Source organism: Ranitomeya imitator, chromosome 2 (assembly GCF_032444005.1).
Source record: "Ranitomeya imitator isolate aRanImi1 chromosome 2, aRanImi1.pri, whole genome shotgun sequence".
Taxonomy (NCBI): domain Eukaryota; kingdom Metazoa; phylum Chordata; class Amphibia; order Anura; family Dendrobatidae; genus Ranitomeya; species Ranitomeya imitator.
Window position 1 is genome coordinate 701,714,555 of NC_091283.1, and position 72,089 is coordinate 701,786,643.

The window sequence follows — 72,089 nt, forward strand, 5'->3', positions numbered from 1 at the left end:
GGCAGAGGCACCTCGGGATCAGGATCCTGCGCAACCCATGGCAGAGGCACCTCAACAACAGGGAGTGCCAGTGACATCAGCTATGTCTGGGGCCATTGCTAAGCCCCTGGGGCCCAGTACTAATGAGGCTCTTCAACAAAAGCTTGACTCTTTAGCTGATGTTGTTGCTTCAATGGCTAAAACCATGCAGGAGATGAGAGGACACAAGATGGAGTTGGCAAACTGTAGAGAGGATGTTCCATGGATGAGACCCCGGAGATACCCGACATGGAGAGGACGACCCCGCGACCGCTACCAACCGGATGGACAGCCCATTTGCCGCCGTTGCCAGCAGCCGGGCCACTTTACACGAGATTGTGATTTAAACGGGAATCCCCTGGGAATGCGGGCCGCTTCGCAGGAATGAACTTTCAAGGCCCAACACCCTGGCACGACAGGTACATCGGAGGACGACCCATTATCCCTATCGTGCTGGACGGAATTCCCCTCAACGCTTTGCTGGACACAGGTTCCCAGATTTCATCTATACCGTATATCCTTTATAAGAGGTACTGGGCTGATGCAGATATTGATAAAGGGCCCTCTGATGTTGAACTAGATATATGGGCCAGTAATGGTAAGTTGGTACCGAAACTAGGATTCAGGGAGATGACCATAAAGATTGGTAAAGTAGAACTGAAGAAACAGGGTATAATTGTTGTTGATGTTGACCGGCGGAACTGTGAACCAACTGTATTGATAGGAATGAATGTGTTAGAGAACTGCTTTTCCGAAGTCATTTCTGTCTTACAGCAAATTGCTGAAACTGCCCAATCCTGCCAGCAGAGAGTTCTCCGGAGGGAAATAAAAGTATTGCTGTTAAGGCAACAGGTAGAAGTTGCAGGTGGAGAAATCGGCAGTGTGAGGGTAAGTGATCCAACGTCTATTGTAATCCCACCAAAAACAGAAATGCTGGTATGGTGTAGAGCAGCCATTGGTACTAAGGGACGAGATTATCAAGCCTTAATAGAACCAGTGTACACCAACAGCAGGCCCACTATACTCACAGCACGAGGGATAGTCGAGGTACACCGGGGACGAGTGCCGGTACGACTTTTGAACTGTGGAGAGGAAGAGGTCACTTTGCCAAGGTATGCTACAATGGCAAAGCTATATACTGTTGACAACAATGCCATCACAACCATTGAGCCCTTAGAACCAACCTGTCAGGTGGAAGGCAATGGCTCAGATGGAGAAATGGAGGATTGGTGCCAACAGCTACACGTGGGCATAAATTCAACACCTACCCATCAAAAACAAGGGGTGTATAGGCTAGTGACGGAATATGAACAAGTCTTCAGTAAACACCCATTGGACTTCGGACGGATAGAAGGGGTAGAACACACAATCCCCACAGGTGACCATCCCCCAATAAAAGAAAGATATAGACCCATACCGCCCGCTCACTATCAATGTGCAAAAGATATGCTGAGGGAAATGAAACAGGCCGGGGTAATAAGAGACAGCTGTAGCCCCTGGGCGGCCCCTCTAGTGATTGTCAAAAAAAAGGACGGAACCATGAGAATGTGCGTAGACTACCGGAAGATTAATAACATCACCCATAAAGACGCCTACCCCTTGCCTAGGATAGAAGAGTCCTTAACTGCTTTGAAATCTGCTAATTATTTTTCCACCTTAGACTTAACAAGCGGGTATTGGCAAGTCCCTATGGCTGAGAGAGATAAGGAAAAGACGGCATTCACCACACCAATGGGTCTATGTGAATTTAATCGCATGCCGTTCGGACTCTGCAACGCATCCGGTACCTTCCAGCGGCTGATGGAATGCTGCCTCGGACACAAGAACTTCGAGACCGTCCTCCTGTACCTAGATGATGTGATCGTCTACTCGAAGACTTACAAACAACACTTAATAGACCTGGCAGAAGTGTTCGAAGCCTTATCTAGGTATGGCATGAAAGTCAAGCCATCCAAATGTCACCTTCTCAAGCCAAAGGTACAGTACCTGGGACACATCGTGAGTTCGGAGGGAGTAGCACCAGATCCCGAGAAAATAAGCGCCATAAGGGATTGGCCAAGACCTACCAGCGCAAAAGAAGTGAGACAATTCCTGGGATTGGTGGGTTACTATCGCAGATTTATAAAAGGATTTACCAAGTTGGCAGCACCCTTGCAAGACACCTTGGTAGGGCAGACGAAGAAACCTTCAAACCGAAACCCTCCTTTTCAGTGGAACGACGAAAGGGAAGACTCCTTTGAACAACTAAAGAAGGCACTAACCGGAGAAGAGGTTCTGGCATACCCAGATTACCATCAACCTTTCATCCTCTACACCGATGCCAGTAATGTGGGACTAGGAGCGGTGCTGTCACAAAAGCAAGAAGGTCGGGAGAAAGTCATCGCCTTTGCAAGTAGAAAGCTCTGGCCTACTGAAAGAAATCCAGAAAATTATAGCTCCTTCAAATTGGAACTACTGGCAGTAGTTTGGGCTGTGACGGAACGTTTCAAACACTATCTGGCCGCTGCAGAATTTATTGTCTATACTGACAACAATCCGTTGACCGACCTGGACACAGCCAAATTAGGTGCGTTAGAACAGCGATGGATAGCCCGGTTATCTAATTACAACTTCAAGATCAAGTATCGAGCAGGTCGCAAGAATGGAAATGCCGATGCCCTATCCCGGATGCCACACTTGAGAGATGTAGAAGAAGAAACGGGGGAGCTTGAAGAAATTGAACTACCAGCCTTCCATCATCCCAAGGCAAAACATCATCAGTCAAGTACCTATCAGAAACAACAAGAGGTGAATTTTAATCCGTTAGCACACCATAGATGGGCTGACACCCAAGACAGCAATCCGGCTGTGAAGTTGGTGAAGGAACTGTTAACTGAGCAAAGTGCATATCCCGATGAGGATGCCCCAGAAGAGACGCATCAACTCTGGAAAGAGAGAGGCAAAATGTTCCTGTATCAAGGGAAGCTCTGTAGAAGGTACACCAATCCGAAAACACATGAATTGGTTTGGCAGATTATCGTGCCTAAACAAGATGTCAAGATGGTCCTCGAAGCTTACCATAATGGTGCTGGTCACTTTGGTTGGAAAAAGTTAGAAGTACTTCTAAGAGAAAGATTTTATTGGGTCGGGATGAGAAAATCAATCGAACAGTGGTGCAGAAATTGTGGCCCGTGCAACCTCAGAAGAAACGATCAAAAGAACCAAAGAGCACCACTGCAGCCCATAATCACCAAACAACCACTTGAACTTGTAGCCATAGACCACGTGAAGTTAATACCAAGCCGGTCCGGCTATGTCTATGCCTTGACCATCGTGGACCATTATTCACGCTTCTTGGTAGTAGTACCCGTAAAAGATCTGACAGCAAAAACAGCAGCCAAAGCGTTCCAAACGTACTTTTGTAGACCCCATGGATATCCGGAACAGGTTCTCACCGACCAAGGTACAACCTTTGAATCAGAGATCTTCAGAGAATTCTGTAATATGTATGGTTGCAAAAAGATCAGGACGACGGCCTATCATCCACAAACAAACGGCTTATGCGAGAAGATGAACCATATTGTAATAGACCTACTAAAGACTTTACCTGAGACAGAAAGGAATCAATGGCCAGAGAAATTGCCTGACTTGGTGGATCTGTATAATCATGTCCCGGTGAGCTCCACCAACTGCACCCCAGCTTATCTTATGCGTGCAAGACCCGGCCAATTACCAATCGATCTAGAAATGGGAATTCTGAAACCAGACGCAGAAGTTCAAGACTCCAATTGGGATATCATACGGCAAAAACAGTATCGCCAAGTGCAAGAGAGTGTGGAAAGAAGCCTTCAGCAAACTAGAGAAAGACAAGAGCGAACTTTCAACCAGAATGCTCTAGCGACCCCATTAAGACCGGGTGACCAAGTGCTCAAGAGAAATCGTCGAACCAATAAACTAGACAATCAGTGGGAAGCCGTACCCTACACAGTTTTACCAACAAGAATGGATAATCCTAAAATGTGTCTCATTAGCAAAAACGGAGGCTTAACATCTGTATTAGTGTCAAGAGACAATCTTAAATTGTGTCCGGAAGCATTGAAAGAGCCAGAAGTTGTCCAGCCAGAATCAGAAGTTATTCAACCCATACAGGTTCAACCAGTAAAGGAAAAAGAAGAGGAAATGTATCACACCTGTATAGGAGACTTTCCCAAAACCCTACTAACATACCATGGTGCAGTAGTGGTTCCCATGGTGGCCTTTTACCCAACACCGAACCCAATACCAGAAGTCCCAAGACAGGAAGAGGCTGACCCCGTACTACGGGAGGTTCCAGGTCAGGAAGAACAGATTCCTGATCAGAGTAATCCCATTCACGGTGGACTTGCCAATTCCATAGTCGTGGAATTATCTTTAGCCGAGCTGGCAGATACTACATCCGCAGTAGACAGTAGTACACCACATGAAGAGATACCGCTATTACGTAGATCACAGCGTAGTACCCAGGGTCAATTACCGGCCAGGTATGCAGATTACCAACTATAAAGCTCATAATGTGAATTGTATATATGTTATGCCGTATATAGTTAAACAGAAAATGTAGTATAGTCATTGTTATCAGTCTGCAACGTTTAAGCCCAGTACCTACAGAGACTTGTCTGTATGAACTTCTTGCATATTCTTGAACTTGTTATCAGCCCGGAGGCACTAAATCAAAGCTCCGGAAAGACTGCTTTTTGAACTTTGCTTTTTGCTCTTTTTGAACTTTCTTTAGACTTTATATTGAGTACCTTCAAGGGTAGAACTGTATTAATGGACGCTATTTGAAGTGACTTTTTACAGAACTCTATTTTTGTTTCCTTGAGTGGTTTTTGTAACTTTTCATTTTTAAGACTCTGTACATATTAATTGTTATTTCAAAATGTTATCGTCCCACAGTCCCGGAGTACTGTTCTTAACTAAGGGGGAATGTGGCACCCCTAGGGGTATTTGCCACAAAAACAGTTACTGACAGTAAATGCAAATACTAAAATAGCAAGACTGCACTACCACCTCCGGCCAGAAGGGGGAGCTCCAGAGACTCCCCTTGATCCATTCTGGTCTGAGAGAAGAAATGGCAGTTGGGCTAAGGAGCTGAAAGTGAGAGGTCATACAGTTGAATCTCTAACAGCCCTGTGACTGTTACCAGGCCTAAATCACCAGCCTGAGGAGAAGAGGGATAGAGAAAAAGGACATTGTGAGAACCGGGTAGCATTAATCACTACCCAGAACAGGCGCAAAGACGGATACCGGATCCGTGGCTGTATTCATTATATATAATACAGCAACCGGAAAAACGTGAGGTGATATCAGCTCAGCGGTACTCCCAGAGGGGGTAAACCGATAAAAGGACTCGGGTTGCCCGTCGAACCAGGACCCGGAGGGGACAGATTGGGCCAGCAGCCAGTTCACATACAGCAGCAGGGCCACACAGAAATTGCGCACAATAAGAGGCGAAGACCCCGGCAGGGTCAAAGTAACTCAGAGTTCCCATACAGACTCCGGTGACAGGACTGGTTGTAAATCCTTTTATGTTAAAGTAAACTGGTTAAACGTTTCAGTGCCTCAGTCTTTCATTTGGACAATAGCCATCTATCCAGGATCGGGATCGTCACCGCTGGGAGAACCTGCTGCTGATCAAGTAAGTGCCTGTCCCCTCATGATACCCCTTACACTGTGCATTGCCTGAGGCCACAGCACCGGGTCAAGCCACCCGTGACATCCCCCTCAAGAGACAGACTCCATTGGTCCGGTGCTGGGTATCCCGGTCTCCTGGGCGTCACAATAGCTTTGAGAAAAAACGTCGGCGTATGTTTGAAACGCGTTGCTCTTGACTCCTTAGCTTTTGTTCACATTATGGATCCATGCATTTAAATTTTAATGATGTAACTGAATGCACTTTGGAATTTTAAGAAGCTGGAAAATTTCCCTTTTTTCTTTCAGTGCCATAAATGCTTGGTGATGCATGCCCTAACAGCTCGGTGCACAGTGCCATTCCAGCCAGGTGTAGAGTGCCATAACAGCCTGGTGCAGCGTTCCCTAACAGCCTACTGCAGTGTGCCTTATCAGCCTGGTGCACAGTGCCATACCAGCCTGGTATAAAGTGCCATAACAGCGTGGTGCAGAGTTCCATAACAGCCTGGTGTAGCATGCCCTAACAGCCAGGTGCAAAGTGCCATAATAGCCTGGTGTAGAATGCCACAACAGCCTGGTGCACAGTGGCACTGGTGTAGAGTGCCATAACAGTGTGGTAGAGTGTGCTATAACAGCCTGGTGCAGCATGCTCTAACAGCCTGGTGCAGCATACCCCAATAGCCTGGTTCACAGTGTCATAACAACCTAGTGTAGAGTGCCATAACAACTGGTGTAGAGAGCCATAAGAGCCTGTTGTAGAGTGCCATAACAGGGAAAAGCAAAGTCTATATACTGACTGCAGGTCACATAGACAGTACCACTATAAATAATATATATAACAAAGCATAAGTGGAAAAAATAAAACGTAACTTTTATTGTAACTAAAGCCACACAAAAACTAAACCAAACACCCAAGTGAATAAAAAATTGGGGCAAAGTCTCAACCATATGGTATGGTGACCACAGAGACTAGTTAACTGTTGTGAATTCCGCTCTTGGGCTCCCTCCGGTGGTTGTAAGAAGCATTTTTGTGAGTTCTGCTCTTTGGCTCCCTCCTGTGGTTTTGAGTGGTATGGCTGCTTCTTGGATTTAGCTTCAGCAGCTGTTTTCACTGATCGTCTTTCTGGCTCGGCTATATTAGTCTGGCCTTATCCCTCATTCAATGCCAGTTGTCAATTGTTCCTGCCTGGAGTCATTGCTCTTAGGACTTTCCTGACACTCTGACCAGTTCATCAAAGCTAAGTCCTTGCTTGTCCTTTTGTGGTTCTCTTGTTGTGGACTTTGTTGTTCAGCTCTTTCTTTGTTTTTGTTCATTTGTCCAGCTTTTCAGTATGGATCTATTCAGTTAAGCTGGAAGCTCTGGGCAGCAGAGTTTGCCCTCCACACCTTTAGTCAGGTGTGGAGATTTTTGCATTTCTCTGCGGTGGACTTTTTCTAGTTTTTTTTTACTGACCGCACAGCGTTCTGTTCTGTACTATTTCTATTTAGCTAGAAGTGGCCTCCTGTGCTAAATCTTGTTTCATACTACGTATGTCATTTCCTTCTCCTCTCACAGTCATTATTTGTGGGGGGCTTATCTATCCTTTGGGGATTTTCTCTGAGGCAAGATAGTTTTCCTGCTTCTATCTTTAGGGGTAGTTAGCTCTTAGGCTGTGACGAGGTGCCTAGGCCGAGTTAGGAGCATCCCACGGCTGCTTCTAGTGTTGTGTTGAGCTTAGGGACTGCGGTCAGTATAGTTGCCACCTGCTCAGAGCTAGACGCATGTCGCTCCCTAATCACCAGATCATAACAGTTAACCCCAAATAGGACTAAATGATTTCCTCTACAGAATGTTAGAGATATCAAATTGAACTAGGTTATGACCTATGAAGAAGCTGAAGTCGGAATAACATCTACAACACTCAGCGTCAAACCTAGTTGCATGAACAGACAATAAAAATACCATCGATAGTAGCATATGGTATGAGCAGTGCTTCTGGTGGCTATATAAATAATGTAAAAGGAACAATCTCACCGGTTCCAAGATGTGGGCACAGGAGCACCGGATAGTCTCTGGTCAGAGGATGATCCGGAAAATAAAGGAGACGACAGTCCCTATGTCAGTCCCTAATCCGCAGCATTGCACGCTTGGCGGTTCCAAGCGCTGTGGATTAGACTGGGGTGGAAAGAGATGATTTGCATAGCTCCGCCTACTGCAAAGGATTCTGGGTAAACCTGCTATTCTTTGTATTATGCTGCTTGCAAGTACTTTCCGTTTCAGGAAAGCATCTACTATGGGGCTATCAGTAAGCTATCCCCAAAGCTCCTGCCCTTACAAGGGCAGTCCACAGCTACCCCTGTATAAACATGCCCTGCACTCTCCCTGTATAGTCCGTCCCGACGCGTTTCATCCAAGCCAATTCTTCAGGGGACTTGCTTGTGCATGGAGATAGAGTGCCTATATGCTAAAAAGGAGGGACACAAAGTCCTGCCACCCTCTATGCTGTCTTGCAGACAACCTGTTGCAGAGTGCCCTAACAGCCTGGTGCACAATGCCATAACAGTCTGTTCTTGTGTGCAATAACAGCATACTGCAGTGTGCCTTAGCAGCCTGGTGGAGAGTACCAAAACAGCCTGGTGCAGCATGCTCTTACAGCCTGTTTCAGTGTGCTCTAACAGCCTGGTGAAGAGTGCCCTAACAGACTGGTGAACAGTGCCATAACAGCATAGTGCAGCGTTCCCTAGCAGCCTGCCACAGCGTGCTCTAACAGCCTGGTGCAGCATGCTCTAACACCTTTGCTGAAACATAGCGTAACAGCCTGGTGCACAATTCCATAATAACCTGGTATAGAGTGCCATAACAACTATTATGCCCACAGGGCATGGGAATGTATAGTGGACTCGCTAGACCACTGATGGAGCAATGGTAGCTGTATACCCGGTACACAAGAGACAGGAGAATGAGCTTCCAAAAACCAAAGGAATTTATTTAAAGGAAGCTTAATAAGGGAGAGTTGCCTGAGGGAAGAACCCTCTGGACCACGACACTGAACCACGTAGTGGCGCACCAGGCAAGGTGTATCCCTATACAGGGATTCCCCCATCGCAACATTAGGTGGCCTAAATGCCTCAGTACCCAGACCAGAGGGATTACCTGTACAGACCGTATTAAAAAGACAGTGGAATAGTGGCTTTGTCAGTGGAGAGAATCCTGGGAGCTCTGTGTAATCCCAGAAAGGCTGATCCAGCCGGCAGCGATATCTGGATGGCTCCATGAGGAGCTGCTTGGTCAACCTGGAGTGGAAACCGGAGAGTCCAGAAGGATCCAGAATAGGGAACTGCCAGCGGAGGATTCCGAGGAGACAGAGGTATTAGTATAACAAAAGTAACAAACTTCAGTTTGCAGACCACAGCAAAGTGTGGCCTGATCGTGGGATCAAAAGAATGAACAAGTTGCCCAGGCACCACCCATAAGGGGGAGGAAGCCTTTTATGCACCGAGCATCACAGAACAGATAGCCCTAATGGAGAACAGGTGCTCTACTGCTTTAAGTATGTGCAGGAAGCTGAGCGGGCCTCCTAAGAGCATTTCCAGGAGACCTGCCAAGGAAATGCAGGCTCCTAGCAGAGAAGGTAGCCGCCGATCGTTTTGAGCCATGGACAGGGTGAGCAATATCAGTGGAGCTTTATGATAGGCACCGGTCTCCATACACAGCGGAGACCGGACTTGCGGCTGAGGGCATGACAATAGGCTGGTGTGGAGTATCATAAGAGACCGATGCAGCGTGCCCTAACAGCCTGGTGCACAGTGACATAACATACTGTATTGGCATAACTGCCTGATGCAGCATGCTCTAACAACCTGGTGCAGCGTGCAATAATAGCCTGGTGTCTAGTGCAGTGTACCATACCATCCTGGTGCTGTGTGACCTAACTGCCTGGTGCAGTGTACCCTAACAGCCTGGTGCACAGTGCCATAATAGCCTGGTGTACATTGCCTTAACAGCCTGGTGCAGCATGCTCTAACAGCTTGGTGCAGCGTGTCCTAACAGCCTGGTGCATAGTGCCATAAAAGTCTGGTGTAGAGTGCCATAACAGTCTGCTGCAGGGTACCATAAGAGTGTAATAATATGCTGGGCATGTGCTCTTCTGTACTGTGCACTTTTTTGAGGTGGAATAAATTAGGAGAACGTCAAATAGAGGACGTGGACGTGGTACTGGTGGTGTAGTTGCTGCAGGGAGAGGATATGGTCATTTTGTGTCTGCTACGTGCACAAATGAGACACCTTCCTCTGATACACGGAGAGTAAAGGGCGTTCTGCATAACTTTGTAGGTCCAAGTACCGCTGGACAAATCATGAGCCCAAACATGTTTAGGTTGTTTTAGATTGCATTGCTGAGAGTGGCTCAAATTCCTTTGCATTATCTTCTACCTGATTCCTTGCTGAAAGAGCAGAGTTGGTACCTGTGGACCATGGTCAGCTGGCTTCCACCTCACCCCTTTGCAAATCAGCCAAGCAGTCTGAGCTCCAAATCGGGCAGCAGTCGCTTCTGCTTTTTGATAACTTCATTGGCTTGGGGTCCATGGGCCATCCGCCTGGCCTTGCCCCACAAGTAAAAGAGATTGACTGCACTGATACCTAACCACTTGTTCAGTTGGAGGATGAGTAGGTGGAAGGGTTAGTGCACACGGTCAGCAGACCATCATGGAATAACTCTAATGATGACGAAAAACAGGTGTGTAACTGCTGTGTGTTTCTGCAGTGTGCAGACCAGCAAGGAGGGCAGGGGAGTGGGTGGAAGATGAAGAGGGGTATGATGAGGTCCTAGACCTCACATGTAGTGAAGGCCATCTGTGTGACAAGTGCAGATCAGAGGAGTAAGTGGGCATGCTGCCCCAACTGCACAGCAACATAGGAAGCAGAGTGTAAACGCACAACGTGTGGTCCCTAGCCAGTATGTCATCTGATACTGCCCAATTTACTGCCAAACTGATTACACCAAAGCCAGTTAAAAGGAGCTCCCTGGAGGGGCATTTCTTCGGGCAATATACTGACGAATAGAGAAGGGTTATTTTCACTCTATGCAGTCAACTCATGAAGTGGAGCATAAATGTTCTGAATCTGGACACCACCTGCCTGACTTCAAAGCACGAGCTGCAGTGGAAAACACACCTGAAAAATAAGGGATGATTTAAGGCTCCTCCTGTTCCCTCTTCTGTTGCAGTCTCAACCTCTTCCTCTCGCTCGCAATCAACAGTGCCACCTGGCTCACCGCAAAGAGAGGATGTGACAGCACCACCAGTAGTATCGATAAGCATCTCCACACTGTCCCATGAGAGCTTTCCGTTGTCCATCCCCAAAACACTGGAGATAAAGCGAAAGTACCCCACTACCAACCCACGACCCCTGGTCCTGAATTAAAACATTTTAATATTCCTGGCATTTGAAATGCTGCCTTTCTGGCTGATGTAGATGGACAATTTTTAAAAACTGATGGTGGTGGCTGTCCCACAGTACATGGTTTCCAGGCGCCACTATGTCACAGCTGCTGCTGAAAGTGCGGGCCATCTGTCAGAGCTTTCTGCATTCTCACCATGCTGATGCTCACCTGTCTGCGCTGCAGCATCACTTCTACCTTCTCATTCACGGCCTAATATGAGACTTCACCAGAAGGTAGAACTTCAACTTGTATATACTAGAGAGACTATGCGAGCAGCAGCAATCAATAGTGGAGTTTCAGCTGCAGCACGAGCGGGTGACTCGCTCTGTGATGGAACACTACTTCACAACCAGCAAGGGGGTCTTCATGCGGAACGTGTGTGCAGTGTTTCACTGCTTCGAGTACTCCACCATCATGGCCAGTGCTGATTACAATATCATCAGCATTACTACCACTTCTATGTCTCCTTGAAAAAATGCTTCATGCTACGATGGATAATGTGGTGGCACAGGAGGAAAAGGAGGAAGAACAGGGACCAGTCACACCATTATCATGCCAGTCAACCACACAAGGCTCGAAGGGTGGGTTCTTGTACCAACAGTGACTAGATACACAACTTTCCAGTCAGAGGACAGTTTCGGAGGATGAGGAGGAACCGTGTTCACAGCAGTGTGGCACTCAAAGCAACTCATGGGTATCACTGGAGCATGGCTAAGGGGATACAGAGGACCCAGATGATATACCCTACACTGAGGACAGCTTTTGTAGGGTCAATACATGTTGATGTGCCTCTGCAACATTTGCTGAGTTTCAAGGATTGTTACCCGTGCTGATTACTGTGTGGCCACCTTACTGGATCCCCGCTGCAAGGACAACATACCAACCTTACGTCAGTCACTGGTGTGGGATCAGAAAATGAGGGAATACAAGCACATGCTGGTAGATGCACTACTGACGGTTTTCCCAACTGACACTGGAAGAACAAAGCAAAGGAGTAGGAGGAGAAAATCACCAACACAGCTGGGGCACCAGCACCACCATGGAATGGAGGGTTAGCCAGGACAAAATGTGGAAAACTTTTCTCAGCATGCCACAACATCCTGCTTCCTTATCTGATATGGCTTGTATTACCAGGAGGCAGCGTTTAAACAACATGATGGAATAGTACATTTCTACATGTCTCCATGAACTGAGTGATGCGTCTGCTCCATGTAAATTCTGGGTCTCCAAATTGCCTGGGCTTGCACTTTACGCTTTGGAGGTGCTGGCCTTCCCTGAAGCAAGTGTACTGTCAGAACCTGTGCTTAGCATGGCAGGGGGTGTGATCACAGACAGGCACAACACAAACAAAATACAAAAAACAATGTAAGCTACCTCCTCCTCCACCTCTTCCACCTATATCGCCAAGTCCATCTCCTCCTCAGCCTCCTCCTCCACCTGAACCTCCACATCCAGGTTCAAGATTATTTTTTCATTCTATGTTATTTTAAGTCAATTCCATAAAAAAGACAAAAACAAAAAACAGTGTTGGCTACCTCCTCCTCCACCTCTTCCACCTACAACGCCACATCTATCTCTACCTCTCCCTCAACCTCCTCATCCACTTGGACCTCTACAGCCATTGTACAGCATCATTGCACCAAAGTTCAGGTCCCTGTTTGCTAATGTGAGGTTCAGGTTCGGGGCAAGTTTAAGTCAAGTTCTGTTGCCTGAACCGAACATTGGATTACAGTTTGACCAAACCCAACAAACCCAAACATCATGGGTCAGCTCATCCCTAATGGTGAACAATAGCAACATCCCCTGCCTTTGATGAGACTTCCTGAGAAATTAGAAGCGCTCCAAATATGTGAAGCCTGATTAGTACACAGATTTATTGTGTTCTTTGTTAAAACATACTAAACAGAGAACAAGTAAGTTCTGTCCATAATGTTCCAAAGTGCAGCTCTTAAACAAATCTACACTCTTACACAATTTTGGCAGTAAAAATCATGCAATTCTGTGGCAATTAGTGGCATTTTCTTTAAAAAATAAAATCAACTTGGAATCCAGAGTTGCATGAAGACTAAAATTGTCTGAGATACACAAAGGCATTATACAGTATATCCAAGCCAGTGTTTCAGCCAACCAGCTTGACATCATTTAGGATCATTCAACTAGTCAATGCTCAAAACCAGAGATGAGCAAATATTTCAATGTTCAGTTTGGATTCCGATAGCTGAATTTGCAATATTCACCAATTAATTAGTGATGAGCGAGTATACTCGTTGCTCGGGTTTTCCAGAGCACACTCCGGTGGTCTGTGAGTATTTATGACTGCTCGGAGATTTAGTTTTCCTTGCCGCATCTAGATGATTTGCGGCTACTAGACAGCTTGATTACATGTGGGGTTTCCCTAGCAACCAGGCAACCCCCACATGTACTCACAATAAAAAAAAGAGCAAAGAATCCGCACCACTGCAACAAGGGTTCACTGCGCCTCACACTCACCACATTCACATGCCATAAACGCCCCAAAAGGATCGGGTGCTCAATCTGAGAAAAGTATGCAGGAAAATTCCAATGAAAGAAGAAAACTGAGAGCACTCCCCATTCTAAAAATAGTCCTCCATTGCAACGGAAAAATCTGCAGCAGGGGAGAATGTGAATAGTGACAGATGATGGCAGTTTCGTGCTGCTGCGCTTCCACGGGTCCTACAGACGAAAGGAAGTGGAGAGGCACATGTTCAGGCTAAGGTAACCTCCCCCTCCTAAACATCAGCCGTAAATCATCAAGCTGAGGCAAGGAAAACTAATTCTCTGAGCAGTCGTAAATACTCGGAGACCACCGGAGTGTGCTCTGGAAAACCCGAGCAACAAGTATATTCGCTCATCACTACAAATAATTCATTGAATATTCGCTGAACATAACCAAACACCATTCAGGTCAATGGGAGGCAAAAACAAACACATTCACAACACCTTATAACACATCAAATGAGGGACAGACACCAGGAAAGTGGCCTCAATTCACCCACAGTACAAATTTCAGCATGGAACTGCAGCAATCAGCCATCCATGAGGTATCATGGTCTGAGACAGCATTTACAGCATTCAATTGAACATCACAGTAAGCCGAGGTTGGTGAGGGATTGGTGTGGGACCCCTTTGCTGGGAGCCCTGATACTACATGCAACACTTCTTCCTGCTTTCATGCTGAGCCACACTCAGGTGGCACAAATATCAGTTTTGTAGACTACCATTGTCAGAAAAATTTAAGGATAGTAACACGGGTAGTTGAGTCCAAGGAAGTGGAGGCCTGATGGTCTCGGAGGCTAGTTTCACATTTGCGTTAGAATCCGCAGCGTTTAATCGTTATCTGCAAGTACAGGAAAAAATGCATATAAACACGTGCAAACGTGGCATTTTTTAGACGCATACGGGAACACATGCGGTTAAAAAAACGCCGCGTTTGCATGCTTCTCAATGCGTTTTTTCCTGCATTTGTATTTTTGGTGCGCATGGTGACAAATTTTACAGGAGAAAAATCTAGATAACCAGACACCGCCAATGTGACTACAGAGGGCGTGTATTATGGGATATCTTTACATAGACCCTTGAACAGCTGAAATCTTCAGATTTTGCTCCTGTATCCTGTGTCATAATGGATCTTCGCATGGAGAGCATTTCAACCTGGATTTAAGCATCAAGCTGTTTCTTGCCTGTGCGTTTGCTTGGGAGCAACACAGAAATCGAGAAAGACGGAGAAGGAGATGTCATAGGCGTTTTTGGAGACACCCCATTATTGAACTACGTGAGAGCCGTGGAGCATATCACACGCTGTATGGCAAGCTTAATGCCAACCCGGACAAATTCCCGGAATATACAAGGATGTCGCAAGACTCGTTTCGGGATTTGCTTGCTCGTGTCCAAGGAACCATACGGAGACAGGACACCCAGCTCCGTAGAGCGATTCCACCAGAGGAATGTCTGCTGGTTACATTAAGGTACGTAACAAATCTAAACCAATGACAGTGCAAATTTTGGGTGCTCTGACATGTATTTTTTTGGTATTTTCCTTTATGTCTTTAGCATAACAACACCAGAAATAGAATTGATTATAATTTCTTTTTTTTTTCTTCCAGATTTCCTGCAACCGGAGAGAATTTATCATCCCTCCACTTCCAATACCGGCTTGGAATATCCACCCTGTCCGGAATAGTTGCGGACACCTGCCGGGCTTTGTGGAATGTACTTCAGGATGAGTTTATACCCGTACCCACCATGGACATGTGGGTTGGAATTGTGGAAAAATTCTGGAGTGTGTGTGATTTCCCCAACTGTTTGGGAGCGGTTGATGGAAAGCACATCGGCATTATCAAACCAGCCAGAACAGGAACAAAATACTTCAATTATAAAAAATATTTTTCTGTTATGCTCATGGCAATAGTCGATGCGGACTGTCGCTTCATCACCGTGGACATTGGAGCTTTTGGCTGTGGCAACGATTCACAGACTTTTAAGAACTCTGATATGGGCCGCCATGTGTATGGCAAAAATTTTAACTTTCCACGGCCATGACTGCTCCCCAACACTCAAGGTCCAACAATGCCATTTGTTATGGTTGCTGATGAGGCCTTTCAGATGTGTGAAAACCTACTGAAGCCATATTCCAGTCGTGACTTGAACCACACTAAAAGGATCTTTAACTACAGACTGGCCAGGGCCCGAAGAACAGTAGAGTGTACCTTTGGGATTCTAGTATCAAAATGGTGCATTCTTGCATCAGAAATAAATCTAAAAATGGAGGCAGTCGACGAGGTGGTTAAAGCCTGTGTGGTTCTGCACAATTACATAATGGCTAAGGAGCGGCCCAACATTGAACTGGATGAACCAGTTGCACACCCACTGCCCGATTACCAGCATCACCCGCTGCGGTCAACAGCTGAAGTTGGCCACATGCGGGACCAATTTGCTGCCTTTTTTGATTCGGATATTGGACGTGTATCATGGCAGGACAATGTTGTGTAAATGTCCTGTTGTTATTTTATCTGTACCAGTTATTTTCTTACATATTACTAATGTTTCTCGTTAATAAACTTTATTTTTTGGTGTCTTGACCGTGTCTCATATGTATTTCCTCTACAAACCAAGGTTGTCCTCACACTAGCAGTATTTGGTCTGTATTTATTATCAGTATTTGTAATCCAAAACCAGGAGTGGGTGATAAAGGCTGAGGTGCTAGATATGTTTATATTATAATTTTCCTCAAATTGTTCCACTCCTTGTTTTGTCTTACAAATACTGATATAAAATACTGACCACATACTGCTAGTGAGATGGCAGCCATGTTGTTTTAGTGGTAAGGTTGTTGACGTCATTGCGTCCTGATTCTGTTCTGCTATGCAGTATCCATTGGACACAGACTGAAGAGACAATGGCTGTCATGCAAAACAGATCCATGCTCATCAAGTCAGGTGTCAGAAATAATGAATTCATGATGCACATATAACAGCCTCATGAATTCACTATTTCTGACACATGTCCAGGTGAGCATAGATATGCCGTGTATGACTGCCATCGTGCCTTCACTTTGTGTGAAATAGATTACATAACACAGAAGAGGAAAAGGAGGTTATACAATGCACTTCTCTACTCACCTGGTCAGGCGTCCTAACTAATGAGTTTTTGGACACCTGACCTGTTGAGTATAGTTTTGCATTGTATTGCCACCATTTTCTCTTCAGTCTGCAACACTAGTCACAGAGTAAGCAGAATGAAGAGATTATGGAGAAAATACAAGAATAAATTTTTTGGTCCACCTCATAGCTCTATACTAAAGACACACAAAGTGTTGTACTTGCAAAGTATTGGAGCTATGATGTGGCCAAAAAATAAAGTGTGTGGTGCAGTGTTTTATTTGGTGCACGGTGTGTGTTGCTGGTGGCGAAAGACACAATTAACCAAACATAATTGGGGGCAAAAAACTTGAATTTATTTTAGAACAAAAATATTTATTTAACTGCGCCTGCTTGGGGTAGAGTGATGGAAACGGGGTGTGTGAAGCTGTGAGGCCTGGCTAACCATAGACGACGCAGGGGTGGCAGGAGAAGGGGCAATGAAACTTGTGGGGTCTGGTAGTTCAGGGATAGGGCTTGACACATGAGAGGCCTGAGACACACTGGAAGGGTGAGACAAACCTGACATTACAGACACACTGGGAGGTGAGGGGGGAGGAATACTAAGAGTACGCTGTTTTTTATTTTTTCTCCCTTTCTGGGATTCTGTTAAGCCTCGGTGGGTTCATATGTCGTGGCATGGTCGTGGTTGATGAACTGTCAGGGTCCAGCTGCACTGTGCTAGAGTCCATAGTTCTCGTAGAGCGTGCAGCCATGCCAGAGTCCATAGTTCTCGTAGAGCGTGCAGTCATGCCAGAGTCCATAGTGCTCATAGAGCATGCAGCCATGCCAGAGTCCATAGTGCTCGTAGAGCGGAAGGCCATGCCGGAGTCAATAGCAATTGTAGAGCGGAATGCCATCCCTGGGTCCTGCTGCATCGTGGTGGTGGCAGTACGGAAGGCTATGCCAGGGTCCTGCTGCATCGTGGTGGTGGCAGTACGGAAGGCTATGCCAGGGTCCTGCTGCATCGTGGTGGTGGCAGTACGGAAGGCCATGCCAGGGTCCTGCTGCATCGTAGTGTCAGTGGAGGAGGTCCAAGCAGGAGCAGTGGTTGTCATGGTGGTGGCAGTGGGCTGTCCAACAGCACTCGGCATGGTGGTGGTGCTGTACTGATGTCCGGCAGTGCTAGGAATAGAGATGGCCATGCAGTGGTATGCAGCAGAGGTCGGTATTGATGTTAATCATGACAGTGAAGGCACAGGTGGATATGCCGCCACTGTCTGCTGAAAATACCGACTCTGCTAGATAGCCTGCACGTAAGCAGCATTGCAGGCCTGCATGACCCTAAGCCAGGGATCAGGAGTAAGGTGTTCTGACATGCCCTGCTCAATTTGGTTAAAAAAATGATGTACTGGCCTCTGGAGGAAGGCTTTTACTTGGTCAAGGCTTTTGGTGACCTCCTGGATACATGTATTCATGTGGCTAAGGGAAATATCCATTCGGTCACCCAAAGCCTTGAGTCCTTCGTGAAAAACCGAGCTCAAGTGCAAAAACTCGGGCATGAGGGACCTGTCCGATGCCCTCTGCCGCTGCCGGGAAGAGCCCAAAAAAAAGGGGCAGAGGCAGAGGACTGGGAAAGGGGAAGACCTGATGGACCAGCTTCCTGGTCTCCAGTTTGTGAGGCAGGCCCACTTGCTGCAGCGCTGCTGGATGGCTGGGACAGGTCCGTGGCTGTTTGATGAAGGACTGCTCCAGAACCTGGGCCAACAGTACTGCTCCATGTGCTGTGAAAAAAGGGAAAAAAAATTTATAACAAAAATTAACCAGATGCCAACTCCTGTGGAATAGAAACAGACAGATTATGGCAATACAACACAACCTAATGCACGGGAGAAATACTTACGTTCTCTGGGCAAGGACCGTTCTTTAACCCCTTTCTGACATCGGACGTACTATCCCGTCGAGGTGGGGTGGGCCCCTATGACCACGGACGGGATAGTACGTCCAGCGCGATCGGCGGCGCTCACGGGGGGAGCGCGGCCGATCGCGGCCGGGTGTCAGCTGCCTATCGCAGCTGACATCCGGCACTATGTGCCAGGAGCGGTCACGGACCGCCCCCGGCACATTAACCCCTGGCACACCGCGATCAAAGATGATCGCGATGTGCCGGCGGTGCAGGGAAGCATCGCGCAGGGAGGGGGCTCCCTGCGGGCTTCCCTGAGCCCCCCGCAGCAACACGATGTGATCGCATTGCTGCGAGGGTCTTACCTCTCTCCCTGCCTGCTCAAGCCCCGGATCCAAGATGGCCGCGGATCCGGGTCCTGCAGGGAGGGAGGTGGCTTCACAGAGCCTGCTCAGAGTGCTGTGCAAACTGTCAGATCATCGATCTGTGATGTCCCCCCCTGGGACAAAGTAAAAAAATTAAAATAAATTTTTCCAAATGTGTAAAAAAAAATAAAAAAAATATTCCTAAATAATGAAAAAAAAAATATTATTCCCATAAATACATTTCTTTATCTAAATAAATAAAAAAAAACAATAAAAGTACACATATTTAGTATCGCCGCGTCCGTAACGGCCCGACCTATAAAACTGGCTCACTAGTTAACCCCTTCAGTAAACACCGTAAGAAAAAAAAAAAAACGAGGCAAAAAACAACGCTTTATTATCATACCGCCGAACAAAAAGTGTAATAACACGCGATCAAAAGGACAGATATAAATAATCATGGTACCGCTGAAAGCGTCATCTTGTCCCGCAAAAAACGAGCCATGATACAGCATCATCAGCAAAAAAATAAAAAAGTTATAGTCCTGAGAATAAAGCGATGCAAAAATAATTATTTTTTCTATAAAATAGTTTTTATCGTATAAAAGCGCCAAAACATAAAAAATGATATAAATGAGGTGTCGCTGTAATCGTACTGACCCGAAGAATAAAACTGCTTTATCAATTTTACCAAACGTGGAACGGTATAAACGCCTCCCCCAAAAGAAATTCATGAATAGCTGGTTTTAGGTCATTCTGCCTCACAAAAATCGGAATAAAAAGCGATCAAAAAATGTCACATGCCCGAAAATGTTACCAATAAAAACGTCAACTCGTCCCGCAAAAAACAAGACCTCACATGACTCTGTGGACCAAAATATGGAAAAATTATAGCTCTCAAAATGTGGTAACGCAAAAAATATTTTTTGCAATAAAAAGCGTCTTTCAGTGTGTGATGGCTGCCAATCATAAAAATCCGCTAAAAAACCCGCTATAAAAGTAAATCAAACCCCCCTTCATCACCCCCTTAGTTAGCGAAAAATTAAAAAAATGTATTTATTTCCATTTTCCCATTAGGGCTAGGGCTAGGGTTAGGGCTAGGGCTAGGGTTAGGGCTAGGGTTAGGGCTAGGGCTAGGGTTAGGGCTAGGGTTAGGGCTAGGGCTAGGGTTAGGGCTAGGGTTAGGGCTAGGGCTAGGGTTAGGGCTAGGGTTAGGGCTAGGGTTAGGGTTAGGGCTAGTGTTAGGGCTAGGGTTAGGGTTAGGGCTAGGGTTAGGGTTAGGGCTAGGGTTAGGGCTAGGGCTAGGGTTAGGGTTAGGGTTAGGGCTAGGGCTAGGGTTAGGGCTATGGTTAGGGCTAGGGCTAGGGTTAGGGCTAGGGTTAGGGTTAGGGTTAGGGCTAGGTCTAGGGTTAGGGCTAGGGTTAGGGCTAGGGTTAGGGTTAGGGTTAGGGTTAGGGCTAGGGTTAGGGCTAGGGTTAGGGCTAGGGTTAGGGCTAGGGTTAGGGCTAGGGTTAGGGCTAGGGCTACAGTTTGGGCTGGGGCTAAAGTTACAGTTAGGGTTTAGATTACATTTACAGTTGGGAATAGGGTTGGGATAAGGGTTAGGGGTGTGTCAGGGTTAGAGGTGTGGTTAGGGTTACCGTTGGAATTAGGGTTAGGGGAGTGTTTGGATTAGGGTTTCAGTTATAATTGGGGGGTTTCCACTGTTTAGGCACATCAGGGGCTCTCCAAAAGCGACATGGCGTCCGATCTCAATTCCAGCCAATTATGCGTTGAAAAAGTAAAACAGTGCTTCTTCCCTTCCAAGCTCTCCCGTGTGCCCAAACAGGGGTTTAACCCAACATATGGGGTATCAGCGTACTCAGGACAAATTGGACAACAACTTTTGGGGTCGAATTTCTCCAATTACCCTCGGGAAAATACAAAACTGGGGGCTAAAAAATAATTTTTGGGGGAAAGATTTTTTTTTTAATTTTCACGGCTCTGCGTTACAAACTGTAGTGAAACACTTGGGGGTTCAAAGCTCTCAAAACACATCTAGATGAGTTCCTTAGGGGGTCTAGTTTCCAAAATGGTGTCACTTGTGGGGGGTTTCTACTATTTAGGTACATTAGGGGTTCTGCAAACGCAATGTGACGCCTGCAGACCATTCCATCTAAGTCTGCATTCCAAATGGAGCTCCTTCCCTTCCGAGCCCTCCCATGTGCCCAAACAGTGGTTCCCCCCACATATGGGGTATCAGCGCACTCAGGACAAATTGGACAACAAATTTTGGGGTCCAATTTCTCCTGTTACCCTCGGGAAAATACAAAACTGGGGGCTAAAAAATAATTTTTGTGGGAAAAAATTTTTGTTTTATTTTTACGGCTCTCCATTATAAACTTCTGTGAAGCCCTTGGTGGGTCAAAGCGCTCACCACACATCTAGATAAGTTCCTTAGGGGGTCTACTTTCCAAAATGGTGTCACTTGTGAGGGGTTTCTACTATTTAGGTACATTAGGGGCTCTGCAAACGCAACATGGCGTCTCACCTCAATTCCTGTTAATTTTGCATTGAAAAGTCAAACGGCGCTCCTTCCTTTCCGAGCTCTCCCATCCGCCCAAACAGTGGTTTACCCCCACATATGGGGTATCAACGTACTCAGGACAAATTGTACAACAACTTTTGGGGTCCAATTTCTTCTCTTACCCTTGGAAAAATAAAAAATTGGGGGCGAAAAAATAATTTTTGTGAAAAAATATGATTTTTTATTTTTACGGTTCTGCATTATAAACTTCTGTGAAGCACTGGGTGGGTCAAAGTGCTCACCACACCTCTAGATAAGTTCCTTAGGGGGTCTACTTTACAAAATGGTGTCACTTGTGGGGGGTTTCAATGTTTAGGCACATCAGTGGCTCTCCAAACGCAACATGGCGTCCCATCTCAATTCCTGTCAATTTTGCATTGAAAAGTCAAACGGCGCTCCTTCCCTTCCGAGCTCTCCCATCCGCCCAAACAGTGGTTTACCTCCACATATGGGGTATCAGCGTACTCAGGACAAATTGTACAACAACTTTTGTGGTCCAATTTCTTCTCTTACCCTTGGAAAAATAAAAAATTGGGGGCGAAAAGATAATTTTTGTGAAAAAATATGATTTTTTATTTTTACGGTTCTACATTATAAACTTCTGTGAAGCACTTGTTGGGTCAAAGTGTTCACCACACCTCTAGATAAGTTCCTTAGGGGGTCTACTTTCCAAAATGGTGTCACTTGTGGGGGGTTTCAATGTTTAGGCACATCAGGGGCTCTCCAAACGAAACATGGCGTCCCATCTCAATTCCAGTCAATTTTTTTCATTGAAAAGTCAAATGGCGCTCCTTCGCTTCCGAGCTGTGCCATGCGCCAAAACTGTGGTTTACTCCCACATGTGGGGTATTGGCGTACTCAGGACAAATGGTACAACAATGTTTGGGGTCCATTTTCTCCTGTTACCCTTGGTAAAATAAAACAAATTGGAGATTAATTAAATTTTTTGTGAAAAAAAGTTAAATGTTCATTTTTATTTAAACATTCAAAAAATTCCTGTGAAGCACCAGAAGGGTTAATAAACTTCTTGAATGTGGTTTTGAGCACCTTGAGGGGTGTAGTTTTTAGAATGGTGTCACACTTGGGTATTTTCTATCATATAGACCCCTCAAAATGGCTTCAAATGAGATGTGGTCCCTAAATAAAAATGGTGTAGTAGAAATGAGAAATTGCTGGTCAACTTTTCACCCTTATAACTCCCTAACAAAAAAAAATTTTGGTTCCAAAATTGTGCTAATGTAAAGTAGACATGTGGGAAATGTTACTTATTAAGTATTTTGTGTGACATATCTCTGTGATTTAATTGCATAAAAATTCAAATTTGGAAAATTGCGAAATTTCCATAATTTTTGCCAAATTTCCGTTTTTTTCACAAATAAACGCAGGTACTATCAAAGAATTTTTACCATTGTCATGAAGTACAATATGTCACGAGAAAACAGTGTCAGAATCACTGGGATCCGTTGAAGCGTTCCAGAGTTATAACCTCATAAAGGGACAGTGGTCAGAATTGTAAAAATTGGCCCGGTCATTAACGTGCAAACCACCCTTGGGGGTAAAGGGGTTAAAATGCCAGAACATGATGGTATTTGTACTTTCAGATCCTTGCTCCTGAACCACTGGGAACACGGGCTCTCTTGACGCAGGTCCTTGTTGAAGCGGTCCTTCATCGAACGCCAACGTGTTTTGACTTTGAGCACTGTTAAAAAAACAAAAAATTATGGTTAGACAATGTACTTTTGGCCGTGCTCACACAACTGTGTGTGATGAGAGAAACTCCTGAGAGTTTCTCTCATCACACACAGCTGTGTGAGCACGGCCAATGTCTCTTCTGCTTCACACTGCATTCTAATACTTACAAAATGCAGTTCGGACCCGAGTAGGGGCATTGTCCCAGCCATCCCACATCGCTTTGGCCACCTCATTCCATAGGCGCCGGATCATCACGTTGTCCGAGTGCTGTAACCCGAGCGTCCCACAACGGGACTCACTCCTGGACCAGGGAGATGAGGAGGTCATTTTCTATGAGGTCTTCATCCCATTCTGGAACCTAAAAATTAAATACAGACATTAATGTTGGATACATTAACATAAGGAAAAGAAAGAAAACAGAGGCTGAGAAATGACATGAATAAGGAAAGCCAAGATACAAAAGGAGTCCAGAAGAAAATTGTAAAGAAAGAGGAAGTTAAAGAAAGGAAGATTAAAGAATACTAAAGTGAGGATACAGTAAACAGTCAGCCTTGTATACGTACACGCTGCCGCCTTGCCACCCGACCGTGACTCTGCTGCTCCTGAGTGTAGATTCCTTCCTGTGTCTGGTCTGCTGCATCTGGAAAGCTTCTCTGTCTGCTGCGTAGTGACCTGCAACTGCCCACTTCCTCCCTTTGTATGTGGGGGGTGGCTTATCAGTGTCTAGACATGTATTCCTCTGGTGCAACGCATGCATTCATGAACACAAGCAAACATAGTAACATAGTAACATAGTAAGGCCGAAAAAAGACATTTGTCCATCCAGTTCAGCCTATATTCCATCATAATAAATCCCCAGGTCTACGTCCTTCTACAGAACCTAATAATTGTATGATACAATATTGTTCTGCTTCAGGAAGACATCCAGGCCTCTCTTGAACCCCTCGTGTTGTGAATTCTGTTGTCAAGCTCCCTCCTGTGGTCATGAATGGTACTTCGGCTGGTTCTGTCCATGGGCTTCCTCTGGTGGTTGTGAGTGGGGCTGCGGCTTCTGAGTCTCCTTCCACAGGTGACGAGGTTAATTCGTTAGCTGGCTGCTCTATTTAACTCCACCTAGATCATTGCTCCATGCCACCTGTCAATGTTCCAGTATTGGTCTAGTTCACTCCTGGATCGTTCTTGTGACCTGTCTTCCCAGCAGAAGCTAAGTTCCTGCTTGTTTTTCTCTTGTTTGCTATTTTTCTGTCCAGCTTGCTATTTTGATTTTTGTCTTGCTTGCTGGAAGCTCTGGGACGCAGAGGGAGCGCCTCCGCACCGTGAGTCGGTGCGGAGGGTCTTTTTGCGCCCTCTGCATGGTCTTTTTGAAGTTTTTTGTGCTGACCGCAAAGTTACCTTTCCTATCCTCAGTCTGTTCAGTAAGTCGGGCCTCACTTTGCTAAATCTATTTCATCTCTGTGTTTGCAATTTTCATCTTTACTCACAGTCATTATATGTGAGGGGCTGCCTTTTCCTTTGGGGAATTTCTCTGAGGCAAGGTAGGCTTTATATTTCTATCTTTAGGGCTAGCTAGTTTCTTAGGCTGTGACGAGTTGCATAGGGAGCGTTAGGAGCAATCCACGGCTATTTCTAGTGTGTGTGATAGGATTAGGGATTGCGGTCAGCAGAGTTCCCACGTCTCAGAGCTCGTCCTATATTATTAGTAACTATCAGGTCATTCCGTGTGCTCTTAACCACCAGGTCCATTATTGTCCTAACCACCAGGTCATATCAGTACAGGTGGCCCAAAGTATTAATGCATCTCAATAGAGGGATAAGAGAAGTTCTGAGACCATTTTTTTTTTTTTGCAGTGTGTTTTGCCTCTCTTTTCCCCTTTACCTCTGGGTGGTTCAGGATACAGGTGTAGATATGGACATTCAAGGTCTGTCCTCTTGTGTGAATAATCTCACTGCAAGGGTACAAAACATTCAAGATTTTGTGGTTCAGAATCCGATGTTGGAGCCTAGGATTCCTATTCCTGATTTGTTTTTTGGGGATAGATCTGAGTTTCTGAATTTCAAAAATAATTGTAAATTGTTTCTTGCTTTGAAACCTCGCTCCTCAGGTGACCCTGTTCATCAAGTGAAAATCATTATTTCTTTGTTACGTGGCGACCCTCAAGACTGGGCATTTTCCCTTGCGCCAGGAGATCCGGCATTGCGTGATGTTGATGCGTTTTTTCTGGTGTTCGGATTGCTTTATGATGAACCAAATTCAGTGGATCAGGCAGAGAAAATCTTGCTGGCTCTGTGTCAGGGTCAGGATGAGGTAGAGATATATTGTCAGAAGTTTAGGAAGTGGTCTGTACTCACTCAGTGGAATGAATGTGCCCTGGCAGAAATTTTCAGAAAGGGTCTCTCTGAAGCCTTTAAGGATGTCATGGTGGGATTTACCATGCCTGCTGGTCTGAATGAGTCTATGTCTTTGGCCATTCAGATCGATCGACGCTTGCGTGAGCGTAAAGCTGTGCACCATTTGGCGGTATTATCTGAGCATAGACCTGAGCCTATGCAGTGTGATAGGACTTTGACCAGAGCTGAACGGCAAGAACACAGACGTCAGAATGGGCTGTGTTTTTACTGTGGTGAATCCACTCATGCTATCTCCGATTGTCCTAAGCGCACTAAGCGTTTCACTAGGTCTGCCACCATTGGTATGGTACAGTCGAAATTTCTTTTGTCCATTACTCTGATTTGCTCTTTGTCATCCTATTCTGTTATGGCATTTGTGGATTCAGGCGCTGCCCTGAATTTGATGGACTTGAAGTTTGCTAGGCGCTGTGGTTTTTTCTTGGAGCCCTTGCAGTATCCTATTCCATTGAGAGGAATTGATGCTACGCCTTTGGCCAAGAATAAGCCTCAGTACTGGACCCAATTGACCATGTGCATGGCTCCTGCACATCAGGAGGATATTCGCTTTTTGGTGTTGCATAATCTGCATGATGTGGTCGTTTTGGGGTTGCCATGGCTACAGGTCCATAATCCAGTATTGGATTGGAGATCTATGTCTGTGTCTAGCTGGGGTTGTCAGGGGGTACATGGTGATGTTCCATTTTTGTCTATTTCATCATCCACCCCTTCTGAAGTCCCGGAGTTTTTGTCGGATTATCGGGATGTATTTGATGAGCCCAAATCCAGTGGCCTACCTCCTCATAGGGATTGCGATTGTGCTGTCAATTTGATTCCTGGTAGTAAGTTTCCTAAGGGCCGACTGTTCAATTTATCTGTGCCAGAGCACGCCGCTATGCGGAGTTATGTAAAGGAATCCTTGGAGAAGGGTCATATTCGCCCGTCGTCGTCACCATTGGGAGCAGGGTTCTTTTTTGTGGCCAAGAAGAATGGTTCTTTGAGACCTTGTATTGATTACCGCCTTCTTAATAAGATCACAGTCAAATTTCAGTACCCTTTGCCGCTGCTGTCTCATTTATTTGCTCAGATTAAGGGGGCTAGTTGGTTCACCAAGATAGATCTTCGTGGTGCGTATAATCTTGTGCGTATTAAACAGGGCGATGAATGGAAAACAGCATTTAATACGCCCGAGGGCCATTTTGAGTATCTAGTAATGCCATTCGGGCTTTCCAATGCTCCATCAGTATTTCAGTCCTTTATGCATGACATCTTCTGAGAGTACCTGGATAAATTCCTGATTGTATATTTGGATGATATTTTGGTCTTCTCGGATGATTGGGAGTCTCATGTGAAGCAGGTCAGAATGGTGTTCCAGGTCCTTCGTGCGAATTCTTTGTTTGTGAAGGGGTCAAAGTGTCTCTTTGGAGTTCTGAAAGTTTCATTTTTGGGTTTCATTTTTTCCCCTTCTACTATCGAGATGGACCCTGTTAAAGTCCAGGCCATTTATGATTGGACTCAGCCGACATCTGTGAAGAGTCTGCAAAAGTTCCTGGGCTTTGCCAATTTTTATCGTCGCTTCATCAGTAATTTTTCTAGTGTTGCTAAACCATTGACTGATTTGACCAAGAAGGGTGCTGATGTGGTCAATTGGTCTTCTGCGGCTGTGGAAGCTTTTCAGGAGTTGAAGCGTCATTTTTCTTCTGCCCCTGTGTTGTGCCAGCCAGATGTTTCGCTCCCGTTTCAGGTCGAGGTTGATGCTTCTGAGATTGGAGCAGGGGATGTTTTGTCGCAAAGAAGTTTTGATGGCTCGGTGATGAAACCATGTGCCTTCTTTTCTAGAAAGTTTTTGCCTGCTGAGCGCAATTATGATGTTGGCAATCGAAAGTTGTTGGCCATGAAGTGGGCATTCGAGGAGTGGCGTCATTGGCTTGAAGGAGCCAAGCATCGCGTGGTGTAGGGTTGAGCGAAACGGGTCGTTCATTTTCAAAAGTCGCCGACTTTTGGCAAAGTTGGGTTTCATGAAACCCGATCCGACCCCTGTGCGGGGTCGGCCATGCGGTACGCGACTTTCGCGCCAAAGTCGCGTTTCAATGACGCAAAAAGCGCCATTTCTCAGCCAATGAAGGTAAACGCAGAGTGTGGGCAGCGTGATGACATAGGTCCTGGTCCCCACCATCTTAGAGAAGGGCATTGCAGTGATTGGCTTGCTGTCTGCGGCGTCACAGGGGCTATAAAGGGGAGTTCCCGCCGACCCCCATGTTACTGCTGCTGATCTGAGCTTAGGGAGAGGTTGCTGCCGCTTCGTTAGAAGCAGGGATAGCGTTAGGCAGGGTCCATTAACCACCAAACCGCTTGTGCTGTAGCGATTTCCACTGCCCAACACCACCTTCGGTGTGCAGGGACAGTGGAAGCTACTTTTTTTTCCCCCTCAGCGCTGTAGCTCATTGGGCTGCCCTAGAAGGCTCCCTGATAGCTGCATTGCTGTGTGTACGCCGCTGTGCAAACCAACTGCTTTTTTCAAAGCACAAATCCTCTTGTTCCTTCCTTTCTGCACAGCTATCTTTTTTGTTTGTACACACTTTTTATTTAATTTGTGCATCAGTCCACTCCTTATTGCTGCCTGCCATACCTGGCTGAGATTACTGCAGGGAGATAGTAATTGAAGGACACTCCCCGTTTTTTTTTTTTTTTTTTTTTTTGTGGGAGATTAAGATTGACATTTCTGCTAGAGTGCCATCCCTGTCTGTGTCATCTCTCACTCAGTGGGCCATAGAAAGCCTATTTATTTTTTTGCTTGATTTGGGTTATAAAATCTACCTGAAAAAATCACTACATCAATCAGTGGGAGAAAAATATTGGCCTCAGGGCTTGTGTGCCACTCTTGACTCCTGTGTGTGCCATCTCTCACTCAGTGGGCCATAGAAAGCCTATTTATTTTTTTGCTTGATTTTGGTTCTAAAATCTACCTGAAAAAATCACTACATCAATCAGTGGGAGAAAAATATTGGCCTCAGGGCTTGTGTGCCACTCCTGACTCCTGTGTGCATCATCACTCACTCAGTGGGCCATAGAAAGCCCATTTTTTTTTTTTTTTGCTTTATTTGGGTTCTAAATTCTACCTGAAAAAATCAATAAATCAATCAGTGGGAGATTAATATTGGCCTTTGGGCTTGTGTGCCAGTCCTAAGCGTGCCATCTCTCTCTCTCAGATAGTGGGCCATAGAAAGCCTATTTTTTTTTTTTTATTGGGTTTATAAATTTTCCCTGGAACCAAAAAAAAAAAAAGTGGGAGATTAATATTGGCCTCTGGGCTTGTGTGCCAGTCCTGAGCGTGCCATATCTCTCACAAATAGTGGGCCATAGAAAGCCTATTTATTTTTTTTTTTTTGGTTTTATAAATTCTCCCTTAAAAAAAAAAGGGAGATTAATATTGGCCTTTGGGCTTGTGTGCCAGTCCTAAGCGTGCCATCTCTCTCTCTCTCTCAGATAGTGGGCCATAGAAAGCCTATTTATTATTTTTTTTATTGGGTTTATAAATTTTCCCTGGAACAAAAAAAAAAAAGTGGGAGATAAATATTGGCGTCTGGGCTTGTGTGCCACTCCTGACTCCTGTGTGCGTCATCTCTCACTCAGTGGGCCATAGAAAGCCTTTTTTTGTTTTATTTGTTTTCTAAATTCTCCCTGAAAAAATCATTTTATTTTATTTGGTTTCTAAATTCTTCCTGAAAAAATCATTTTATTCTATTTTTTTTTTTCCTAAAGTCTCCCTGAAAAAAAAAAAAAAAAAAACAAATCAGTGGGAGATTAATATTGCCCTTTCTGCTTGTGTGCCAGTCTTGACTCCTGGGTGTGCCATCTCTCTCTCTCTCTCTCCAATTGTGGGCCATAGAAAGCCTATTATTTTTTTAGCTTGATTTGGGTTCCAAAATCTACCTGAAAAAATCACTACATCAATCAGTGGGAGATAAATATTGGCCTCTGGGCTTGTGTGCCACTCCTGACTCCTGTGTGCGTCATCTCTCACTCAGTGGGCCATAGAAAGCCTTTTTTTGTTTTATTTGTTTTCTAAATTCTCCCTGAAAAAATCATTTTATTTTATTTGGTTTCTAAATTCTTCCTGAAAAAATCATTTTATTCTATTATTTTTTTTTCCTAAAGTCTCCCTGAAAAAAAAAACAAAAAAAACAAATCAGTGGGAGATTAATATTGCCCTTTCTGCTTGTGTGCCAGTCTTGACTCCTGGGTGTGCCATCTCTCTCTCTCTCTCTCCAATTGTGGGCCATAGAAAGCCTATTATTTTTTTAGCTTGATTTGGGTTCCAAAATCTACCTGAAAAAATCACTACATCAATCAGTGGGAGATAAATATTGGCCTCTGGGCTTGTGTGCCACTCCTGACTCCTGTGTGCGTCATCTCTCACTCAGTGGGCCATAGAAAGCCTTTTTTTGTTTTATTTGTTTTCTAAATTCTCCCTGAAAAAATCATTTTATTTTATTTGGTTTCAAAATTCTTCCTGAAAAAATTATTTTATTCTATTTTTTTTTTCCTAAAGTCTCCCTGAAAAAAAAACCAAAAAAAACAAATCAGTGGGAGATTAATATTGCCCTTTCTGCTTGTGTGCCAGTCTTGACTCCTGGGTGTGCCATCTCTCTCTCTCTCTCCAATTGTGGGCCATAGAAAGCCTATTATTTTTTTAGCTTGATTTGGGTTCCAAAATCTACCTGAAAAAATCACTACATCAATCAGTGGGAGATAAATATTGGCCTCTGGGCTTGTGTGCCACTCCTGACTCCTGTGTGCGTCATCTCTCACTCAGTGGGCCATAGAAAGCCTTTTTTTGTTTTATTTGTTTTCTAAATTCTCCCTGAAAAAATCATTTTATTTTATTTGGTTTCTAAATTCTTCCTGAAAAAATCATTTTATTCTATTTTTTTTTTCCTAAAGTCTCCCTTAAAAAAAAAAAAAAAAATCAAATCAGTGGGAGATTAATATTTACATTTGTGCTTCAGTGACAGTCCTGCGTGTGTGGCATCTCTCTCATTTGTTGCCACCAACAACAGAGTGTGTAACATTGTGCCTGATTTTCGTTGTGGCCTCACTCACCTGTAAAGGGGTAGCTAAATCATACTGAAGTTATAGCTCACCGTGTAATTTGTGTGACAGCAACAAATACCGTTAGTTTGTTTACGTTTTTAAAACAATGAGGAAGTATGGTGGAAAAGGTCGTGGCCGGGGGCGTTCATTGTCAGCTGGTAATGCAGGTAGTGGTAGTGGTGGAGCATCAGCTGGTCATGGGAAAAAAAATATTGCACCTAAGTCTGGAGCTGTGGAGCCAGGTTCGTCGTCAGGCTACACAAGGCCTCGAACGCTCCCTTTTCTGGGAGTAGGAAAACCGCTTTTAAAGCCGGAGCAGCAAGAGCAAGTTTTGGCTTATCTTGCTGACTCAGCCTCTAGCTCTTTTGCCTCCTCTCGTGAAACTGGTAAATGTCAAAGCAGCGCGTCGTTAGTGGATGTTCACGGTCAGGGACAAGTCGCTTCCTTGTCCTCTTCATCAAAAACAACAACAGAGAAGAATGCAGCAGGCGACACAACGGGTTACTCCATGGAGCTCTTTACACATACCGTCCCTGGCTTAGAAAGTGAAGCAGTTAACAGTCCATTTCCATTACAAGTTGAATCTGACATGGAGTGCACTGATGCACAGCCACAGCCAGACTACTATGCTGGTCCTTTGACTCAGACCACAACATTGCCCTCGCAGGGTGCTGATCAAGAATCAGACCCTGATGAGACTATGTTGCCCCATCATGAACGCTATACCACCGACCGACACGGTGACACAGACGAAGTTGCATACGAGCTACAAGAAGAGGTAATAGATGACCCAGTTCTTGACCCCGATTGGCAGCCATTGGGGGAACAGGGTGCAGGCGGCAGCAGTTCTGAAGCGGAGGAGGAGGGGCCGCAGCAGGCATCAACATCGCAACAGGTTCCATCTGCCGGGCCCGTATCTTGCCCAAAACGCGTGGCAAAGCCAAAACCTGTTGGAGGACAGCGTGGCCATCCGGTTAAAGCTCAGTCTGCAATGCCTGAAAAGGTATCCGATGCTAGAAAGAGTGCAGTCTGGCATTTTTTTAAACAACATCCAATTGATCAGCGCAAAGTCATCTGTCAAAAATGTTCAACTACCTTAAGCAGAGGACAGAATCTGAAAAGTCTCAATACAAGTTGCATGCATAGACATTTAACCACCATGCATTTGCAAGCTTGGACTAACTACCAAACGTCCCTTAAGGTTGTAGCACCCTCGGCCAATGAAGCTAGTCAGCAACGCAACATCCCTTCCGGCAGTGTAGGGCCACCATTTTCCGCACCACCTGCAGTATCTGTGCAGGTTTCTTTGCCAGGCCAAAGCAGTCAGGGTCAGGGAATCACCAGTTTCGTAGTAGGAAACACTGCATCTAGGGCACCGGCGGCAACAATACCATCTCCCACCGTCTCTCAGTCTGCCATGTCCACCGGCACCCCCGCTAGTTCCACGATCTCCAGCTCTCCAGTCCAGCTCACCCTACATGAGACTATGGTTAGAAAAAGGAAGTACTTAGCCTCGCATCCGCGTACACAGGGTTTGAACGCACACATAGCTAGACTAATCTCGTTAGAGATGATGCCCTACCGGTTAGTTGAAAGCGAAGCTTTCAAAGCCCTGATGGACTACGCTGTACCACGCTACGAGCTACCCAGTCAACACTTTTTTTCCAGAAAAGCCATCCCAGCCCTCCACCAGCATGTTAAAGAGCGCATCGTCCATGCACTCAGGCAATCTGTGAGCACAAAGGTGCACCTGACAACAGATGCATGGACCAGTAGGCATGGCCAGGGACGTTACGTGTCCATCACGGCACACTGGGTAAATGTGGTGGATGCAGGGTCCACAGGGGACAGCAAGTTTGGGACAGTTCTGCCTAGCCCACGGTCTAGGAAACAATTGGCTGTAGCCGTTCGCACCCCCTCCTCCTCCTCTTCGTCCTCCTGCAGAAGCGAGAGCTCGTCCACAGACCGCAGTCGCACAACCACTCCATCCGCAGCTGCCACTGTTGCACACCAGGTCTCCCATTATGGGGCAGCTACTGGCAAACGTCAGCAGGCTGTATTGGCTATGAAGTGTTTGGGCGACAACAGACACACCGCGGAAGTTCTGTCCGAGTTCTTGCAGAAAGAAACGCAGTCGTGGCTGGGCACTGTAGATCTTGAGGCAGGCAAGGTAGTGAGTGATAACGGAAGGAATTTCATGGCTGCCATCTCCCTTTCCCAACTGAAACACATTCCTTGCCTGGCTCACACCTTAAACCTGGTGGTGCAGTGCTTCCTGAAAAGTTATCCGGGGTTATCCGACCTGCTCCTCAAAGTGCGTTGACTTTGCTCACATATCCGCCGTTCGCCCGTACACTCCAGCCGTATGCAGACCTATCAGCGTTCTTTGAACCTTCCCCAGCATCGTCTAATCATAGACGTTGCAACAAGGTGGAACTCAACACTGCACATGCTTCAGAGACTGTGTGAACAGAGGCGGGCTGTTATGTTTTTGTGGGAGGATACACATACACGGGCAGGCAGTAGGATGGCAGACATGGAGTTGTCAGGTGTGCAGTGGTCGAAGATTCAAGACATGTGTCAAGTACTTCAGTGTTTTGAGGAATGCACACGGCTGGTTAGTGCAGACAACGCCATAATAAGCATGAGCATCCCCATAATGCGTCTGCTGATGCAAAGTTTGACGCACATAAAGGATCAGGCGTCTGCAGCTGAGGAAGAGGAAAGCCTTGATGATAGTCAGCCATTGTCTGGCCAGGGCAGTGTACAGGACGAGGTAGCGGGCGAAGAGGAGGAGGAGGATGAGGAGGATGATGGGGATGATTATATTTTTAATGAGGAAGCTTTTCCGGGGCCACTGGAAATTGGTGGCGCGGCAAGGCCGGGTTCTGGTTTTTGGAGGGACACAAGTGACGTGGATTTGCCTGAAACTGCCCCTCAACCAAGCACAACCGCAGATTTGAGAACTGGAACTTTGGCCCACATGGCGGATTATGCCTTACGTATCCTCAAAAGGGACACACGCATAACTAAAATGATGAATGATGACGATTACTGGTTGGCCTGCCTCCTTGATCCTCGCTATAAAGGCAAATTGCTAAATATAATGCCACATGAGAACTTGGAACTAATATTAGCAACCAAACAATCAACTCTTGTTGACCGTTTGCTTCTGGCATTCCCTGCACACAGCGCCCGTGATCGTTCTCACACGAGCTGCAGGGGCCAGCAGACCAGAGGAGTTAGAGGGGCAGAAATCAGAAGTGGCGTTGGCCAGAGGGGTTTTCTGACCAGGTTGTGGAGTGATTTTGCTATGACCGCAGACAGGACAGGTACTGCAGCATCAATTCAAAGTGACAGGAGACAACATTTGTCCAGTATGGTTACAAACTATTTTTCATCCCTTATCGATGTTCTCCCTCAACCGTCATTCCCATTTGATTACTGGGCATCAAAATTAGACACCTGGCCAGAATTGGCAGAATATGCATTGCAGGAGCTTGCTTGCCCGGCAGCTAGTGTCCTATCAGAAAGAGTATTCAGTGCTGCAGGTTCAATACTAACAGAAAAAAGGACTCGTCTGGCTACCCAAAATGTAGATGATCTAACCTTCATGAAAATGAACCACAACTGGATTTCGAAATCTTTTGCCCCACCTTGCCCGGCTGACACCTAGCTTTCCTATGAAAAGGTCTTGCCTGTGGACTATTCTGAATGTCTTTTCCAATCTCGTAATTTTCTGCACCTGATTGTCCAGCATACGACATGTTTACACCTCACTAAATGGCCAAACTCCCCACACGGGGCCGTGGTATCGACACTTGGCGACAGCACCCGTGAGAGTGCAGTTTGTCTGAAGAGGTGGGTGAGCCCGCTTTTGGTCGACGGCACTGCCACTGGGTCCCTCCTAGTACAATAAAGTGTCTCTGGCGGTGGTGGTGCGCACCCAACGTCAGACACACCGTTGTAATATGAGGGGCCCTGGGCCTGTACCGCCGGCCACAAGACAGTTCCCCCCCCCCCAGCTCAAACAGTGCTCTACCACTTGCAAAATTATCTCACAGCTCCACCAATGTTTAGTCTATGCGCTGACATCCTTCAATGCCTGCCACTGACAATACCATTGTATTGACATTTTTGTTATGTTAGGCCTTCGATGCCTGTCTGTGGTCACTCCTTCCACTAGGCCTCCACTGACCACACCACTGCTGCCCGTGTACCCCTGGAACCAATTTAAAATTGCCTACAGCCATGTGTTATTATTTTAGGCCTTCGATGCCTGTCTGTGGTCACTCCTTCCACTAGGCCTCCACTGACCACACCACTGCTGCCCGTGTACCCCTGGAACCAATTTAAAATTGCCTACAGCCATGTGTTATTATTTTAGGCCTTCGATGCCTGTCTGCGGTCACTCCTTCCACTAGGCCTCCACTGACCACACCACTGCTGCCCGTGTACCCCTGGAACCAATTTAAAATTGCCTACAGCCATGTGTTATTATTTTAGGCCTTCGATGCCTGTCTGCGGTGACTCCTTCCACTAGGCCTCCACTGACCACACCACTGCTGCCCGTGTACCCCTGGAACCAATTTAAAATTGCCTACAGCCATGTGTTATTATTTTAGGCCTTCGATGCCTGTCTGCGGTCACTCCTTCCACTAGGCCTCCACTGACCACACCACTGCTGCCCGTGTACCCCTGGAACCAATTTAAAATTGCCTACAGCCATGTGTTATTATTTTAGGCCTTCGATGCCTGTCTGCGGTCACTCCTTCCACTAGGCCTCCACTGACCACACCACTGCTGCCCGTGTACCCCTGGAACCAATTTAAAATTGCCTACAGCCATGTGTTATTATTTTAGGCCTTCGATGCCTGTCTGCGGTGACTCCTTCCACTAGGCCTCCACTGACCACACCACTGCTGCCCGTGTACCCCTGGAACCAATTTAAAATTGCCTACAGCCATGTGTTATTATTTTAGGCCTTCGATGCCTGTCTGCGGTCACTCCTTCCACTAGGCCTCCACTGACCACACCACTGCTGCCGCGTACCCCTGGAACCAATTTAAAATTGCCTACAGCCATGTGTTATTATTTTAGACCTTCGATGCCTGTCTGCGGTCACTCCTTCCACTAGGCCTCCACTGACCACACCACTGCTGCCCGTGTACCCCTGGAACCAATTTAAAATTGCCTACAGCCATGTGTTATTATTTTAGGCCTTCGATGCCTGTCTGCGGTCACTCCTTCCACTAGGCCTTCACTGACCACACCACTGCTGCCCGTGTACCCCTGGAATCAACATCAGAAAATATAAAAATAAGTATTTTGCTTATAAAAAAGAAAATACTGGAGAGATATCAAATGCAGACATTTTAACATTAAAAACAAACACATACAACAAAAATCTGGTACAGTACTAAAAATGGCCACCAGCTACAATAACTTTCTCCTGCAAGTAGTTAACTGAAAGGTTTTTTCAATTTTAAACACAGATATGGCATCCACCGAGTGTTGTCCTGTCGCGTCTTCTTTATATTATTGCCAAGAAGATGCAAAACAATGAAAATAATAAAATCATTATTTACCAAAAAAATAGAGTAAGTCAAAACCACATTGCAAATAAACATTCATTACAAATAAAGAAGCAGGGCGCGTCCGAGGGTGAGTATATACCTAATAAGAATATAATCACCCTCGGACGCGCCCTGCTTCTTTCCGACAGCCTTCCTTCCTAAGAATCAGCCCTTCCGTGGTGTAGAGAGAGGGTTTGTTACACTCCAAGGTGTTCCCCAGGTTGCCTTTCCTGAGCTTCGATCTTCCGGCTCTCGTTTAGTAGTTGTTGGAAACTACGCTGCATTAGGCCTACAAATTGGGTATGGGGTGTAGAGAGATGGTGTGTTCCACTCCAAGGTGTTCTCCAGGTTGCCTTTCCTGAGCTTCGATCTTCCGGCTCTCGTTTAGTAGTTGTTGGAAACTACGCTGCATTAGGCCTACAAATTGGGTATGGGGTGTAGAGAGATGGTGTGTTCCACTCCAAGGTGTTCTCCAGGTTGCCTTTCCTGAGCTTCGATCTTCCGGCTCTCGTTTAGTAGTTGTTGGAAACTACGCTGCATTAGGCCTACAAATTGGGTATGGGGTGTAGAGAGATGGTGTGTTCCACTGTAGAGAGATGGTGTGTTCCACTCCAAGGTGTTCCCCAGGTTTCCTCGCCAATGCTTCGATCATCATGCTCTCGTTTAGTAGTTGTTGGAAACTACGCTGCATTAGGCCTACAAATTGGGTATGGGGTGTAGAGAGATGGTGTGTTCCACTCCAAGGTGTTCCCCAGGTTTCCTCGCCAATGCTTCGATCATCATGCTCTCGTTTAGTAGTTGTTGGAAACTACGCTGCATTGGGCCTACAAATTGGGTATGGGGTGTAGAGAGATGGTGTGTTCCACTCCAAGGTGTTCCCCAGGTTGCCTTTCCTGAGCTTCGATCTTCCGGCTCTCGTTTAGTAGTTGTTGGAAACTACGCTGCATTAGGCCTACAAATTGGGTATGGGGTGTAGAGAGATGGTGTGTTCCACTGTAGAGAGATGGTGTGTTCCACTCCAAGGTGTTCCCCAGGTTTCCTCGCCAATGCTTCGATCATCATGCTCTCGTTTAGTAGTTGTTGGAAACTACGCTGCATTAGGCCTACAAATTGGGTATGGGGTGTAGAGAGATGGTGTGTTCCACTCCAAGGTGTTCCCCAGGTTTCCTTGCCAATGCTTCGATCATCATGCTCTCGTTTAGTAGTTGTTGGAAACTACGCTGCATTGGGCCTACAAATTGGGTATGGGGTGTAGAGAGATGGTGTGTTCCACTCCAAGGTGTTCTCCAGGTTGCCTTTCCTGAGCTTCGATCTTCCGGCTCTCGTTTAGTAGTTGTTGGAAACTACGCTGCATTAGGCCTACAAATTGGGTATGGGGTGTAGAGAGATGGTGTGTTCCACTGTAGAGAGATGGTGTGTTCCACTCCAAGGTGTTCCCCAGGTTTCCTCGCCAATGCTTCGATCATCATGCTCTCGTTTAGTAGTTGTTGGAAACTACGCTGCATTAGGCCTACAAATTGGGTATGGGGTGTAGAGAGATGGTGTGTTCCACTCCAAGGTGTTCCCCAGGTTTCCTCGCCAATGCTTCGATCATCATGCTCTCGTTTAGTAGTTGTTGGAAACTACGCTGCATTAGATCTACAAATTGGGTATGGGGTGTAGAGAGATGGTGTGTTCCACTCCAAGGTGTTCTCCAGGTTGCCTTTCCTGAACTTCTATCTTCAGGCTCTCATTAAATTGTGGTTAAACGGAACAACTGCATTTGGCGTACTAGTTGGTTTGGGGCCTACTATCGGTGTCTGCCACTCCTTGCTGTTCTCCTCCACTGAACAAAGCTGTGCCGCCTGTTTACTACTGTTGCCAATTTTGAACTGCATTTCGACTACTTACTGATTTGGGCCTACTCTCTGTGTCAGCCTCTCATTCCAGTTGTCCTCCACTGCAATGCCCCCTGATTAGTCCTGTGTTACCAATTTTGAACTGCATTTAGCCCACTTTATTCTTTGGGCCTATATCTGTGTTTCCTCCTCATCCTGCCCATTGCCCAGCCAGTGATAGATGAGTCTGCTGGTACATTGACCCATAACGCAACATTTCCCGTGCACGCTACACTGCAAGATTGTGACCCTGCTGAAAGTCAGGTCCCCCTTCCCGCATACCATACCACCTTACACGGGGACAAACAGGAAGGTGCAGATGAAAGTGCAGGTTCCTTCATCAGGTGGGGGGAGGAATACTAGTTGGCGACGTCACTGGCACAGGGCCTCTCATAGTACGCAAAAGTGTTGCTGCCGGTGGGAGGCGCCCCCGCCGTGCAAACACACCGCTGTACTTTGAGGGGCCCTGTGCCAGTGCCAATGCCAACGAGTGGGCCCCCCCTGCTTGCTCAGGTTCACAGCACTTGCAAAGTTGAAATACTTACCTCTCCCTGCTCCACTGCCGTGACGTGGTCCAGATTTCCTGGGCCCACTAATTACTTGAACCAGCCCTACCCACCACAACTTTAGCCAAATGACCCCCAATTTCAAATGCCTTCCAATTATTATAAGGTAAATTACGCTTGACAAGCTTCATTAAGAAGAATGGATGGTTTTGACATTAAAATGGGCACTCTAGGTGTTTTCCTGGCCCCCACTCACTGCCGACTATGCTGCCCCATTGACTTGCATTGGGTTTCGTGTTTCGGTCGATCCCGACTTTACGTCATAATCGGCCGATTTCACTCGACCCGACTTTTGAGATATTCGGGTTTCGCGAAACCCGGCTCGACTCTAAAAAGGTCAAGGTCGCTCAACTCTAGCGTGGTGGTCTTGACGGATCACAAGAATTTGACTTATCTCGAGTCTGCCAAACGGTTGAATCCTAGACAGGCTCGTTGGTCGCTATTTTTCTCCCGCTTTGATTTTGTGGTTTCGTACCTTCCAGGCTCTAAGAATGTGAAGGCTGATGCCCTGTCAAGGAGTTTTGTGCCCGACTCTCCAGGTGTTCCTGAGCCGGTGGGTATTCTCAAAGAGGGGGTAATTTTGTCTGCCATCTCCCCTGATTTGCGGCGGGTGCTGCAAAAATTTCAGGCTGATAGACCTGACCGTTGCCCAGCGGAGAAACTGTTTGTCCCTGATAAATGGACTAGTAGAGTTATCTCTGAGGTTCATTGTTCGGTGTTGGCTGGTCATCCTGGAATCTTTGGTACCAGAGATTTGGTGGCTAGATCCTTTTGGTGGCCGTCTTTGTCGCGGGATGTACGTCCTTTTGTGCAGTCCTGTGGGATTTGTGCTCGGGCTAAGCCCTGCTGTTCTCGTGCCAGTGGGTTGCTTTTGCCCTTGCCAGTCCCGAAGAGGCCCTGGACGCATATCTCTATGGATTTTATTTCGGATCTCCCTGTCTCTCAAAAGATGTCGGTCATTTGGGTGGTTTGTGATCGCTTCTCTAAGATGGTCCATTTGGTACCCTTGTCTAAATTGCCTTCCTCCTCTGATTTGGTGCCATTGTTTTTCCAGCATGTGGTTCGTTTACATGGCATTCCGGAGAACATCGTTTCGGACAGAGGTTCCCAGTTTGTTTCGAGGTTTTGGCGAGCCTTTTGTGCTAGGATGGGCATTGATTTGTCTTTTTCCTCGGCTTTCCATCCTCAGACAAATGGCCAAACCGAACGAACTAATCAGACTTTGGAATCATATCTGAGATGCTTTGTTTCTGCTGATCAGGATGATTGGGTGTCCTTTTTGCCTTTGGCTGAGTTCGCCCTTAATAATCGGGCCAGCTCGGCTACTTTGGTTTCGCCGTTTTTCTGCAATTCTGGTTTCCATCCTCGTTTCTCTTCAGGGCAGGTTGAGTCTTCGGACTGTCCTGGTGTAGATACTGTGGTGGATAGGTTGCAGCAGATTTGGACTCATGTGGTGGACAATTTGACATTGTCCCAGGAGAAGGCTCAACGTTTCGCTAACCGCCGGCGCTGTGTGGGTTCCCGACTTCGTGTTGGGGATTTGGTTTGGTTGTCATCTCGTTATGTTCCTATGAAGGTTTCCTCTCCTAAGTTTAAGCCTCGTTTCATTGGTCCGTATAAGATTTCTGAGGTTCTCAATCCTGTGTTGTTTCGTTTGACCCTTCCAGCTTCTTTTGCCATCCATAATGTGTTCCATAGGTCATTGTTGCGGAGATACGTGGCGCCTGTGGTTCCATCCGTTGATCCTCCTGCCCCGGTGTTGGTTGAGGGGGAGTTGGAGTATGTGGTGGAGAAGATTTTGGATTCTCGTATTTCGAGACGGAAACTCCAGTACCTGGTAAAGTGGAAGGGTTATGGTCAGGAAGATAATTCCTGGGTCTTTGCCTCCGATGTTCATGCTGCCGATCTGGTTCGTGCCTTTCATTTGGCTCGTCCTGGGCGGGCTGGGGGATCTGGTGAGGGTTCGGTGACCCCTCCTCAAGGGGGGGTACTGTTGTGAATTCTGTTGTGAAGCTCCCTCCTGTGGTCATGAATGGTACTTCGGCTGGTTCTGTCCATGGGCTTCCTCTGGTGGTTGTGAGTGGGGCTGCGGCTTCTGAGTCTCCTTCCACAGGTGACGAGGTTAATTCGTTAGCTGGCTGCTCTATTTAACTCCACCTAGATCATTGCTCCATGCCACCTGTCAATGTTCCAGTATTGGTCTAGTTCACTCCTGGATCGTTCTTGTGACCTGTCTTCCCAGCAGAAGCTAAGTTCCTGCTTGTTTTTCTCTTGTTTGCTATTTTTCTGTCCAGCTTGCTATTTTGATTTTTGTCTTGCTTGCTGGAAGCTCTGGGACGCAGAGGGAGCGCCTCCGCACCGTGAGTCGGTGCGGAGGGTCTTTTTGCGCCCTCTGCGTGGTCTTATTTTAGTTTTTTGGGCTGACCGCAAAGTTACCTTTCCTATCCTCAGTCTGTTCAGTAAGTCGGGCCTCACTTTGCTAAATCTATTTCATCTCTGTGTTTGTAATTTTCATCTTTACTCACAGTCATTATATGTGGGGGGCTGCCTTTTCCTTTGGGGAATTTCTCTGAGGCAAGGTAGGCTTTATATTTCTATCTTTAGGGCTAGCTAGTTTCTTAGGCTGTGACGAGTTGCATAGGGAGCTTTAGGAGCAATCCACGGCTATTTCTAGTGTGTGTGATAGGATTAGGGATTGCGGTCAGCAGAGTTCCCACGTCTCAGAGCTTGTCCTATATTATTAGTAACTATCAGGTCATTCCGTGTGCTCTTAACCACCAGGTCCATTATTGTCCTAACCACCAGGTCATAACACCCTCGACTGAGTTCGCCATCACCACCTCCTCAGGCAAGCAATTCCAGATTCTCACTGCCCTAACACTAAAGAATCCTCTTCTATGTTGGTGGAAAAACCTTCTCTCCTCCAGACGCAAAGAATGCCCCCTTGTGCCCGTCACCTTCCTTGCTATAAATAGATCCTCAGCGAGATATTTGTATTGTCCCCTTATATACTTATACATGGTTATTAGATCGCCCCTCAGTCGTCTTTTTTCTAGACTAAATAATCCTAATTTCGCTAATCTATCTGGGTATTGTAGTTCTCCCATCCCCTTTATTAATTTTGTTGCCCTCCTTTGTACTCTCTCTAGTTCCATTATATCCTTCCTGAGCACCGGTGCCCAAAACTGGACACAGTAGTCCATGTGCGGTCTAACTAGGGATTTGTACAGAGGCAGTATAATGCTCTCATCATGTGTATCCAGACCTCTTTTAATGCACCCCATGATCCTGTTTGCCTTGGCAGCTGCTGCCTGGCACTGGCTGCTCCAGGTAAGTTTATCATTAACTAGGATCCCCAAGTCCTTCTCCCTGTCAGATTTACCCAGTGGTTTCCCGTTCAGTGTGTAATGGTGATATTGATTCCTTCTTCCCATGTGTATAACCTTACATTTATCATTGTTAAACCTCATCTGCCACCTTTCAGCCCAAGTTTCCAACTTATCCAGATCCATCTGTAGCAGAATACTATCTTCTCTTGTATTAACTGCTTTACATAGTTTTGTATCATCTGCAAATATCGATATTTTACTGTGTAAACCTTCTACCAGGTCATTAATGAATATGTTGAAGAGAACAGGTCCCAATACCAACCCCTGCGGTACCCCACTGGTCACAGCGACCCAGTTAGAGACTATACCATTTATAACCACCCTCTGCTTTCTATCACTAAGCCAGTTACTAACCCATTTACACACATTTTCCCCCAGACCAAGCATTCTCATTTTGTGTACCAACCTCTTGTGCGGCACGGTATCAAACGCTTTGGAAAAATCGAGATATACCACGTCCAATGACTCACCGTGGTCCAGCCTAAAGCTTACCTCTTCATAAAACTGATTAGTTTGGTTTGACAGGAGCGATTTCTCATAAACCCATGCTGATATGGAGTTAAAAAGTTATTCTCATTGAGATAATCCAGAATAACATCCCTCAGAAACCCTTCAAATATTTTACCAACAATAGAGGTTAGACTTACTGGCCTATAATTTCCAGGTTCACTTTTAGAGCCCTTTTTGAATATTGGCACCACATTTGCTATGCGCCAGTCCTGCGGAACAGACCCTGTCGCTATAGAGTCCCTAAAAATAAGAAATAATGGTTTATCTATTACATTACTTAGTTCTCTTAGTACTCGTGGGTGTATGCCATCCGGACCCGGAGATTTATCTATTTTAATCTTATTTAGCCGGTTTCGCACCTCTTCTTGGGTTAGATTGGTGACCCTTAATATAGGGTTTTCACTGTTTCTTGGGATTTCACCTAGCATTTCATTTTCCACCGTGAATACCGTGGAGAAGAAGGTGTTTAATATGTTAGCTTTTTCCTCGTCATCTACAACCATTCTTTCCTCACTATTTTTTAAGGGGCCTACATTTTCAGTTTTTATTCTTTTACAATTGATATAGTTGAAGAACAGTTTGGGATTAGTTTTACTCTCCTTAGCGCATGTGCTTGTGAACGGATGCATTCACATAGACAGCAATGCGTTTTTTGGGCGCATTCCTTATGCAATTGACCGCATACGTTTCTAGGCGGCAAATTGACGCCTCTAAAATTACTACATGTAGCATTTACCGCGCCAACCCGCAGACGACGAAAAGACGCATGCGTCATCAAACGCGGCCAAAAGCAACCGATCGCAGACGCATGCGTCCCTAATGTTAAATATAGGAATACACAATGCATGCGGATATTTGCGGAAGAAACACTGCGGACACAACCGCAAATGTGTAACCGGCCTTAGCCATGCTTACTCATCCAAGTGTCTGTGGTGAAATCCACCCTGGCAGTCAGAGATTTAGTCTAGGAATGGGTGATGTTGTCTGCGACATGCTGGTGTAGCTCAGGCACAGCTTTTTTAGAAAAGTTATGGAAACTGGGCAATCGGTACTGGCGGACTGCAACGGCCATCAGCTTTTCGAAGGATTAGTTGGGAAAAGGAAAAAAGCCTAAACTGGTGGATCAACAACACAATGAATGTAATGTAGAGCACTAGGTAAATTTACTTATTCTATTGATAATGACACATTTATGCAGTTGTGGCTAAAGGTTTTGAAGTGAGTAAAAATTTTATTTTTTTAGTCAAAATTGTAAGTGAGCACACTCACTTAGATGAATTACAACTCCACACATAAATGGTGTCAGGCTGTTTTAATGTTGGAATGACAAGGGACTTAAAGGGACACTGTCACCTGAATTTGGAGGGAACAATCTTCAGCCATGGAGGTGGGGTTTGGGGTTTTTTGATTCACCCTTTCCTTACCCGCTGGCTGCATGCTGGCTGCAATGTTGGATTGAAGTTCATTCTCTGTCCTCCATAGTACACGCCTGCACAAGGCAAGATTGCCTGTGGTGTTTGTTTTGGGTGTTGGCATGTATGAACAAAGCTCGCAAAATTTGAGCAGGGTGGTTATCGTTCACATTACCTAGTTCGTGTGGTGGATCTAACTAAAAATTCCTTTATACCTACAGATCCACCAGGTACCCCAAATCATCCTGACGGGACCACCCACACGCCCACTTCTTGTTCCTTAAGTAAGTATTAAAGACCCTAAATCTGCCAAATCAATGTGTATAGCAGATTACAAGTGTCTTTTTACTTACAGAGCCAAGAGAAGCACAGGCCCAGGGACCACAGCCACCTCGGCCATCTTATTACAGGGACCACCCACATGCCCACATCTTGTTCCTTAAGTAAGTATTAAAGACCCTAAATCTGCCAAACCAATGTGTATAGCAGATTACAAGTGTCTTTTTACTTACAGAGCCAAGAGAAGCACAGGCCCAGGGACCACAGCCACCTTGGCCATCTTATTACGGGACCACCCACACGCCCACATCTTGTTCCTTAAGTAAGTATTAAAGACCCTAAATCTGCCAAATCAATGTGTATAGCAGATTACAAGTGTCTTTTTACTTACAGAGCCAAGAGAAGCACAGGCCCAGGGACCACAGCCACCTCGGCCATCTTATTACGGGGACCACCCACACGCCCACATCTTGTTCCTTAAGTAAGTATTAAAGACCCTAAATCTGCCAAATCAATGTGTATAGCAGATTACAAGTGTCTTTTTACTTACAGAGCCAAGAGAAGCACAGGCCCAGGGACCAGGGACCACAGCCACCTCGGCCATCTTATTACGGGACCACCCACACGCCCACATCTTGTTCCTTAAGTAAGTATTAAAGACCCTAAATCTGCCAAATCAATGTGTATAGCAGATTACAAGTGTCTTTTTACTTACAGAGCCAAGAGAAGCACAGGCCCAGGGACCAGGGACCACAGCCACCTCGGCCATCTTATTACGGGACCACCCACACGCCCACATCTTGTTCCTTAAGTAAGTATTAAAGACCCTAAATCTGCCAAATCAATGTGTATAGCAGATTACAAGTGTCTTTTTACTTACAGAGCCAAGAGAAGCACAGGCCCAGGGACCACAGCCACAATGTCCTCTTCTGGCAGCTCCCCACCAGAGCAAAAGCATGTATCGGTAAGTTACCAAAAATTCAAAAATGTATTTTTACACTTTAAATTTCTGTTACAGCACTACATGCATTATGTTTAAACAGGAAACTGAAGCGGCAGAGGAGCTGTCAGAAGGGGACGAGACAGGTGGAGAGATGCAGATAGCGGAGGAACAGAGTGTAAGTAGTGGTGAAAGTTGCTTCACACATCACAGTGCACCCAACACAAAAAATGATCTTCAGACATCACTGTACACATAAACATGTGCCTACATTAAAGGGAACCTGTCACCCCGTTTTTTGAGATTGAGCTATAAATACTGTTAAATAGGGCCTGCGCTGTGTGTTCCTATAGTGTATGTAGTGTACCCCGATTCCCCACCTATGCTGAGAAATAACTTACCAAAGTCGCCGTTTTCGCCTGTCAATCAGGCTGGTCAGGTCGGGAGGGCGTGTTCACAGCGCTGGTTCTTCCTCAGCTTTACGTTGGTGGCGTAGTGGCGTAGTGGTGAACAAGCAGCGCGCGATCTGCGCTGTCATCCCTTTCGTCGGTGGGGGCGGCCATCTTCCTGGGGCCGCGCGTGCGCAGATCGAGTGCTCTGCTGCACGGGGCTTCAGGAAAATGGCCGCGGGATGCCGCGCGTGCGCATTAGAGATCGCGGCGGCCATTTTCCCAAAGCCGAGTTTGCATCTCGGCTTTGGGAAAATGGCCGCCGCGATCTCTAATGCGCACGCGCGGCATCCCGCGGCCATTTTCCTGAAGCCCCGTGCAGCAGAGCACTCGATCTGCGCACGCGCGGCCCCAGGAAGATGGCCGCCCCCACCGACGAAAGGGATGACAGCGCAGATCGCGCGCTGCTTGTTCACCACTACGCCAGTACGCCACCAACGTAAAGCTGAGGAAGAACCAGCGATGTCACCACGCCCTCCCGACCTTACCAGCCTGATTGACAGGCGAAAACGGCGACTTTGGTAAGTTATTTCTCAGCATAGGTGGGGAATCGGGGTACACTACATACACTATAGGAACACACAGCGCAGGCCCTATTTAACAGTATTTATAGCTCAATCTCAAAAAACGGGGTGACAGGTTCCCTTTAAAGATTATTTTCCTTTTTTTTTCAGTCTGCTGCTGCTGCCGAACAAGAACAGCGTGAAGGTCCTCCCAGCCGCTCCCAGAGTCGCCGCAATCGCCGCCGCGGTCGGCCATCGGTGAGTTTTTTTTTTTTTCTTCTATTGGAAGTTTTTTGTTTCAGTGTACTAATTTTTTTTTGTTTAATTTTCAGTCTTCACGGCGTGCTCCCGAAACAGATGAGGAGGAGGGGATAAATGTGGATAGCCTCATTGAGGAGGTCCGTGAGCGGGAGCCGCTGTGGAACATGGCTGACCGCAGGCATGCTGATACCCATGTCACCCGTCGGCTCTGGGAAGAAGTGTGTCAGAACCTGTTTCCAAGGTGGGAGGACCTTTCTCCAAGGCAGCAGAGCAAAGAATGTAAGTATTCACTTGTCAGTGATGTTTTGAGCTGAATGTAATGTATTGTAATTAACAATTTTTTTTTTTTTATTCATTCATTCTTGTCTTCACAGGTGAAAGGGTTAGGAAGCGGTGGCGGTCACTCAGAGATCGCTACAAGAGGGAGTTTAATGAGGATATGCAGGCACCGAGTGGCTCAAAAGGGAAGAAAAGGTCTCATTACAAATATGGCCCTGCCCTGTTCTTCCTCAGGCAAACCATGCTGGAATGAGTGTAAGTATTCAACAGCCCATTAAATAACCATGTTAACCTGTCTAACTTTGTTTGGTTTCAGCCAGGGCTTTTTCCTATCAATATATTAATTGTTTTTGTTTTTTCTTTCACAGCACCTTCAGCAGCCATCGGGCACCCTCTGGAGCGATCTCTGACTCCGCCACCGAGGGCCACGTCGGTAGGCCCCACACCTCTGACCCCTCTGTCCCATCCACTTCCACCGCCCCATCCACTTACACCACCACAAACACTGGAGCATCGTTCCAGCATTCCTTACTTGCATCTGATGCTCAACAGTTAGCGTTCCCTTTACCCCACCCCTCTGATCCTGCCACCTCTAGACCACCATTAGGTTCATGGCGGCAGCGACAGAGGGGTCAGGAAAGGAGCTATGCTCCTGAGTTCTTACATCTAAATGCATCCTTCCAAAGTTCTTTCAAAATTTTGGGAGAGCAAGTGACTGCTGGTTTCAACATGGTGCAATCACGCATCAGTAAAACCCACTATGAAACCAGCAGTCGCTTGGATAGGCTGCATTTAGATGTAAGTCAATCTCCGGCCAATCTATTTTTCCAATCCATGCTCAGGAGCATGGAGAAGCTAACTTTTGATCAGCAGATGCAGGTAATGAATAGCTGCCACAATGCTCTTCTTAAAGGGACACTGTCACCTGAATTTGGAGGGAACAATCTTCAGCCACAGAGGCGGGGTTTTCGGGTGTTTGATCTACCCTTTCCTTACCTGCTGGCTGCATGCTGGCTGTAATATTGGATTGAAGTTCATTGTCTGTCCTCCATAGTACACGCCTGCGCAAGGCATAATTGCCTTGTGCAGGCATGTACTATGGAGGACAGAGAATGAACTTCAATCCAATATTGCAGCCAGCATGCAGCCAGCGGGTAAGGAAAGGGTGGATCAAACACCCGAAAACCCCGCCTCTGTGGCTGAAGATTGTTCCCTCCAAATTCAGGTGACAGTGTCCCTTTAAGGCCCTTAATGAACCACAACCTGCCCACGCACCTCCCCACACAGCCACTAGTACATTGCCACCCCCGACCCCATCTCCACACCACGCTCCATCACAGGCCCGATTTCCACCACAGTCCCCCCATTACCAAACACAATCCCAATATCCACCCCATTCACAATATCAACCCCAGTCTCCCCATTCTCCATATCCACCCCAGTCACAATATCCACCCCATTCACAATATCCACCCCAGTCACAATACCAATCACGTTCCACAAACCAAATTAATTCCCCACTATTTTCTTCCTTCCCCAGTCAGTATACCAACAACACCATCCCCCTCTGGTCAGTTTACTACTTTCCCCCCCCTTCCACTGCACCCCAAACAAGCAGGATTTCCTCACCTATCGATGTGGTCCAAACTTCTGACACCCCCACTACTACCTCCACCCCCCACTATCAAGACCTTTAATTTTTTTGTGGGTTTTTAGGTCTATACATTTTTTTGTTAGGTTTAATAAAAGTTTTTGTTAAAGTTTTTACAAAAGTTTATTTAAAAAAAAAAAATAAAAGTGTATTGAATCACTTATGAAAAAAAAAAAAAACAAATAAATTGTTTTTTGATTTCTCAACTCTGTGTCTGTGCATTCATTTAGGTAAAGCTACGATAAGCTAAGGTAAAAAAAACAACACACGGTATAAACATTGGTTTTATTACCAAGAAAACCACACTTTGTAGAAACTGTTTTTTTGGGGGGGTATGTCAACACAATTGTTACAGAAACATCCATGAAACATTAACAAAAGAAGTCACACAATTTGGTCTTGCCATGGAACCTGACCAACAGGCGACACAAAATACTCCGCAAACTGATCTCTCATTCTTGTAACAGAACCAGCGGAGCGAACGGAGCTGCTGCGGTAATCCCACAAGGTTGTCTCCAATTCTTCATAATCATCAACCAACACTGGTTCCTTTGAAAGTATAAAGTTATGGAGCACCACACAGGCCTTCACCACCTCGTCAACGGTTTGGGTGTGCAGTTTGATGGCAGTGAGCAGAACTCTCCACTTTGCAGTCAATAATCCAAAGGCACACTCGACCACACGTCTGGCTCGAGTAAGGCGGTAATTAAATACCCTTTTTGTTCTGGTTAACTCTCTGCTACCATATGGTTTAAGGAGGTGTGGCGATAATTGGAAATCCTCATCACCAACACATAGGTATGGCATGGGTGGTTCTGTTGTTCCTGGGAGTGGTCTGTCTGGCGGGAAATCGTATGCATCTCCATACAAGCAACGTCCCATCGGAGAGTTTTTGAAAACTTGGGAGTCGTTGGACCGGCCATAGGCTCCTATGTCGACAGCCAGGAATCTGCAGTTGGCATCTGCTATAGCCATTAGGACGATAGAGAAGTACTTCTTATAATTGTAGTGCTGTGATCCAGATCCTGCCAGTTTTGCAATCCGTATATGTTTCCCATCAACAGCACCAACACAATTTGGGAAATGGCAAATTTTCTCAAACAGTTCGGCGCTTGTCACCCAGATGTTCTGTGTTGGTTGGGGGATATACTCCGGCTGCAAAGTGTCCCAGATCACCCGACAGGTCTCTTTGACAATTCCGGAAATAGTAGAAATCCCAAGCCGGAATTGGTAATGGAGTGACGTCAAGGATTCACCCGTAGCAAGGAAGCTGTGAAAAAAAAAAACACATTAAAATTGAATTGCACAGACCAACGTCTTTTTTATTTTTTCAGGTTAAGTTTCAATAATAAATGGCACTGTTGAAAGTGTTGTTCTGCCGGGACGCACAATACAAAATGCATTGAACAGAAAACCGTTGCATGGCCAGAAACAATAAAAAAAAAAAAAACATGCTGCAGAAAATGCTACGCAATGTTTCTGCGCAGTATTTTCTGCAGCATGTTACATTACATATGAGCAAGAACATTTAAAAAAGAGTCTTACCGCAGTGTCACCATGAGCCGCTCTGCCGGTGTGATGGCAAGCCTCATCCTTGTGTCCTGCTTCATGATGGCATCCCCAAGTAATTCCAGCAAATAGTCGAAATGCTCCTTCCTCATCCGAACGTAGTTGTAGAATTTGTCTGGGTTCTGCCGCAACTCCAGATAGAGGGTTGACTGAACGCCCCGGGTCATCCGAAGTTCATTAATAGGATGTATCCATAGTCTTCTCCGTCGGCGTTGCTGAAGAAGAATCCTCTGTCTCGCTTGTTCCTCCTTCTCCCGCACTATAATATCCAGGCGATTTGTCTCGAAAATAACATCAGTTACCACACTCGCAATCCTCCCAAGTACACCATCCCTCCTTGCCACTAAACTAAAACCCTCAAAGATGGGCTGTCAATACAGTCAATATATAGTTTTCCTTATTTTCCAGTAGCCAATCACATTTGGGAGACTCCCATTTTAAAAAACGGATCCGTCATAAAAACGGATGCATTGGATGGTAAAAACGGATGCAACGGATGCAACGCATACAGCATTTCGACGGAACCCTTTGTCGGATTCGCGACGGATCCGTCGAAATAGTGTATGCGTTGCATCCGTTTTTCACTATTTTTGACGGATCCGTTTTTTGCACAAAACGACGGATTTTGACGTTTCCACAAAAACGCTAGTGTGAAAGTAGCCTAAGAAGACAACATAGTGAAAGCCAAAATGTGTGTCAGTCTCAAAACTTTTGGCCACAACTGTATTTCAGACTGGAGGGTCACTTTAGCAAAACAGTGTACCTGTGCATAGCAGTGAAGTGTGTGTCATCACTCGGTTCCATTGTCATAATTTTCTTTTGTGTATAGAAATTTAGATGAGAAAATGATATTTTCTGACAGCTGTTCAGTATGGATGAGTAGCATACCTACTATGTAATAGTTACATGAGCAGTAGCTCTTGGCTGTGTAGCTTCAGGAGATACTGGGTAAATATTTATGTAAGCTGTGGACCCTCAAAGGACCGAAAAGTTTTGGCACTTCTGTCTCTTGTACACAAAGTCTCTGGAGGAGTGATCAGGAGCACCAATCAGCAAGAGCAAAGTAACCAGGAGGAGGGTGGAGGAGCGAGAGAAGTCAGCGATTGGCGTAACTGGCACTTACCCCTTTTGTTTTGCTGATTAACCCATTTCACACTGTATTTTACAGACAGATTGGTTTGAAAAAGATAATGAATGACGTGTCCATACAGAGCTAAAATCCTTTGCTTATAATTTATAATAATAACCAGAGATTTTGTTTTAAAAGCGAGTTTACTCATTGCAGAGAGGTTTTATTTTTAATTAGAAGCATAAATTAAAAGCCATTTTCAGTTTTAGAAACCGCTTTTCCCCAGCTGCAGTTTGTTAAAAAAAAAAAACCTGTACGTGTTACTCTATGATTGTGTGTTCATCTGCGATTTTTTTTTCCTGCTCGGATCGGATCACGATTGGACTGGATAAACTTACAGCATGCTGCAATTGTAATTGGAAATTGGATCGCATCCCGCAATAGCAGTCAATGGGTGCAAGACGAAAAAACAAAATCGCACAGCACTCGGACCATGCAAGTACTGTCTGATTTTTAGACACCTTGAAAAAGCCGGCAATTCATGTGCCGCGCACAGTAAAATCAAAGCGTGACAGATTAGAATAGATATATATACATAGAATACATAGATAAATAGATGTCAGTGACACACACATATACATATATATGTATTTATATTAGATAGATAGATAGATAGATAGATAGATAGATAGATAGATAGATAGATAGATAGATAGATAGATAGATGAATAGCTGGCAATTCATGTGCTTTGTACTGTAAAATTACAGAGTGACAGATAAGAATAGAATAGAGAGAATAGATGTATACACATAGAATACATAGATATATAGATGTCAGTGACACACACACATATATATGCACATATATTAGATAGATAGATAGATAGATAGATAGGTAGATAGATAGATAGATAGATAGATAGATAGATAGATAGATAGATAGATAGATAGATAGATAGATAGAAGAAAAGCCGGTATTTCATCTGCCGTGTATTGTAAAATCACTGCAGGAACCGACAGGATAGAATAGATGGATTACACACAGTAAATACAAATAGAATAGGTAGATATATAGATGTCAGGGACAAATACAATTAGTACAGTGTATGCAGCATATATATTTAGAAAAATATAATTTAGTAAATATATTTAGCAAAATATTTAGCGCAATGATATGCAATGCGTGTGGCATACAAATCACAGTGATAAATATAAGTACTGTAGCTAAGTATTTTGGGGCCAGCTACAGACTCTTTGGTCAGCAAAATGGTGTCCAAAAATGTTGTAAGACACTCCAAAAAATACTATAGTACAAAAAAAAAAAAGGCCAGAATTTTCTGCGCACTCACATCTGATGCCTGGGACAAAAAAAAAAACGTTTTAAATTGTTAGATTTTCACGCTCTTGTTTTAAAATGACCTGGCTGTAGGCTGCAATGTGACCAAGCAAATAAACGTAGAAAAAAAGGGGGCTATTGATTACTTTGTAATAAAATTAGCAGGTATAAGGTGCAAAAAAAATCCTAGCCAAGGATACCTGCAGCTATTGATAAAATACACCGCAGCAGACAGTAATGGAGCCTTTATATGTATGCAGTGAGAGCTATGTACTCACATTCAGTGCCTGCAGGCCTTGCACTGATGTGGATATGTGCACATAGACTCACCTGCCTACCAAGCACTGCAATCTATGTACCCCCATATTAGTCCTAAAAAGGACTGTTGGTTTATCAGGATTTGTGGATTGAACACTAGTAGACCCACAGTAACTAATAAAAGCACGATTCTGATCCTATCTCAGCAGCAGCTCTCCCTACACTAGCTGAGTCCAGAGCAGAATGCGGTGAGCAGGGCAGCGCCAGGTCTCTTACAAACCTGATGACACTGTGCGGCCAGCCAATCACTGTAATACCACAACAAAGATGTCTGCGGTATTACAGTGCATGGCAGCCAATCCCTGCATGCTGATTGGTGCTCTAAAAAGTGCCAAAATTAAAATGAGACCCGAGCTCCCGCCGAATAATCCTGGAAATGCACAGAGCACAGTGATACTCGGGCGAGTACAGAGTAGTGGCGAGCACCTTCGCTCATCACTAGTTTCTTTTCTTCATCTTGTCCAGAACCCATGATGAGTTTTCTCACCCACAGCCGTCTCTGCAGACTTTCATCTTCTCTGGTCTTCTGCAGCACATCCTCACACGATGCCCTTAAAGATAGCAGTGTCATTAAAATGCTCCCAAATAAAAATATCTGCCCTACACTGGGCCACTGAATAAATAATTGCTCCTCAGTATATTCCCTACACATAATATGATATAATATGGGGTAGCACAGTGGCTCAGTGGTTAGCATTGCAGCGCTGGAGTTCTGGGTTCAAATTCCACCAAGGACAACATCTGTAAGGAGTTTGTATATTCTCCCTATGTTTGCGTGGGTTTCCTCCGGGTTCTCCGGTTTCCTCCAACATTCCAAGACATACTGATAGGGAATTTAGATTGTGAGCCCCATTGGGGACAGCGATGATAATGTGTTCAAACTGTAAAGCGCTGCGGAATATGTTAGCTCTATATAAAATTAAATATTTATTATTTATGACTCCACACTGTCCCTCTTATGGTGCATGCCCTCCACACTGCCCTCTCCTTTCCATACTGGGTCCCCTCTTCACACTGGGCCCTCTATATTATGCCCTCTCACCACACTCCCCCCTTCTTGGTATGTTGTGCCCTAACACTGTCCCTCATGCCACCCCAAACACTACTCAGTCTCTATTCTGTGCTCACTCACACTTTTTCCCCCATACTGTCTCCTTGCAATAGTTCTCTAAATACTCTCCGCACACACATTACCCCCTCCCTCATACATTTACTCTCTCAAGTTCCATACTGCCTCCTCACACATCCCTCTGACTCCCCATACTGTGTCTGCACCCATCCCATCACCCTCACTCCCCATACTTTATCTGCATATATTTTCCCCTCACTCCTCACACTGTGTCCGCATACATACCCCATTACTCATATTTTGTCTGCACCCTTACATGCCCCTCATCTTACCCCTTCCTCTTCATATTGTGTCTTCAAATTTTACCGGCTCCCCATATTGTTTCTGCACATGTCCCTTCTTTGTCCCCAAACTTGTGCCCTCAAATCATCCCCACACTAAATGTCCTCCAGCCATGTTACACTAAATATCCCCATCACGGTAAATGTCCCCAGGTACCTTACAATAAATACCCCATCACAATAAGTCTCCCACAGGCCTGCTACACTAAATGCCCACATCAAAGTAAATTTTCCCTAGGCCCATTACAGTAAGTCTCCCCCACACACAGTAAATACCTCCCCCATGACAGTAAATACCCCCCACAAACACATACAGTAATACCCTCCACAGAATATACACAGTTATAACCTCCACACAGTTAATACACACACAGTAATACCCCCCACAGAGTAAATATGTGGCGTCCCAGGGTCCTGGTCATCACAGTGGCATTGCTTTCCTCCCGGGGAGAGTGATGCTACGTTCAGAGGCAAGAAAGGATAACTGTAACCAGGTACCACAAACATGCAACACATTCACACTCCAGGCCACTAGGGGGAGCTTTTGATTCTATTTACTAGGTGAATCCCCATATATATAACTGCTAGTCTGTAGGGAAAGTCAGTGAGTTCCAAACATCAGTCTGAGGAGAACAGAGGGTTTAGGGAGCTGTGTAGGCCACAGTGCTACAGCTCCTGGAAAGAGACATTTTAGAAAGCAGAATTGATTGCAGTGAGCAAGCAGGAGAGGAAGCACAGGAGAGGATACCAGAAGGGGACCAGCCCCGAGATGGCTGCCTCCTTCTGAGGTGTTGAAATCTGGAAGTCAGAACACCGAGGCTGTAAGGACCTCCACACCATACATCAGAGACCGGCGGGACAGCTGAACTTCAAGTTCCCTGTCCGACCCAACACCCAGGAGGCATGGTGACACCCCACAGAGCTGGGTCATCTAAGAGATCCTATAAACATGCTCTGCACATCCACAAGTGTGTACCGAAGGTCACTAAACTGCCAGCTCGTGACCTTGAATCACCACCTCAAGTAGCTCAACCATTGCCACCAGTGGCTCCCGACTATTCGTCATTGCCCCCACCTGGTCAGGTGACCCCTGCATCGGTCATTATGTGCACAAAGGCCACACAGACAACAATTGGATAAACCTCAGTGGGCACCCAGATGCCTATTTAGCGTGTAGACGCACTGTATGTGCTACGTGGGGATCGCCCAAATCCACAGGTGTTGCCATGGATATTAACGCAGCCAAAATAAAGTAAATATCCGAAACCAACTGTAAATAGTTAACTCTTTTGCTACAAGTTTCTAAAATGACTGTTGCTGTTCAGAAATTTATTAAACCTGACCAGGTTTACACTTAAAGGGGTCCCACATTTAAAGGGATCCTATGTTTTACACAAGTTGCCTTTTGACTAAAGAACTGTGAATCATGGACCATGCATGATAAAAAACATTCCATTGTAAATAGTTTGCACCTTTCTAAAGGTGCTTCCTACTGGTTTTACAAAGAAGCTTTTAAAGAGTATGTTTCTAACATTGCCGTGAAAGTTGCTTTGTTTTCCAGAGACCTGAAGAAAAACCCGTTTGGCGCGGCAGGATTCTAGGTCTGGATACACGCCTTGTAGCCCACCCAAGCTCACGTTGGGGGTTAATGACGAGTCCCTCGCATCATTGCTGCTGTTATAAAGTTAAAGATTGACTCGCATATTAATTGCACTACCTCATTGAAAGACTTGAAAGTTGGCTTGTTGCACTTTGCTAATTAGAGTTTCATGTTGCCAGCTCAAAAGTTAATATATTAAAGAGTTAATATAGTAAATAAAAATAAAATTTAGACTTGAATTTAGACAGATAGCTATGAAGATATTTCATGATGATCCACTTTTGAATAAAATGAACGAGATGCAGTGAACCCGTGGGGGTTAGTCGAAAGTTTTGCGCTTAGAAGAAGATAAAGAAAATGTTATGTTTATGCAGCACTTAAAAAATAGTATACATTTAGAGTGTTCTCACATTTAGTAGTTGTTATATTGTTTTGTATTCTTATCAAAATGGGCCCACGATGTAAATATGTTCTGCAACGTTCAAGTGTCCTTACCTCCATAAAGGGAAGCACCAGTTTGCATTAACTTGTTCACTTATTTTACAGCATTTTAAAAATTGTATGTCTTCTTGCATTAACATGTATTTTTGTTCTTCTTTTCCCAGTCCGGGAGTACTGGATTTAATGGGGGGGGGGAAAGTATGGTGCCCCAGGGTCCTGGTCGTCACAGTGGCATTGCTTTCCTCCCGGGGAGAGTGATGCTATGTTCGGAGGCAAGAATGGATAACTGTAACCAGGTACCACAAACATGCAACACATTCACACTCCAGGCCACCAGGGGAGCTTTTGATCCTATTTACTAGGTGACTCCCCATATATATATAACTGCTAGTCTGTAGGGAAAGTCAGTGAGTTCCAGACATCAGTCTGAGGAGGAAAGAGGGTTTACGGAGCTGTGTAGGCCACAGTGCTACAGCTCCTGGAAAGCGTCATTTTAGAAAGCAGAATTGATTGCAGTGAATGTGCAGTAGAGTAAGCATAGGAGAGGATACCAGAAGGGGACCAGCCCCGAAATGGCTGCCTCCTTCTGAGGTGCAGAAATCCAGTAGCCGGAACACTGATGGAGTAAGGACCTCCATGCCTTACATCAGAGACCAGCAGGACAGCTGAACTTCAAGTTCCCTGTCTGCCCCAACACCCAGGAGGCACGGTGACACCCCACAGAGCTGTGTCATCTAAGAGATCCTATAAACAGGCTCAAGTCACCAGTCATATGGGTTTTGTCCTATCCTATCCGGAGGATAGAGAGAGAGATAACATCTATGAGGACCCTATGTGAAGCTTCTAGCAGTAAGGGACTACACCACTACAGCGCAAAGGAAGGCTTCTATTTTCCACCTGGATAAGGGGACTCTGGACTTGCCTCCAAACCGGCCGAATCCTACTTGTCCTGTGATCCAGTGCCCTGGACTGTGGCTGCTGAAACCAACAGTAAACAAGGTAAAGAGACTGCAATCCTGTGTCCTCGATCTTCTCTGCGCCTCTCACCATACCACCATCTACACACCGGGAGCCCTGGGGATATACTTCACCTGTGGGAAGATATACCATCTAGCTGCCATAACACCACCCCAGTGGACCCCTTAAAGCAGCATCGGTCACCCTGACCGAATACCACAGGTGGCGTCACGAACATAAACTTTATCTCTTTAAAGACCTTTCCTTTTTACATGGGCACCCAGGGCCACGGACCGGGTCGCAGCCACCATGACATCCCCCTGTGAATAGAAGGACCCAGTACCGAGTACCCCACGGCCCTGGCGGGCGACTCAAATACACACAGTAATACCCCCCACAAACACACACAGTAATACCCCCACAGTAAAAACACACAGTAATACCCCCACACACAGTAAAAACGCACAGTAATACCCCCACACACATTAAATACACACACAGTAATACCCCACACACACAGTAATACCCCCCCAACACAGTAAATACCCCAACACACACAGTAAATACACACATGCAGTAATTACACACACAGTAATTCCCCCCACACACAGTAAACACACACAGCAAACACACACAGCAATACCCCTACACACAGCAATATCCCCCACAGCAATACTCCCCGCACACAGCAATACCCCCCATATACACTGCAATACCCAACACACAGCAATACCCCCCACACACACAGCAATACACACAGCAATACTCCCACACACAGCAATACCCACACACACAGCAATACCCCCCACACGCACAGCAATATCTCCCCCACACAGCAATACCCCCCACACACAGCAATACCCCACACACACATACAGCAGTACCCCCCCACACACAGCAATACCCCCACACACACAGCACCCCCCACACAGCAATACCCCCTAAACACACAGCAATACCCACCATACACACAGCAATCCCCCCCACACACATTAATACCCCCCACACAGCAAATACCCCCCACAGACAGTAAATAGCTTCCCCCAATCTTCGGTGACTTCAGCTCCACTAACGTGGAACACTTACCACCAATCTGCGCCTCTGGGCACTGGCGAGTGACGTCAGCAGTGTGATCACATGACAAGATCACGCTGCTGGTGTCGCACTGACCCGTCAGTCTGAGCTTCAATTGTACTCGCGTCTAGTGTTGAGCGATACCTTCCGATATCCGGAAGTATCGGTATTGGATTGGATCGGCCGATATCCAAAAAATATCGGATATCGCCGATACCAATACCAATGCAAGTCAATGGGACACAAATATCGGAAAGTAAATAAGCCCTTTCTGTCCTTCTACATCCTGTTCCGGAGGGGGGAAGAGTGTGGGCGGTGCGTGGGCGGACATTGTGCTTGTCTGTGTGTGCGGGCGGGGCCTGTGCGGGCCTGCCGGGGATTTGTACGGGCCTCTCGGGGGTCTGTGCGGGCTGCCAGGGGTCTGTGCGTGCCTGCCGGTTGTCTGTCCAGACTGTCGGGGGTCTGTACGGGCATGCCAGGGGGTCTGTGCGGAAAGCCGAGGGTCTGTGCGTGCCTGCCGGGGGTCTGTACGGGCCTACCGGGGGTATGTGCGGGCTGCCGAGGGTCTGTGCGGGCCTGCCGGGGCTCTGAGCGGGCTGCCGGGGGACTGTGCGGGCTGCCGGGGATCTGTGCGGGCTGCCGGGGGTCTGTGCGGGCATGCCGGGGGACTGTGCGGGCCTGCCGGGGGTCTGTGCGGGCATGCCGGGGGACTGTGCGGGCCTGCCGGGGGTCTGTACGGGCCTGCCGGGGGTCTGTGCAGGCTGCCGGGGGTCTGTGCAGGCTGCCGGGGCTCTGTGCAGGCCTGCCGGGGCTCTGTGCGGACTGCCGGGGGTCTGTGCATGTGTGCAGGCATCGTCCGATGGGACTACAAGTCCGATCGGACGATACCTGCTAGAGTGACAGTGATTGACATATTAGCCAATGATGGGACAGTAGTAGTCCATCAGCCGGCTAATGTGTTGATGGTAAAAAAAAAAGAAAACATACATACTACAATCTTACTACATACATACTGCATACATACTACATACAGTGCATTCATACATTACATATGCCTGCCGGGGGTCTGTGCGGGCCTGCTGGGGCTCTGTGCGGGCTGCCGGGGGTCTGCACGGGCCTGCTGAGGGTCTGTGCATGCCTGCTGGGGGTCTGTGCGGGCCTACCGGGGGTCTATATGGGCCTGCCGGGGGGTATGTGCGGGCTGCCGAGGGTCTGTGCGGGCTGCCGGGGATCTGTGCGGGCTGCCGGGGGTCTGTGCGGGCATGCCGGGGGACTGTGCGGGCCTGCCGGGGGTCTGTGTGGGCATGCCGGGGGACTGTGCGGGCCTGCTGAGGGTCTGTGCATGCCTGCTGGGGGTCTGTGCGGGCCTACCGGGGGTCTGTATGGGCCTGCCGGGGGGTATGTGCGGGCTGCCGAGGGTCTGTGCGGGCTGCCGGGGATCTGTGCGGGCTGCCGGGGGTCTGTGCGGGCATGCCGGGGGACTGTGCGGGCCTGCCGGGGGTCTGTGTGGGCATGCCGGGGGACTGTGCGGGCCTGCCGGGGGTCTGTACGGGCCTGCCGGGGGTCTGTGCAGGCTGCCGGGGGTCTGTGCAGGCTGCCGGGGCTCTGTGCAGGCCTGCCGGGGCTCTGTGCGGACTGCCGGGGGTCTGTGCATGTGTGCAGGCATCGTCCGATGGGACTACAAGTCCGATCGGACGATACCTGCTAGAGTGACAGTGATTGACATATTAGCCAATTATGGGACAGTAGTAGTCCCATCAGCCGGCTAATGTGTTGAATGTAAAAAAAAAAGAAAACATACATACTACAATCTTACTACATACATACTGCATACATACTACATACAGTGCATTCATACATTACATATGCCTGCCGGGGGTCTGTGCGGGCCTGCTGGGGCTCTGTGCGGGCTGCCGGGGGTCTGCACGGGCCTCTCAGGGGTCTGTCCATGCTTGCCCGGGAGTCTGTGCGGGCTGCCGGGGGACTGTGCGTGCCTGCTGAGGGTCTGTGCATGCCTGCCGGGGGTCTGTGCGGGCCTACCGGGGGTCTGTATGGGCCTGCCGGGGGGTATGTGCGGGCTGCCGAGGGTCTGTGCGGGCCTGCCGGGGCTCTGAGCGGGCCTACCGGGGGTCTGTATGGGCCTGCCGGGGGGTATGTGCGGGCATGCCGGGGGACTGTGCGGGCCTGCCGGGGGACTGTGCGGGCCTGCCGGGGATCTGTGCGGGCCTGCTGGGGGTCTGTGCGGGCTGCCGGGGTTCTGTGCGTCTGTGCGGACCTGCCGGGGCTCTGTGCATGTGTGCAGGCATCGTCCGACGGGACTACAATCGGACGATGCCTGCTAGAGTGATAGTGATTGATATATTAGCCAATGATGGGACAGTAGTAGTCCCATCATCCGGCTAATGTGTTGAATGTAAAAAACAAGAAAACATACATACTACAAGTGCAGCGCCCCAGAGACCTGGTCGTTGCAGTATGGCCCCAAGGCGAGTAGCGGTACGTCCGATGGCACTAAAGAGTTCTCCTGACCAGGTATCACCAGAACACATTACACTTCACACTCCGGCCACTAGGGGGAGCAAAAGGCTTTATTTATTGGGCCACTCCTCACACTGGTAAAACTAGGGGCTGGGGAGGAAGTTAGCCAGAAGCTGACTGGGTTGGAACCAGGCAACATCCCGTGGCAGGGGGTGTTGCAGGGAGAAGGCACAGGGAGGTCCCTGTCAGGCGTGGGAACCTGGCAGGTGCCTAGCGACAGAACAGAACGTAACGGAACCGCGCCTGCACACCTTGCTGCGGTATCCTAAGGAAGAGACAAGAGGGGAAGAATATTGTGGAACAGTGTAAACGAGATCTGCACAAAAGAGAGCCAGTAAGAGTCGTGCCGAGAGAGGAAGGCAACATCTTACTGAGGCGCGTAGTCGGTGGCCGGATCACCGTAGGAGTAACTGACTTCAGGCATTACTTCAAATTCCGCTGGACAGTTGATTATAGGTTGGCTGTCTACCTTTTACACCTACGAAGACATAGGGGGCAACATTGGGAGAGGGGCGTCTCTAGAGTCCCGGAAGAGCTCCAAGCCTTCCCGTCAAACGGGTGGCGTCCTAGCCATAACATATCTGGGGGACGTTAGAAACTAGCAACATCTGGAACCAAAGAACGAGAGAGAGAGGAAGCTGTAGAGAATGAACGAAGGAGAACAGCAGTTGTGAGGACTATTCCGAATGCTCAGCAGGGTAGGACTACAACACACAGGCGCTATTGGTGGGCAACGATTTCCATCTGCGAGGGAAACTCTGGATGTGCCCATCGGACCGGCCGGTCTCTGATAGCCTGGTTGAACGTGCTCTGGACTGAGTGTATTGAATCCTTCAGTAAAAAGGTAAAGAGACTGCAACCCTGTGTCCTCGTTATTGCCTGCACCTCACACCATCACCATCCACCTTACTGGGAAGCCCTGGGGATTTACTTCACCTGTGGGAAGGTATACCATCCGGCTGCTATTCCATCACCCCAGTGGACCCCAAAGCAGCGTCGGTCACCCTGACCAAACACCACAGGTGGCGTCACGAACCCCTGACAGACTGTACCACCACTTTCATTGGGCGCCCCTTAGCAGGGTCACGATCGGGTCCAGCCACCGTGACAACCGCATAACTGAGCAGAAAGGTCCGGTACCGAGTGACTAGTGGCCCTGTGTCTGGGGGCGCTCCACATACTTACTACATACATACTACATACAGTACATTCATACATTACATATGCCTGCCAGGGGTCTGTGCGGGCTTGCTGGGGCTCTGTGCGGGCTGCCGGGGGTCTGCACGGGCCTCTCAGGGGTCTGTCCATGCTTGCCCGGGAGTCTGTGCGGGCTGCCGGGGGACTGTGCGTGCCTGCCGGTAGTCTGTGCGGGCCTGCCGGGGCTCTGTGCGGGCTGCCTGGGGTCTGTGCGGGCTGCCAGGGGTCTGTGCGGGCTTGCTGGGGCTCTGTGCGGGCTGCCGGGGGTTTTTACGGGCCTCTCAGGGGTCTGTCCATGCTTGCCCTGGGGTCTGTGCGGGCTGCCGGGGGACTGTGCGTGCCTGCCGGTGGTCTGTGCGGGCCTGCCGGGGCTCTGTGCGGGCTGCCTGGGGTCTGTGCGGGCTGCCAGGGGTCTGTGTGGGCCTGCCAGTGGTCTGTGCGGGCTGCCGGGGGTCTGTGCGGGCCTGCCGGGGGTCTGTGCGGGCTGCAGGCATCGTCCGAAGGGACTGCACGTCCCCTAGGACGATGCCTGCTACAGTGACAGTGATTGACACATTAGCCAATGATGGGACAGTAGTAGTCCCATCATCCGGCTAATGTGTTGAATGTAAAAAAAAAAAGAAAATACTATATACATCAGAGGTGTCAAACTGCATTCCTCGAGGGCCTCAGACCATGCGTGTTTTCAAGATTTCCTTTGCATTGCACAAGGTGCTGGAATCATTCTGTGCAGGTGATTAAATTATCACCTGTGCAATACAAGGAAATCCTGAAAACCTGACCTGTTTGCGGCCCTCGAGGATTGCAGTTTGACACCTCTGATATACATACTACATACATACTACATACTGTAAGATTGCTCTCACTAAGTGTATTGCGGGACACTCGCTTGGCACGGGATTAACGTAGTCAGGCACGATTTTTCGATTAAACACTGTCTATATGGTTTATTAAAATGTTATAAACCGGGTTATTCACAGTTCACATTATACTTTTCATCAAACACAATAGGCACCAACTGGTGATATTAACTTGCAGCTTTGTCTTAAACACTTCATTTATGGCTTTGTTTCACGGACACTAAACATGCTGGACCTCTCACTTCGCCCAGTTACCATGGGTGTCCGTACGCTGTACACTTCACCAATGTCCCAAGTCACGTACACCGCATATGACACTGGGTTGCGGTCTCTAAACTCAATCCGTTCAGTCACCGTGGGAGACCACACAGTTCATGGAACATCACAAGCACCAACAGTCTGCGTAGGTACCTGACTGGAGCGCCTGCTCCACCTGCTGACTCCTTGTCAGTCCACTCCTCCGGGAAAATGCTGCCTCACAGGGATCACCAACTTGCCTGGGTGGCATATCTTAGTCAGTCCAGATCCACCAAAGGACAGTAGCTTCCCCAACATAGACCATCCAGAACCACAGTCACTGTGCGCTATTCAGGGATCCGGTCCTACTCCCAGAACCTCCCAACACCCCAGCATGTGTTCTTCAGGAAGCCTCCTCCCAGGTCTTCCAACACAGGTTGCCCAGTGTGCTATTCAGGATTCCTACTCCCAGGAAATCCAACACACTGGCATCTCCTCCTCACATGAACCGCACATGTGACCTGTCCAGGTGCTATTCAGGACCTCGTCCAACACCCCAGGCATATAACCTGTCCTGGTGCTATTCAGAATGTCAGTCCAATACCCCAGGCATATGACCTGTCCGGGTGCTATTCAGGACGTAGTCCAACACCCCAGGCCACTAGCAAGTCCAAAGCCCCACCATGTGCTCTTCAGGACTCCTACTCCCAGGAAATCCAACACAGGTTGTTCAGTGTGCTATTCAGGACTCCTACTGTTAGGGCTAGCAGAACGCACCAAATAATAAGACAGATAGAGTAAGGTGCGTTCGCAGCCCGGGGTCCACCGTGCAGAGATGGAACCTGCTGCCAAGTAATGACGGACTATATGGCGGTACAATATGAATACACACAAGGGTTAACCTCACCCTGTGTGAAGGAAGCGAACCCTGTTGCGTCACAGGGTCGTGGTACCGCACCAAGAGCACAAGCAAGGAGTCTCAGAACTCAATCACAAGACACAGGATTTGAGTACATAGACCTCATGCGCTCGACACCGCTACTGGGGTGTAAGAGTGACACCAATAGAAGCACGAGAGTGCATGCAGTGCCGCACTGGCGAACGCCACTAACCACCCAGGCGTGGGTCAGGAAAGCGCTGTGAAAGCGCACGGCGCCGCACTAGCGGTCACAGCAATAAGACGCTGTTGTCACGCTCGCGCCCTGACTGGTGGGCGTGAGCTCGGGGGGTTTGTGGCCCCACTGTGCCACAAACCAGACTACCCTGGAAGGGGCGTGACTATGACAGCTGCCTGGGTTTTCACTGGAGCCTCTGATGGTGAGGTCAGGCTTGTGCAGCAGGCAGCTGCCAGGTGCTACTCCAGGGTGGTGTCTGGCTGTGGCTGCTGATCCCACTTGGGAGACAGGAACACCAGGATTGGTGCGGGCATTAGGCAGGACTTGCAGAAGAGCACGGCTGGCAGAGACACGGCAGAGAACACAGGACTGGCTAGGACAGCAGGACTGGAAGGCAGGAACGGCAGGACTGGCAGGAACACAGGATTGGGAGGCACTGCAGAGAACACAGGACTGGAAGGCAGGGCAGGAACGGCAGGACTGGCAGGAACACAGGATTGGTTGATGTGGTATATGAAGGAACAGGTAGGGGCCTGTTCACACTGGAGGTGCAGGTACAGATATGTAGTTTGGAGGAACAGGTAGGGACCTGTTCACACTGGAGGTGCAGGAACAGATATGTAGTTTGGAGGAACAGGTAGGGACCTGTTCACACAGGAGAGGAGTGCAAGACTGCAGATAGGAGTGGAAAAGCAGCAAGAGATAGCGTAGCAACAAAAGCTGAACAGAGCCACAAAGAATGTGGAGAGAAGCTGCAGCAAGAGATACTGCAGAAGCTAAGTAGAGTGGAACCGCAAGAATTGCAGAGAGGAACTGCAGAAAGAGGTTTCTGCAGCAACGGGAGCGGAGCAGAGTAGAACGGAGCAGAACCGCAGGAGTGCGGAGCAGCGGTAAAGCTACCAAGATACAGAGCAGGCAGAGCCGCAAGAGTGCGGAGTGTAAGCAGACTGAGAACACAAGGAAAGACACAGCAGGGAAGGAAGCCACAGACAAGGAGACCGAGATAAGACTAAGTACAGACAAGGCAAAGGAACAAGACACAAGGACAAAGACACAGGGACAAAGACACAGGAACCATGATATACTGCCTTCTGGAGGGCGGACAACAAGATCAAGGCAATAGCACAGAGAAAAGCCTCCAGCGAGGGAGAAACTCAGAGCAGGACCTGGCAAACTCAGAAGCAAGAAACAAACTGAGCTAACACATTGCACAGGCCCAGACCACAGGGTGGAGCTGCACTATATACAGGAGGCCTCTTGATAATTGGTCAGGAACTGATTTGACAGATGCACCTGATTCCTATAAGAACCAGAGAGTTCAGGCGCTGGCCCCCCTATACACATAGCCATGAAGCATGCAGAGAGCAGAGACACAGAACATGGAGCTGGCATGAAACAGAAACCACATCATGGCCTGGAGCAGTGGGTAAGATAGTGTGAGAGATGTGAGGCCATGACGTGATGCCAGCAGAGTTGTTACAGTGCCCCCCCCCCCCCCCTTTACGGCCCCTCTTCTTCAAGCCCGCCAGAATAACTTGTAGAAGAAGGATAGGAGCACACATAGTCAGAGCCATCACAACATTCCTCTGGTAGAATGAGGTATATGAGACATTAGAGATCTCAGGTTGCCCAGTCTCTTTGAGTCCAGTAAGATCAGTTTCCCACACAGAAGAAGCAAGGGCCAGGACTTCTTTCACCTGGTTAATTGAAAGCAGGGACTTGGAAGCTTGCGATTTGACCACAACATAATGTGATTCCTTGGAAACTGAAGACACGTTCACTGGATCCAACTTAAGCCCATCATTACAAGAAAATTGGACCTTCTCCTTTAGACCGGTGGGAAGCAGAGATGAGAATACTTCTGTCTTGGGATCTTCACCAAATAGCCAGATGGAAGCTGGAGGCATACATACAGGAAACATCTTCAGCCTGGTACCCTGAAAAAACTGGACCTCCTCTTCTAGATTAGAGGAGGAGTAAGTCTCTGTCTTAGTATCAAGTAGCCACTTGGAAGCAGAAGGCATACATTCAGGAAGCCCCATCAGCATCTTACTCAGACAAAACTGGACCATCTCTTCCTCCGGACAGAGCAGGCCGGAGCGAGCCGTCCCATCCCCCCGCAGACGGTGTACATGCAGGCCGTCATGACAGGGGTTTGGGAGGGAGAATTAGGAGAGGAAGGGGTTAATTATGGGAGGGGGGAGATATGCATGAGGCAGGGGTTATAAGGATAGGGTGGGGTGGGGCTTACCAGTTCCCGCTCTGGAGCATCAAGAAGATCGCCATGTCCGGGATAGTTGGTGTCCTGCAGCAGCTGCGGGCGGCAGCGGAGAGCCAGCCTCCAGGCTGGTTAGAGGCCCAGGTCGCCAGTATACTGGGCAGCGGCAGCGGCAGTGGCGGTGGTAGCGGTAGCGGCAGCGGAGGAGCCCAGACGGCGGCCAGCGGTGAGCGGCGCTCCCGGCGCGTGTGGCCTCCTCAACGGCTGTCCCCGGATCCGATTCGGCCTCAGCGACAGCGAAGGAGCCCCTCCAGGGACCCTCCGGACCGTGTGCCCGCCGGTAAGCGTCCCAGCAGGGCCCGGTCCGGGAGGAATACACAGGCGGCGATGGGGCCTGCGGCGGTGGTGAGGCCTGCTTCCTCAGCTCAGGGGGCGGGGCCTTCGCGCGCTGGAGCGCCAATGGTCAGTGACGTCACGGGGGGGCGCCGTAGTGTAGCCGCTGCTGGGCGTTCTGCTCCTGCTGCTGCAGCGAGACAGCGAGGGAGAACCGGTTCTGCAGCGGCCGGGAGCGCCGCTTCGTCCCCTGTGCGGCCGGGCCCGTCTAGGACGCAAGGTGCGTCAGCCGGATCACAAGTGGGATCCAGATGGAGTAGTGGCCGGGCGTCCCCAGGGCCTGGATCGGATGGTGGGCCAGTGCCGGGCAGTCCTTCCTATCGGGCCGCATCGGGATCTTCAGCATCGGGCCGAGACGGGGCCGCATCCTCTCGTTCATCATCTCGCGGTGAGACGCAGCCTCGCGGGCAGAGTGGACCAGGAGCCGAGGACAACAGGACAAGGACGACGCCTGCGGCTGGGGGGACTTCAGTTCCTCTGCAGCTTGGTGAGCAAGACTCTGTGTCTGTTTTGTCACCAACACGATTGTTTTTCCCGGTGGTGGGGGCTAGTCAGACAAGTGGGGTAGGGGCTATGGGGGAGCAGGTGGGGACTCGGTCGGTTTCAGGGAACGAAGGGGTTGGTGAGTTATTGTCTAGCGTACGTGAGTTGCTCGCGAGGTTGGGTGGTGTTAGGTCGGTGCCGTCCCAGTTGGCCGCGTGGGTTGGTTCTACGGATTTGGGCGTCGGGGCATCTGGGGAGGGCGTATTGGCACCCAGCAGTTCAAGTGTCCCGGTGTCGGTGTCGGTACAAACTGAGAAGGTGAAGGAAGGCGGGATCCGTTTAGACGACAAAGCGCGGAGGGAGGATTACGTCTGTTTTGAGGGGCCGCTTGGGGCCCATTTGAAGAAGGAAGTAAGGGAGAAGATATGGAAAGATGAATACGTGGAAATTTTTTCGCTTCTTCCTTTAGAAAAGTTCAATTTAGATAAGAGCAAAAAAGAGGACAGTAAGAAAGAGGACGAGGAAAAAAGGAGGTAGCGCCTTATTCCGCAGACGTTTGTGAACTGGTTGCAAGCGTTTGCAATTTTAGCGAGCGTAGTTGGGGAGAAGGCGCCTGAAATTTGTTCGGCGCTATTCTGTTATATGGATTCGATAGGGGAGGCGCACAGAGCGCACGGGGGCCAGGCATGGCTCCGGTATGATGAGCAGTTTAGGCAGCGGAAGGCGGTTCGTCCGGCGATCCGGTGGGATCAGAAGGACATTGGTTTGTGGTTGCGAGTGATGGCGCCCACAAAGTTTGGTCACTCCTTTCAAGGGCTGGCCGGCCAGACCGCAGCGCAAGGCAGTTCAGGAGCAGGTAGTCAGTCTGGCCGAGCGAGCCAGAAGCACGGCTTGTGCTGGCAGTTTAACGACGGCCAGTGCAAATTTGGGGCCACCTGTAAATTCAAGCACGCGTGCTTGCATTGCAGTGGATCCTCCCATGGGGCTGCAAAGTGCTTCAAGAAGAAGGCTAAGCCTGACGGTAATTCAAAAGGTGGCGACGCCGGTGAGGTTGGACGAGATGGCCCCCTTTCTAGATAGGTTTCCAGATAGGCCGAAAGCGGAGTTGTTGTTTTTGGGCTTTCGGGATGGTTTTCGGATACCTGCCCCTACTTTTAGTATTCCGCAAGTTGTAAGGAATCTGAAGTCGGCAGTGTTACACGCGGCGGTAGTGTCGGAAAAGTTGAGCAAGGAAGTGGCGTTGGGTAGGATGTCTGGCCCTTTCCCCGGTCCACCCATTGAGGATTTGGTTATTTCCCCGTTGGGTGTGGTCCCGAAGAAGGAGCCTAACAAGTTTAGGCTAATTCATCATTTGTCTTACCCTAAGGGGCGGTTTGTGAATGACGGTATAGATCCAGAGCTTTGCTCCGTGGTTTATACGTCTTTTGATGAGGCTACACGTTTGGTGCGTAGATGCGGCAGGGGAGCATTATTGGCCAAGACAGATATTGAGTCGGCGTTCCGGTTACTGCCTGTCCATCCGGACAGTGTTAGACTGTTGGGTTGTTATTGGGACCAAGGGTTTTATGTTGACAGATATTTGCCGATGGGCTGTTCTTTGTCTTGCGCATATTTTGAGGCTTTCAGTTCGTTTCTGGAGTGGGTCGTTCAGGATGTGTCTGGTTTGGATTACATCATCCATTATTTGGATGACTTTTTGTGCATCGGGCCTGCTCAGTCTGGTTGTTGTGAAATGGCTTTACAAACAATGATTTGGGTGGCCAGGCGGTTCGGTGTTCCGCTGGGGCCAGGAAAAACCGAAGGGCCCAGTACGTGTATTTCATTTCTGGGCATCGTCATTGATACGGTCGCATGGGAGTTTCGGTTACCCGAGGATAAGGTGCTCGGTTTGAGAAGCGAGGTGGCTCGAGCGCGTCGCTTGAAGAAGTTGCCTCTGCGGGAAGTTCAGTCTCTTCTTGGCAAGTTGAACTTTGCGTGCAGAATTATCCCAATGGGGAGAGTGTTTTCTCGGAGGCTTGCAGGTGCTACAGCGGGGGTGAAGGCCCCCCATCATTTAGTGCACTTATCTAGTGAGCACAAACCCGATATGGAGGTTTGGGATAGTTTTTTGGCACGGTACAACGGCCGATCGCTTCTGATGGAGGAAGTGGTGGGCAATCATGACTTGGATTTGTTCACGAGAAGTCAATAAGCAAAAGAGTCGAGCGCACTGCTAATAACAAATGCCAATAGATACAAAACTATGAGGGTGCGGAAGCAGCAATAAACATGAACTATGTAACAAAAAAGAAAAGCATTACTGCAAAAATACGCACTCCATCAAAGAATACAAACAAAATAAATAAGATAAATAGACTGATTTTATTAACAGATCAAAAAAACACACTACAAAACGATAAAAACACAATTAAAAACAAGTAGACAACATCACAACAACACAGGTGATAAAGACCATACCTAGATGTAATAAGGCGACTAAACACAGACCAATTGGCTCATGGGGTATATGCGCTAGTAATGCCTAGAAAAAAATCAAAAAATCGTGCCATATAGGTCCCTAAAGAACCATTTAAAAAAATAGTGAAAATAAGGCACAAAGATTTAATCTATAACAATAAAAATAGGCAAGATATGAGCCAAAGAAAGGGCTGAGAAGCCACCAATATACAATAATATCACTAGATATTTAAAGCATAAATAGGAGGAAACCCCCCATAGTTTCCTCCTATTTATGCTTTAAAGGGAACCTGTCACCCCGTTTTTTGAGATTGAGCTATAAATACTGTTAAATAGGGCCTGCGCTGTGTGTTCCTATAGTGTATGTAGCGTACCCCGATTCCCCATGTATGCTGAGAAATAACTTACCAAAGTCGCCGTTTTCGCCTGTCAATCAGGCTGGTCAGGTCGGGAGGGCGTGGTGACATCGCTGGTTCTTCCTCAGCTTTACGTTGGTGGCGTAGTGGCGTAGTGGTGAAGACACAGCGCGCGATCTGCGCTGTCATCCCTTTCGTCGGTGGGGGCGGCCATCTTCCTGGGGCCGCGCGTGCGCAGATCGAGTGCTCTGCTGCACGGGGCTTCAGGAAAATGGCCGCGGGATGCCGCGCGTGCGCATTAGAGATCGCGGCGGCCATTTTCCCAAAGCCGAGTTTGCATCTCGGCTTTGGGAAAATGGCCGCCGCGATCTCTAATGCGCACGCGCGGCATCCCGCGGCCATTTTCCTGAAGCCCCGTGCAGCAGAGCACTCGATCTGCGCACGCGCGGCCCCAGGAAGATGGCCGCCCCCACCGATGCAAGGGATTACAGCGCAGATCGCGCGCTGCTTGTTCACCACTACGCCACTACGCCACCAACGTAAAGCTGAGGAAGAACCACCGATGTCACCACGCCCTCCCGACCTGACCAGCCTGATTGACAGGCGAAAACGGCGACTTTGGTAAGTTATTTCTCAGCATACATGGGGAATCGGGGTACACTACATACACTATAGGAACACACAGCGCAGGCCCTATTTAACAGTATTTATAGCTCAATCTCAAAAAACGGGGGTGACAGGTTCCCTTTAAATATCTAGTGATATTATTGTATATTGGTGGCTTCTCAGCCCTTTCTTTGGCTCATATCTTGCCTATTTTTATTGTTATAGATTAAATCTTTGTGCCTTATTTTCACTATTTTTTTAAATGGTTCTTTAGGGACCTATATGGCACGATTTTTTGATTTTTTTCTAGGCATTACTAGCGCATATACCCCATGAGCCAATTGGTCTGTGTTTAGTCGCCTTATTACATCTAGGTATGGTCTTTATCACCTGTGTTGTTGTGATGTTGTCTACTTGTTTTTAATTGTGTTTTTATCGTTTTGTAGTGTGTTTTTTTGATCTGTTAATAAAATCAGTCTATTTATCTTATTTATTTTGTTTGTATTCTTTGATGGAGTGCGTATTTTTGCAGTAATGCTTTTCTTTTTTGTTACTTGGATTTGTTCACGGACGTGTCGGGTGGGATTGGTTTTGGCGCCTTTTTTGGGGGTCGGTGGTGTGCCTCAAGGTGGCCGGACGACTGGTTCGGTTCCGGGCTGGTAAAAAACGTGACTTTATTGGAGATTTTTCCTATTTTGGTGGCGGTTTATTTGTGGAAGGAGGATTTGCGCAATCGCAGGGTACGGTTTAATTGTGATAACATGGCAGTCGTTTATGTTATCAACAGTTTGACGGCATCGTCCCCCCCAGTTATTCGGGTTTTGCGCCAGTTAGTGTTGTTCTGCATGTCTATCAATGCGTATGTTTCAGCAACTCATGTGCCCGGTGTTGAGAACTCCATCACTGACTCTTTGTCTCGGTTTCAGTGGGACCGTTTCCGTGCTTTGGCTCCGGAGGCAGAGGAGACGGGTTGGGACTGCCCGCAAGAACTCTGGAGCGTGGTATCCGGGCTGCAGGACCTTTGATTCAGGCGTCTTTGGCACCCAGCACTTGGGCAGCATACCGGTCGGTGTGGTGTGATTGGGAGGCCTGGTTGGTGTCTTGTGGGGTGGGTAACATGGGTGATGATTATGTTGGGGCCCTGTTATTGTGGTTGAGACGGGGTGCTGATGACGGATGGTCGGCGTCAAAGGTAGAGAGGATTCGGTCGGCTTTTGGTTTTCAGCTTAGAAGTTTACGGGATTTAACGAAGTTGTTTGTAGTAAGACAGGCGGTGAAGGGCTTCAGAAGGAAGGTGGGAAAGGGCGATCTAAGGCGCCCGATTTCCTTTAGCTTGTTGGAACGAGTAGGTGTGAAGCTCAGTGAGATTTGCACATCTGACTTTGAGGTGGCTCTTTTTCGTTTGGCATTTTCCTTGGCATTTTTTGGCGCGCTGCGGGTGAGTGAGATCGTGTTGCCTAACACGTATGCGCAG